At 30.2% G+C, this 55,789-nt stretch overlaps 7 protein-coding genes and 1 non-coding gene across 15 annotated transcripts; 5 read left to right on the top strand and 3 right to left on the bottom strand.

Annotated features, from left to right (window-relative positions):
- Positions 1-5,499: 5,499 nt before the first annotated feature.
- On the bottom strand, positions 5,500-8,979 carry LOC126674936 (uncharacterized). The gene is made up of 4 exons (XM_050369487.1): positions 8,701-8,979; positions 8,530-8,619; positions 6,175-6,257; positions 5,500-5,793 (listed from the first exon to the last, which is right to left on the bottom strand). The coding sequence occupies exons 1-3, from the start codon at positions 8,932-8,934 to the stop codon at positions 6,180-6,182; spliced, it is 402 nt and encodes a 133-aa protein (XP_050225444.1). The 5' UTR covers positions 8,935-8,979; the 3' UTR covers positions 5,500-5,793; positions 6,175-6,179.
- A 75-nt stretch (positions 8,980-9,054) lies between these two features.
- On the top strand, positions 9,055-9,127 carry TRNAR-ACG (transfer RNA arginine (anticodon ACG)). The gene has a single exon. It is a non-coding gene; the product is annotated as a tRNA-Arg (tRNA).
- Positions 9,128-9,442: 315 nt separating this feature from the next.
- On the bottom strand, positions 9,443-12,805 carry LOC126665867 (transmembrane emp24 domain-containing protein p24delta5). Its single transcript, XM_050358795.2, has 4 exons — positions 12,466-12,805; positions 10,340-10,552; positions 10,166-10,242; positions 9,443-9,802 (listed from the first exon to the last, which is right to left on the bottom strand). Exons 1-4 carry the CDS (start codon positions 12,688-12,690, stop codon positions 9,658-9,660), a joined length of 660 nt encoding a protein of 219 aa, XP_050214752.1. The 5' UTR covers positions 12,691-12,805; the 3' UTR covers positions 9,443-9,657.
- Positions 12,806-14,093: 1,288 nt separating this feature from the next.
- LOC126664979 (uncharacterized) lies at positions 14,094-18,470 on the top strand. Of its 2 annotated transcripts, XR_007637498.2 has the most exons (5): positions 14,094-15,057; positions 15,146-15,283; positions 17,319-17,558; positions 17,660-17,824; positions 18,189-18,470. XR_007637498.2 is itself a non-coding variant. In XM_050357619.2 (4 exons), the coding sequence occupies exons 1-4, from the start codon at positions 14,182-14,184 to the stop codon at positions 17,750-17,752; spliced, it is 1,347 nt and encodes a 448-aa protein (XP_050213576.1). In that variant the 5' UTR covers positions 14,094-14,181; the 3' UTR covers positions 17,753-18,470. The 2 variants fall into 2 exon arrangements, 1 of the variants encoding a protein (XP_050213576.1); XM_050357619.2 differs by having other exon boundaries at positions 17,660-18,470.
- An 11,067-nt stretch (positions 18,471-29,537) lies between these two features.
- Positions 29,538-30,720, top strand: LOC126664772 (ethylene-responsive transcription factor ERF014). Its single transcript, XM_050357318.2, has one exon. It carries the CDS (start codon positions 29,749-29,751, stop codon positions 30,436-30,438), a length of 690 nt encoding a protein of 229 aa, XP_050213275.1. The 5' UTR covers positions 29,538-29,748; the 3' UTR covers positions 30,439-30,720.
- An 8,338-nt stretch (positions 30,721-39,058) lies between these two features.
- LOC126661627 (uncharacterized) lies at positions 39,059-42,595 on the top strand. The gene is made up of 12 exons (XM_050355482.1): positions 39,059-39,178; positions 39,596-39,655; positions 39,755-39,808; positions 39,904-39,964; positions 40,094-40,170; positions 40,276-40,325; positions 41,123-41,205; positions 41,351-41,421; positions 41,515-41,671; positions 41,833-41,972; positions 42,052-42,150; positions 42,313-42,595. The coding sequence occupies exons 1-12, from the start codon at positions 39,140-39,142 to the stop codon at positions 42,382-42,384; spliced, it is 963 nt and encodes a 320-aa protein (XP_050211439.1). The 5' UTR covers positions 39,059-39,139; the 3' UTR covers positions 42,385-42,595.
- A 1,434-nt stretch (positions 42,596-44,029) lies between these two features.
- LOC126661621 (E3 ubiquitin-protein ligase RZF1) lies at positions 44,030-45,449 on the bottom strand. The gene has a single exon (XM_050355476.2). It carries the CDS (start codon positions 45,250-45,252, stop codon positions 44,236-44,238), a length of 1,017 nt encoding a protein of 338 aa, XP_050211433.1. The 5' UTR covers positions 45,253-45,449; the 3' UTR covers positions 44,030-44,235.
- A 125-nt stretch (positions 45,450-45,574) lies between these two features.
- On the top strand, positions 45,575-47,557 carry LOC126661638 (uncharacterized). 7 transcript variants are annotated; one of them, XM_050355508.2, is made up of 3 exons: positions 45,575-45,705; positions 46,312-46,589; positions 47,216-47,557. In XM_050355508.2, the coding sequence occupies exons 2-3, from the start codon at positions 46,331-46,333 to the stop codon at positions 47,248-47,250; spliced, it is 294 nt and encodes a 97-aa protein (XP_050211465.1). In that variant the 5' UTR covers positions 45,575-45,705; positions 46,312-46,330; the 3' UTR covers positions 47,251-47,557. The 7 variants fall into 7 exon arrangements, with proteins under 7 accessions (XP_050211465.1, XP_050211473.1, XP_050211453.1 ...); XM_050355516.1 differs by having other exon boundaries at positions 45,607-45,705; positions 46,307-46,589; XM_050355496.1 differs by having other exon boundaries at positions 45,607-45,705; positions 46,271-46,589.
- Positions 47,558-55,789: the final 8,232 nt, after the last annotated feature.

The following is a 55,789-nucleotide window of genomic DNA, read 5'->3' as shown; positions in this document are numbered from 1 at the left end:
TGTAAATTATTTGATCTCGAATCACATCTAACTCTATAGTACTCCTCTATTCATTTACTATTCTTCTTTCCACATCTAACTTACAATATCCACTATCTCTATCATTTCAGTGGGACTAAATGAATAAAAGAATCAATTTTTGCAAAATTTAAGCAAATTTTTTAATTTTAGTGATTTAGTACAATCTTAAAGGATTGGATTTCAGTATTACCCAGTTGAGTAATTGACACATTAGATGTTGCATTAAAAAAATTAATGTTTAAAAGTTTTATGTGTTGAACTATAAAAATGTAGTGTAAAAAAATGGACATATATCACCCTTAAAAAACGAAAAACACAGTGAAATTCAATAATTAGTAAAAGGCTTAATTACTTAAAAACCACCCACCTTGAATTTTTTTTCGTTTATACCCTAACCTAGGAAAAAATTCATTTATACCCTGACGTATGTATTTATGTTTCATCTCTACCCCGAGGAACTAAATTAACCTCTTTTCATTAAGAAAAAAGTTTAAAATAGTTCTTCATTTTTAACCTAAACTAATTAGAGATTAGTTAGAAATGGATTTTTCTCTAAATGAATGACTATTTTAAACTTTTTTTTAAATAAAAAGAGGTTAATTTAGTGTCTCGGGGTAGAGGTGAAACATAAACACATACGTCAGGGTATAAATGAACTTTTTCCTAGATCAGGGTATAAACGAAAAAAAGTTTAAGGTGGGTGGTTTTTAAGTAATTAATTAGTAAAATTAAACTAATACTGTTATTATTCTTTTAACTTAAATTAAAATTTTGGAAATTAGAAAATTTGGCTGGATTTGTTAAGATGGTAGAAGCGACCATTAGGCATTTCATTATATTGTACAACTTTAATTCACATAAGTATAAGTTAATCATCAATATTACAAATGAAAAAACTTATGAAGTCAAGACCAAAATTGACCAAAGAAAGTCGTTCAGTTCATATCAAGCATAATTATGTCTTACAAAATGTCGGAAGTTTGTATCATTATTTTTTGGCTTAATTACTTAAAAAACCTCCACCTTATAATATTTTTTCGTTTATACCATGACCTAGGAAAAAGTTCATTTGTACCCTTTTTTTGATTTTTTGTTTTCAACTCTACCCTAAAGCACTAAATTGAACTTTTTTTATCTAGAAAAAGGTTAAAATAATCCTTCATTTTTTAACTTATTTGTATTTTTCAAATAGAAAAAAGATGATATAACCCTTCTATTTAATTATTTTTAATATTTTCATCCTATAATTAATTAAATTGTCAAAAAATAAAATTTTGGGGTACAATTGAAAACGAAAAATCAAAAAAAGGGTACAAATGAACTTTTTCCTAGGTCAGGGTATAAACGAAAAATTATTTCAAGGTGGGGTTTTTTTAAGTAATTAGGCCTTATTTTTTTATCAGTAAAAAAATAGTAACATTTCATTATTTGGTATTCAAGTTACTCATAGTTGCTTCCCATTCAGCATGCATGACGCAGACAGGATATTCAACTCGATCCTCTCCTTTCTCTTTTGGTGAAATGTATATTTGAATCCTTGTATTATTACACTTTTTTAATTGAATCCCTCTACTATAATTTGTATACACCGAGTCCTCACACTTTTAATTTTATAAACATTAGGTTTCGTCACAAACAAAATTATTACAATATCAAGTTAGACTGAAAAAAAAACCCGATTAAAGCATATATTTTCAACAAAAATAAAAGTGCATGAATCCACTTTAAAACAATTATCTCACTCCCACTAACCGCGTGCGTAGTGCACGAACTTTATTTTCATAATGGATCCAATATTTATAAAATTAAAAATAATAAAGATTCAATCTTAACAAATACTAGTAGAGAGATCCATTTTTTTTAAATGTATTAATGCAAGAATCCATATATGTCTTTCGCCTTCTCTTTTTGGTGCTATACCAAATATATATTTATATATCTAAATCATCACCATGGAAAAATTTGTTAATGTTGCTACTTAATATCATTTCATCATTATTATCTTTCTATTAGCACTTTGTACACAAAATATCAATTAGTATAATTAGTGATGAGTTCCTGTAATCAGCATTTTGTTAATTGATGGGGGGCAAACAGACAAGAACGTGCACAAGCTCTCAAGCAATATCAAATTCCATCTCAAAATTAAGGCTTAATTACTTAAAAACCACCAACCTTAAACTTTTTTTTCGTTTATACCCTGACCTAGAAAAAAATTCATTTATACCCTGACGTATGTGTTTATATTTTACCTCTACCTCAAATTTTAAAAAATAAGATTATTTATTGAAAACAACTAAATATAAGGATTATTTTATACTTTTTTCTATTAAAAAAATACAAAAAAATACTTCATCTTTAAAAATGTTCAAAAGTAAGGATTATTTAACACTTTTTTCTAAGTAAAAAGAGGTTAATTTAGTGCCTCGGGGTAGAGGTGAAACATAAACACATACGTCAGGGTATAAATGAATTTTTTCCTAGGTCAGGGTATAAACGAAAAAAAAGTTCAAGGTGAGTGGTTTTTAAATAATTAACCCCAAAATTAATATCTGAAAAATATTCTTATCTACCCGCAACTATCTCATTTTACCAATATACTATGATTTTAAAATTTTATCATTTTGATCCATCATTTTTTCGATCTTTACTAAATATACGCGCCTTTTTTGGAGATGACATGACGCAATATTATACGTCCACGTGTACAAAATTTATTCTATTTGGCATATATAAAATCTTGTCATGCCAGCTTAAAACTGAATATGTATATATTTAGCAACACTTGAAAACATGATGGACCAAACTGACAAAATTTGAAAATCATGGTATATTTGGCAAATGAGACATACTTGTAGGGGTGAGCATTCGGTCAGTTTGGTCGAAATCAAACCAACAACCCCTTAATCGAATTAACCGCTCGACCAAATAGTCAAAACCGAACCGACCGAATAAGAAAATTTAACCGAACACCGAACTGACTGAATAAAGAAGGAAAAGATTTTCAAAATTGAACTGACCGAATAGGTCGGGTAATTTGTTCGGTTCGGCTAATTTGAATAATTTAAATTTCGAACCGAACCGAAAACTGAAAACCAAATATTTTTAAATCAAAACCGAACCGGCCGAACTTAAACTTATAACCGAACTGAACCGACTGAAAGTCATTGATTCGGTCGATTAATTCGGCCAGCCCGTTTGTTTGCTCACCCCTACATAATTGTGGATAAATAAGAACATTTTGCCTTAAATATAGAATTATAGAATTAAGGTACAGTTGAACTAGATATTTTGCAAAGATTGCTGTAGAGGTAGCACTAATCAGAATTTCATTGATTGAAAGATTATTTAAATAAATAATTGAAGCATTAACACCTAATCCATCATCAAGAACAAAAGAAACACATATCTTCTTACGCGCACTTCCATGCATTATCATGAACAAAAAAAAGTGGTGAATGATAAAGAGAGAAGAAAATATGTCTTCTTCTTCAATACTATAAAGCATAATAGCACACAACATAGTCCAAACTACAATAATCTTTTCTTAATGTTATTAGATAAATACATTTAATTCTTTTTGTATAAAATGATTGAAAATGAAGGATTTTGGTGGGGCATACTAAGCAAAATTATAGACTTCATCTGCTTTTCCTTCATTAGTGGAAATGCATGAAAACAATGGCAGTTTTAGTTCCAGAGAATTACATATCGGAGTCTTTTTTTGGTCATGTCAATTTATGTAAAAGAACATAAGAAGATTAAATCTAACAAAAGTTGATAATAATTGAATGGTATTATTATTCCTTGTACCATAAACCAAGCCAGCTGCAAAAAGATATAATTTTGCTGCGAAATATTCATGAGTCATACTTCAATTTAAAATGAATGTCCAAATCCATCAATGAAGCACCAAATAATGCTAGGATCAAACGATAGAAATATAATCAAAAACGATATCTAAATTGTTGTTAAGCGAGACATCAGACAAAAATACTTCAACAAATCGTATTCCACAAGTTATTTTGAGGTAATAATGGAGTTATCTTTAGTTTCTACGGTAGTTATCGTGTAGCTGTTTTCAATTGTTGTAAACAAAAAAAGTAAGTGAAATTTGATGTTGGGTTTTATGAAAGGTAGCTCGAATTGGCAAAAAAAGAAGCAAAAGAAACGGAGTTGATGAAAGTTGAATATTGCAGAAAGAGAATGAAAGTAGAAAAGTTTGGTAGCATGGGAAACTATAAAAGCAGTAACCAATTGGAAGGAGTTAGTTGCTTGTTAGAAATAAGAATTTAGTTGCTTCACTTGAATGGGGCATTTGGGATATCCTATCCATTGTTTTTGAGCAATGATTCTTCTTTTGTTTTTGTACTTGTCTCTTTATTGACAAGAGAAGATAGTTTGCCCCATCAAAATATGACTAGAGCTGGCCGAAAATTTGGTTAAACCGAAAGAACCAATATGTAATTTGGTTAATTTGGTTAGATCGGTCAATTTGATTTAGTTAAAGATTTTTAGTTAATTTGATTCGATTATCACTAAGAGTTCTAAAATTTTGGTTGGCCGAATGAACCAAACTAACCAGATACTTTTTATTTATTTTTTTATCTATTTTTAATAAGTATTCTTAATTTTTTGTCGGTTTAACCAAATTAATCAAGTTGAACGACTAATTTGAACAGTTCAGTTTTGTATTTTATTTTATTTTGGTTAATTTGACTTTAGTTAATTAGATTAAATCAGTCTGTTTGGTTAGAGAAATAAAGTAATTCAGTTAATTTGATTTTAGTAAAATTGGCCAGTTTTTGATCAAACCGACCGTTAGCTCACCCCTAAATATGACTCGATACAGCCTTCCGACCCTCACACTCGCCATGTTTGGTTTTAGAGGTCGGAGGAGGAAGTTAGGAATACAATAAATGGTTAAAATTATATATAAAAAAATAACTTCAAAATAAAGCTGTGGGAAGAACTATTAGTATTATCTGCTGTTGAATTTCATCTAGCAGTTTCAACAACTCACATCATTAACAGCAACAGCTGAACCAAAATGGATCCCCGAGTTGCCATTATCCTAATCGGAAAACATTTGCCAATTCAAGTTCAATAAAATTCATTATTTGTAATTACTTTTACTTCATTACAACAGATATGAAAGTCTAAACATTTAACTTCTTCAGTTGAATAAAATAGTCCTATCAATAGGCATCCCAAAGTTATAAATTTTTATAATGTGCGAGATAAATTAAACTTTGTGGAATATACTTTGCCAAAACAAAAGGTGAAAAGGAAAAAAGTTGAATCTTTTGGTCAAATCTGAATCTTTGACCTATATCCTTCAAATTGTTGCTTTTACTAGCCTTTTATTTGTATTGTTTTCCACAGCTTTAGGATAGGAAATAATAAAAATAAACATATAATTCTTATCTTATGCCCTGCAAAAGCAGTAGTAGCACTTTGGCAGAAAGAAAAAGAACAAAAGCCAAAAAACCAAAGCATTCATAATTGCAAAAAAGAAAAATATGATGGAAGCAACAATTTATAGTGGCAACACCATCAAACAATTGATCATAAGATGGTATATTTTTAAACTATTGGGATCAATCATAGAACCTTACCTATAATGTAAGAACTCTGATGAAAATAGCGTCAAGATAGCATCTCCACAACTTTGCTGATATTACATTCTCAAGTGGAATGCATCACTTTGCAATGATAAGACACTCTCTCTCTTTCTATTTCTTTTCTCAAGTCGGATGTGCATGCCGGGGCCTACAATGCACGAGCATGAAGAACCGTGAGTTTTAAAATGTGCATCAAGGCAAAGAAAAGTTATGCCTCTACTTTGTCTTGATGTAATAGTCAGATTAGAAAATCATACACATGTTCGGTCCTAGCTTATTCAAAAAAGGAAATACAAATTTAGCAAAATTATGTTCGACAAGGCTCTAGGATGTGTTCCTACACAGTCCACAAGCTTTAAGTGGCATGTCCTGAGCTATTATTTCATAGTAAAGAACAGATGCAGTGTGGAAAACGACATGGCAGAGCAAAGTAAAAAGATTTTTTGACGATTCTTATTAAATCCTTTGTATAGAGTTTTGAAATTACAAGTTATGCTAGTGACGCAACACAAGAATTTCAATCACAAACCATGATTATTGAGTCAAAGCAGCCGCTATCTTCTTTTGGACATGTTCCACTCCAAGTCGAGGAGATATTCTAGGAAGAGTTTCCTGTAAGAGAATGTGCAAGATGTCAATGTCAATGTCAACCGAGAAAACCAAAGATAATTGGGTCCAATATCCGATTAATTGGTTAAGAACTTAAAGACCAGATGACATGTGATGAAAAACCTATCATTTCAGTCAGTTTTGTTTACCCTAGCGCAGCATAATGAACAGAACTCTCTGTTAGCTAATAGCCAATAAACAAAATTCAGAGTTGGGAACAAGTAGAAAGAAGCAGAGATAGCAATCTAGTCATCAATTGTGATTTACTTGCAGCAAAAACTACTAGCAAGCCTCACTAGTAGGTTTTATGACCCTGGAAAGTCTCATGGTGATACATTCTCTAGGACTTGAATACTCGCATGACTCTGAAATAAAATTTTAGTCATAGAGAAACTAGGGGCCCTTTAATTGACATTGTCTAACATACTAAATCATTGCAGAAGTTTACTTCATACTAATATAATGCTTCTTGCAATTCACATCTGATGCAGTTAATAATTTCAATCAGCTGCCTTGAAGCTTAGACCTTGATATAAGCCACACAGAAATCTATACGCTACAGTCACGAATGATAATGAATCTCAAACGAATTTGGTCCAAGGCCAAATCATTTTACTACCTGACTCAACCTGTCAGAATCATAATGCTTAGTGCCAAAGGCCTAGATTCTAAAATGTTACCCAAAACCGGCCCACTTTTCTATTGGTACAGAAGCCTAAATGTTGGCGAATCCTCTAATGATATGAAGTCTAAGTTTCTTGCTCAAATCTCATTAGTTTGAACTCTTATGAATCCAAATTTGACATAGGCCTAACTTATTATAGGGAAACAATAAGCTCATGGAAAATTTCCACTAAAGCAGTACCAACTGACAATTTTCTCTTCTTCTTATGTAGAAAAGTTAAGAACATGAGAATGTTTTATATGGAAGGGGATGCAGGGAACTAAACCTTTGTTGTTGTTTTTTCACTATGAGGTCCCTAATGACCTGCACAAAACAAAGCTGGGTAGTTTAAAAAAGAATAAGGACACCCTAAACCTTATGGTCCAGCATATCATAATTCCTGTACGTAAACGAATATTCAATTTGTGATGTATCATTCCTCGGCTATTATCAAACGTGCTAGAAAGCTAAGATTCAAAAGTGGTTTATAAATAAAATTGAATGCCAATAACAGCCACATTCAATTACTTCAGCACAGGGCATAGGCTCCTTCAAACATTCATTTCAATAAGTGTCATAGGAAGGGTATCATCCAATCCTCCTCAAGCATGGATTACATATAAACTAATCTCAGCCTCTTCCTGTGTCTTGCATTTATGCATGCAAGTAATTGAGATTTCCCGCTGAGCTCGGTAACAAGCAAACTGACAAAATGACTTTTTAGCACTAAAATGGCTAACATTAATTACTATAGCAAGTTCTGAAAATCAAGTAGAGTAAGTAGTTCAAAAGAGAGAAGTTCATGTAACAATGTATATATAGGAGGTGAAAAAATATTGTCTATCTACAAAAAGAAGCTAAAAAGAAGAGGGGAAAGAAGGATAGAGTATTATTGACCAGTGAAAACCTGCTTCAAGGTTCAAACCGAACAGTACCTTCACCCAACCATTCAAACTACTTCAAACCCATATCTCCAAGTGATAGGAAAAACTTAATTAGATGCATTTCAGCATTTAAATTTCTTAGCGATTCTGCAACTGCTTTTGTGAAAAGCATCAAATTTTAGCACCCAAACAATGATTTTATGAGCCTTTGGAGCTGCATTGCACCATAACCCAAACCGGTCTAAAATTAAATCAGATTAAACCCTACACGAACTGATATTAATCTGTCGCATTCTTTAGTTCGACAAGCACGTGCAGAACTAGAATGCCTATCAAACTTATACTAGCATTCAATACCGTAAAAGTCATGGATGGCTAGAACTCAAAGAAAGAAATGACAAATGCATTTCTGAGAAAGACTTTTAAAACAACCAGCAATATCACGTTTTGACAATTGGTTTAATTCGAACCATGAATTTGACTATTAAGTCTCAAGTTAAGTAAGCATGGTGGTTGACTAGAAAAACAAATGGTCTCAAGTAGCATTTTGTTATATTAACATACATAGAAACGGCATTATGCTAAAGAAAACATGAATGTCACTGTTAATCATTATAAAAGGCACATAACATAAAAACAACTCCTACATTGCTGCTATTAGCTACTACTTGATACACAATTTAACTTAAAAGAGTAAAAAAGGTTAAACATTAGAATAAATACTAACCTCAGAGCCATCAGCAAGTAGTTTAGCCAGCACAGGTATCTCATACTGATAAGCCTTTTCCCATTCAGGATTGCTTGTTATATCCCTTACCTTAACAACTCCAACAATACCACACAAACTCAGCACTTGAAAGTAAAAGTAGAGAGAAAGGGCAGAGATAAATAGGGTTACCTCCAAGACGACGTCGTGTAGAGAATTGGGAGTGGAAAGCAAGAAAGCAGCTTGAAGCTTCTCTTTGAGACCATCACACAAACAGCATCCAGGCTTTGAGTAAAGAACCAAGGTCCTCGTCTTTAATGGAGAGCTGGAATAAGAAGAAGCCAAAGGAGCGAATATCCTTTTAGGTCTTGTCAGTAATGTGATTGATGAGCATAATGGCCTTGCTGCCATTGCTGCAAAGCCCATCGCAATGCTTCAATAATCTTCGTCCCTAAAAATTTAGTCTCCTCACTTTCGCTTATCAGTTATGTGTTTTCTCTAATATTTTACGTATATAAAACAGCTATCTGAGAACATCAACAACAAGACTCCATGGCCCAATGGATAAGGCGCTGGTCTACGAAACCAGAGATTCTGGGTTCGATCCCCAGTGGAGTCGTCTGTAATTATTTTTTGTATTTTTCATTTGAGACCATAATTTTTTAAAAAAATTGTTACATATGCTTGCATAATCGTAAGTTTTTTTATTACTATTTATTTCATTCTTTGGTTCTTTTTTCAATTAATATTCAAGATTTAATTTCAAAATGAATCATGTAGTAATAAGTTTTTATTAGTAAAGAGACAAGTTCTGCAGTTGGATATCTTAATCATTTTGATTTGCAAAATGATGCACACATAAATATTATGAATTGGAACTTGAATTGCATAGTATGAATATGAATGATGATACGTGCCACAAACAATGAGCATCTCAAGAATAAAAGATTTTCAAGATTAACTTGCAATTCTAGTCTATTTTTATTTTGGTTTTTCAACCAAAACTCAAAATCTATAGGCCTTCTTTCTTGAAGCAATTCCAACTATTTCGTATCTATTTTACTCTTTGCTGACCACAGGATGGAACTGAATATGATAGTCATTAAAAACACAGTTTTCCATCAAAAACACTAGAAAAAGTATACAAATCTAGATTAGCTTTTTCTTTTGGAAATAGCGCTTCAAGTGCCACAGCTGAAGACCTGAGGCAGCAATGCATAGACCCAAGGACATGATACTGAACCAGGCAACTCGAGCATTAGTCTTCTCGCTCACTTCCCTCATCTCCGCTTCCCTGAAAATTGGCAATCATCAAAAATAGAAACAAGATTCACTGTAAATTTTAACTGAATAATCATAAAGTTAGTGTTCGCGCCAAGAATGTACTGGCCTCAAAGATGACTACAATAAGTCATTGGTTCTCTTGAGCTAAGGGTTTAAATTTCTACTCCTATTTAACACTCGGTTCCTGATACTAAAATTATTTGCAATTTTCATTAACTCCTACTTTAAGAACCTAAATCAAACAATTGTTCGACTCCTTTACAAAAATGATTCTTTTCTGATGCATCTGCATTAATATTGCCAAATCAAGAAAACACAACATCATGTATTATCATATGATAAATGTTAATGATGAGAAGCGAGAAAGTTGTACTTTTCCCTGAGATAGATTAGATTATTGTGAATGGCTTCCACTACTCCTTCAAGTCTCTTCAGGTCAAGTTCAACCCCCTACATTATTCATGAACAAAAAACATTATTCAAGATTAAAGGCTACGTAAAGCATAAACTACATGAAGGTCCGGGAATGCAATGTTAAGGAACTTGCCTCGATCTTGTCCTTTTTCGCCACTGAATCCCAATCTTTAGCTGCAATCCCAATTTTCCAGTCTAGGCTCAAAGTTGCAGTTCCAGCTTGTTGCTGATGATTTTCCAGCCCAAAACATGCCAAATAGTTACCAGCCTCTGAAGTTGTAAATGCAAACTGACCATGGGTTATATTTTCTTTATGGTAAAGGTTATTGCCGTATGGAGATGTTACCTAAAAGAAAAGGCATAAAGTCAATAAGTTTCCAATGAAACTGCTCCAGCTCACAGCTATTCCTTTTGCAAATATCAGTTTTCTTTACAATATCAAAGGACAAAGCGAGCATTATGTCACGAAACACAATCAATAGACCACCACTAGCTTATTAGAAAAATTTGAAGTTATGGGCTTGTACTGTGAGAAATATTCGTGTTACTAAGATTGGTGTCATGTCCACTACAGGCATATTCTCAAGAAGTTGTCATTTAGCAACAACACGATCAAGCTTTAACAGCATAATTATAGCTTCCACAGGTAACAAACTTGGCCCTACACTAATCATACATATAGCAGTTTTCGAGAAGAATACAATATCTGCAGTTAAGTTAGCGAGAACAAGAAGATTATAAAACTATTTTCACAAGCGCAAGCAAAAAAAATTATATGATCTATTGAAAGACCTTAAAATAGCAACCACGAGTAAATCCAATCACGAAGGATTTCCCACTGATTCATCACATACCAATCATAAGTTACATGTATCTACGGAAGAATAGGGTACAAATTTAACCTTGTTTGGTCGGGAGTAAGTTGATTAAGGAAGTAGAAGTTCCCGTAAAGTAGTACTAATTTTTGCTAAGTTCATTTTATACATCTTACTTCCATGAAAGTTGAGAGTCTAACTTCCCTTTAACTAAAAAAATAACTTAATTACCAACACCTGGATAAGTTGTACTACCCTAGTTAAATCTATGAAGCACCGACACGGGTATGGGTACGGATACAGATACGCACACAAACACGGACACAGACACGGAAAATGGTATTTTTGAAGAAAATAACGATACACGGAAACGGCAAGGACACGGAAAATTAATTATATAGTTTAATTAAAAATATATAGATAATATATATACATATTATATAAATGATATTCATAATTTATTCAATTTAAGCAAAATAAGAAGTTTCGTTCATTAGAATGAACTCCAACAATAAGTCTTAAACACTTTATCACTTCCGGCCTTGCCAGTGGGATGGGGTGTTAAAAACAGTTGGGACATGTATTTTTCCGTGTCCCCTCTAGCATACGGCACCTCCGAGAAGTGTTGGTGCTCTATAGAGTTAAATGGATAGTACAGTGCTGTTATATCCTTAAATTTAGTTACTTTAATTATATTATCAAGACTTTATTATCTGTAGCATTTTAATGTATTAAAAATGTAAATCAACTTTCTGGAAAATTAGAAACAAACCAAAAATATTAATTACTGCTTCCTAGGAAATGTACTTACAAACCCACTAATTGCCCGATAACATAAAGTGCCAAACACAAATCTTTGAGAAACTCAGGCACAAACAAGGAAACCATTAACAATTCATGCTAAATCTGAATTTGAACAATAACTGTCGACAGTGCATAGCATCATCAAGTCTAAGAGGCAAGAGGTAGCAACTACAGCAAAGATGTTAGCCAAATTTGCAAAATAAAACAAACCCATTTATAGTATATCACCTGAAAACCAAATAAAACAAACCCTACAAGCTTCAATTGTACCGAATGGTTCTTCCATTTGGAACCAAACCACCTTCACCAACTCATCTAGAGCTTTAAACAGAAATTAGAGGTCATAAATGCGCTTACAATGATCCTAGGAATGATAACTGAACCTCCACTAATATAATTTCCCAACATAAAAGAAATAAAAAAGAAGTCAAATAACCGAATAAGATGCAAAGATAATTAAAATTAGTAAAACTCTCCAAAATGACATGCCAAAAGATAACTACAAAAATTCTTCAAAACCTAGTAACATCTACTCAAATTAAAAAGATGCGAACTCGATTGACCAATTAACAAGTCAATCCAATTTTTTGACCAGGATAATATGGATTCAAATTGAAAATGAAATCGAATTGAAACTTACTTTAGCAGAGACAGCAGGTGTATTCTCAGGGTGATCATCATTAATAACATAGAAATCAGCCAAAACGACAACGTTGTTATGGATCTCCTCGGAAACACACTTTGTTCCAGAACTAGGAATTGTAAGCCATATTGCTTCGGCTACTTGAATCAGATTTAGCGATGAAAACAGAACAATTAGCGACGCCACTGTCACTAGAGATGGTAAGTTGAATTTCTTTGCCATTATTAACAATCTTTAATTATTAACAGATCTCTCTATCTCTCTCGCTGTTTTTTTTTAATTATTTTGGTTTATATGAAAAGTGGGATTCTGTTATTTTCTTGCCTTGTTCATTTGAAGTCTGCTAGAATTCTACTGACGGTTAAAAGGAGTAATAAGAGGTACTGCGTAACAGGGGTTTAGTTAGCGCGTGGAAAATGGACAGTGATTTGGCGGTTGGTGACGAAGTTTTTGACAGTTTGTCCAATAGAGCTTAAGCTGTGCTGTCCAATTAGGACAGCGTAGGTAAAAACGAAGTCTTTCCCCACGCGCACGTTAGAGTCGTTCGGCTTACTTTTTCCTTCATTTTCAACCCCAGTAAACACTATGGAAGAGGTTTAAAATAAGAGGAAGAGAAAATCGGGAGGAGCAGATGAAAGGCTTAATAGCGCAAAAAAATCACTAATTTTTACGTGTTTTGCAAATTTAATATAAAATTTTAATTCTAACAAATTAAACGTGTAATATTTTTGCAATTTTAGGATTGAGCAATTTTCAATCAGAAAAATACTGATATCAGAATAACCACTGTTTTGGTGTCCGTAACAGTATTATTTTTAATTTAGATTTAGATCAATCCGGCTCTTAAGTTCTGGTCTCATAATTAAATTTATTTTTAATTTCAATTTAGATCTAATAACTTTGACATGTGTACTTCAAACACATAACTTAACTGATTTCAAATAGAAATTTTAAATTTAATTAAATAAAATAGTTAAACGTGATTTATTTGATTAGATCCGAGTTTTGTTTTGGTATTTAATTGTCATACATAAATTATAAAATTAGATTATAAAAACTAGTAGAAGTTTTTAGTACAATAAAAAAAAGGATTAATTACATATAAAATCATAATTTTTGCACTAAGTTTCAATAATAACATGACCTTTAAAACGTGCAATTACAGACACCACCTTTTATTTATTTTCAAAAATAACGTCGGCAATTTTCAATGGTTTTGGTGACGTGGTATGACACGTGACAGCTCCATTGGATGTTCAAGTCCGCAAAAATTTCACCGAAAATAATGTCCATGATGAAACTGAAAAAAATGAAAGGTGGTGTTTATGATAAGAAAAATTCTTAGGCAGACTCAGTCTACCACGTCATCCGTGAACTAAACTTATCATATTATGACACGTCATTAAAATAATGACACTATCGTAATATTACTATTCAAAAGTGTAAAAGAAATAATAAATAAAATTATGATAGTGCCACTGTTTGAATGACGTCATAATGTGATAGGCTAGTCCACGGTTGATGCGGTAGACTGAATCTACCTAAGAATCTCTCGACTGATTGACATGTTTTAAAGGTTTCTATTTTTAAAATTTGGTGTAAATGTTATGATGTAATAACCCTAAACAAAAACCTAAAATTGATTGGTTTTGATTTGAGCCTTCAGCCTTGGAAATATTAGTTTCATGTTGAGAGTTCATTCTCAAGTCTGAAATGGCCAATTCCTACCTTTTCACATTAATCATCACTCTTCTCCTCTTCTCCCTCTCCGCACCGCCGTCGGCATCATCATCACCCCACAATAACGAACAACCAGAGCAAGAAGGAGACACCCCAATAACCCGTTTCCAACAGTATCTGAGATTCAACACAGCCCATCCCAATCCAAACTACACAGCCCCAGTCTCATTCCTCACTTCAATAGCTCAATCACTCGCTCTCAAAACCCAAACTCTATACTTCACTCCCAACAAACCAGTCCTTCTATTAACATGGCCCGGCTCAAACCCATCTCTCCCTTCAATTATATTCAATTCCCATCTCGATTCTGTCCCCGCCGAACCCTCCAAATGGACCCACCCGCCTTTCTCCGCTGTCCGTACAGAAGACGGTCAAATCTTTGCCCGTGGAGCTCAGGATGATAAGTGCATTGCTATACAGTACTTAGAAGCTATCCGTAACTTGAAACATCGCAACTTTAAACCCATCAGGACCGTTCATATTTCTTATGTTCCTGATGAGGAGATCGGTGCGGCTGATGGGTATGCTAAGTTTGTTAATTCTAAGGAGTTTAAAGAACTGAACGTTGGGTTTGCTATGGATGAAGGGCAGGCTTCTGTTAACGATGAGTTCAGATTGTTTTATGCTGATCGAACTCCGTGGGATTTGGTAATTAAGGCTAAAGGACAACCCGGGCACGGGTCCAATATGTATGATAATTCTGCAATGGAGAATTTAATGAAGAGTGTTGAGGTTATTACTAAGTTCAGAGAGAGTCAGTTTGATATTGTTAAGGCTGGGTTTGCTGCCAGTTCTGAGGTTGTTTCTGTTAATCCTGTTTATTTAAAAGCTGGAATTCCTTCTCCCACTGTAAGTAATTGTAATTCTGATTGTTTTAATGTGTTTTGTATTGTATTGTATGGATATAATGATCGTATTAGGTGTCTTTATTTTGTAGGGATTTGTGATGAATATGCAACCTTCAGAGGCAGAAGCTGGTTTCAACATTAGATTGACTCCTACAACTGATCCTGATCTTTTTAGGAAAAAGATTGCTCAAGAGTGGGCACCTGCTGCACGCAACATGACATATGAGGTACTATTGACTTTGATAGATAATGTTCTTCAGCAACTAAAATTTATCGATATCATTCTAGGATTAGGATCTTAAAATAAGTTTTGGAATAGGATTTGAAACTAATTTGTCTGTTTGTCTTGATGTTTCTTCTTGGTTATTTGTTTTTGTTTTTTTGTCTGATTTTGGAAATAGACAAGGCTCATTTTGAGTTGAATTGAAGAGTTACAATGATGTTGATGCCTTCCAAGGTAGCGAGCTGATTGTTAATGGTTTTTAACTTTTTTGGTTTATCTTAGAATGAGTTCTTTTTTCTTTTTTTCTTTTGTCCTCAACCACCTATTATCCGAAGTTCTGGTTTCAGAGTTTATTCTTGCTTATGTTAGCAATGCCTACCTATGGAATGACCTTTTGATGCATTTCAATAAAATCAAATGCATCTTAGTCAACTGCTAAATATTCCAAAAACCATCCACCATTGGTCCTATTAAAAGAAAATTCACATCTAGCGCATAGCAGATAAGTGAAAAAAACCAACATTTTCTTCTGAATAAGATGCTATACATGTCGCAAAAATTGCAAATTGGAGTCCCCTTATGAGCTTGTTTGACAAATGGGTCTCAATGGACTATCTCTCACATATATGAGAGTTTTTTGGGCACACTTAACCTGCAGTTCAGGAGATAGTGTTGATTTTATCCACTATTGCAAGATAGTTGTTGAGACAACTTAAAGGTTAACTGAAGTATTAACATGGTGATGTATATCTGTTTTCTTATACATTAGTGTTGCCAAAGAAGCATTTTGATTAGCAAAATACTATTTAGGCCTAGAATTGGCTTGCTCCTGTCGAGTTGGGGCTCATGCCATCTAACATGACACACAATGTTTCTTACTTGGTGCAGCTGGAATTCATTTACCTTGTCTAGCTCATCTCTTTCATTGTTGTACAATTGTTGTTTCATGTGTCGAGATTTTTTTTTTTTGCGTTAGTTCCTAATGAAAGATACTGTGAAAGTGTGAATGTTAATTTATTAAATCAGAGCTATTGCAATTTTGTTTAAACATGTATTTAGATGTGTTACCATCCATTACTGTAACCGATTCACAGGTTATCATCATAAACATGTAGTCTGTCACTTAGTTTCTCTGAAGTAAGTTTCTCTCTAAATGCCTGCCTGATTGGTCCTTGACACAGTTATGCTGCTTAAAATGCTTAGGTTCCATCAATCACAAGACGGATACAGGAATATGATTAGATATGATTGTGATATCATTTCCACGAGAAATTCTTAGGTGAACCAAGTCCACCACGTAGGATTACGAACCACCCATTTAATGCATGACACGTGGCGTAGTTATTTACAACAACCAATTAATGAAAGGCACATTAATTCTAAATAAAATATATTAAATAATCATTAATTAATGTGCCTTTCATTAATTGGTTGTTATAAATAATTATACCGCGTGTCACGCATTAAATGGATGGTTGATAATCCTATGTGGTGGACTTAGTTCACCTGAGAATTTCTCCATTTCCACACATTATAAGCAGTTTCCTCGTTGAAGCAACACAATACCACACTAGTTTGATTTTAGTTATTAGCCTTAGCTACTATTAATCTGAGTTTGCTATGGAATTATCCAATGTCCATAAACCTAGTTGTTCATAAGAGGACTAAACCATGAACCTTTCCACCTTCTGAACTCTTGATTAAATATTATAAAGTATCTTATTGATAGCTTGCTCAATATTGGAATTAATGTCAATTTTGAAGTAGAGTGTTCTGCTTTAATGTGATATGAGTCATATGACCAAGAATGAATCATGATATCTCTTTATTTTAATTGATATTTGCATCATAATAGTTGCTTCAATACTCTCGACTGAGTAATGTGTAATAAAGATAATTTCATGCATGATTCTGTATTTTCCGCTAAAAGCCTTTGTAATGTTTGTCGATTGTAAATTATAGATTCCGCGCTTGCACTTTTCTTATACTAGTTTCACTACTGCATCAGAAAGATGTCTAATTACATATGTATGTGGCAGATAACTGAGAAAGGCCCCATGAAAGATAACATGGGACGGCCATTAGTGACCGCAGTGGATAATTCCAATCCATGGTGGCTAGTATTCAAGCAAGCTATTGCAGCAGCTGGAGGAAAACTTGCAAGTCCCGAAATCTTGGCTTCAACAACTGATGCGCGGTTCTTAAGACAGTTGGGAATTCCTGTCTTTGGTTTCTCTCCAATGGCAAATACTCCTATATTATTGCATGACCATAATGAGGTTCAGACAAGTCTGTTTACCAATCTTTAGTTTTCTTTTTATTACATCGGCCCATCGTTCTTTCATCCCGTGATTCATGCTTCCTTAATTCTGTCTTGCAGTTCTTGAAGGACACGGTCTTCTTGAAAGGAATTGAGGTGTATGAGCATATCATTAGCTCTTTAAGCTCTTTTGATGAGGTTGATGCGATATAGATGTTTTTGGTTGGTGACCAATGAGGAGAATACGAAATGATCGGAATTTGACGTGGTGGAACTCTTCCACCGGTATGAAACATCATGTTGCTTCTATTCATTTGTACATATTGTATCCATATTTGGTTTTGATTGCTCAAAGCAACTCATGCCATATCATCATTGTGCGGACAAATGATCAATTCACCCTCTCAACTTGAATCCAAATTTCAAGAAAAAAATATCACTTCTAGTGTTTTCTGACAATCAAACTCACAACTTGCCCAATTTGGATCATTTCACCCTATTAAGTGGTCAGTTTGAGAGATACGCGCGATTGAACCAAGTTGTGGGTTAATTGTCAAGAAACGCTGAAAATGACTTTTTTATAGATTTTGATCCAAGTTGACGGGTGAATCGATCCCTTTGTTCGTCATTGTTCACTCTGCTGCTGTAGGATGATCGAGAATAATGTTCCATTTTGAAGCAACTTTACTGCACTTTCTTTGCCAATGCTGTCTATGGACGAGATTGTGTAAAAGTAAATTTTCCTGGTTGTATCGGTTGTCAAAATGAGTTATACCGGCAATAATCTGTATGTGTTTGCTCTAACTTAGACATATTTTATTGGATTGTTTTGTAATTGTAAATTGTAATTGTTGATTACCGGTTTCATATTTGGACTTTGTGTTGAAAAATTGTCCTCAAAGTTGCAATTCTATGTGGCTGTGGATGCGAATGTTTGTTTTTTGTGTTTTCTGGAAAACTAGTAACAGAAAATGTTGAATTTAGGAACAGCTAAACCGTATTTTTTAGTAGAATAAATTATAATATAAAGTTTCAAAATTTCCGAATTGTTTCTGAAAACGAAATACTGGAACATAGATTCAATGAATTTTCATGCAGCATAGCTGGAAGGTAACCAACTAGTACCATTTTACATAGTTCTTTTTCTCATAATTGTGCCTTGGAAAAATCACTTGCCAAATCCACAAGACATAGGCAAGAGAAATCCTTCAAAAAAGAAACAGCCTTGTAAATTCCAAATCCACTGCAGTTGTTCTGTATGAATTTATTATTTTCCTGAAAAAATGACTAAGAATTATCGTGATTTTCAACTAATTAATTAAGACCTTCATCTCTGCTCGGGAAAAAAAAAATCAAGATGCAAACATGAAATCGAGTCCCAAAAAGATTGCTCAATAGAACTTTTCTTTATAATCTTTAGTATTTTTTCCCTGCCCATACTGTAAATCTATGGGAACTTCTGAATAACTGGATTAAATTTAGGGATACACCATAATTGACATTGGATAACTTATGTTTTATCCAAAGAAAAATCATCTAAATTCAACGTTCACGAGTAGAGTTAATTTTCTTATGTCTTCCAATATCATCTTTTATCTTTAATAGTCCCATTTCATCTCTTCTCCGACTACTCATCTTTTTTATCTTTTGCCAGTTTTTTTAATTTTCTAGTTTCTGTACAACTTAAGATTCAATTACAAGAACCCCAAGGCGCAGATGAGTTGGTAAGGCGCTCTTCTAGCTTAAGTGAGGTCGTGGGTTCGTACTCATATATGCAGCCGTTTAAAATTTGCTCGAGTGGGGATTAGTCTGAATGTGGAAGGCGTAAATGTGCCGTTTTATAGTTGGAACCCGTTCAGGACACCTCATGATCAGATAAAAAAAAATCAACTACAAGGGATAATACACAAAATTTAAAGTTCATCCGACTTAAGTATGAATTTCCCTCAATGTTAATCTTAGCTATCATGATTCATGAGTATGGATCAAACGCGATGGAGATCACATTTAATGAGGAAAATAAAGTGATAATAACTTATTAATTCATTTATCATAGGCCATGTTTGGTTCATGGAATAGGTCCGGAATAGAATAGCTATTCCGTATTGAATAGTTATTCCTCACTTTGGTTCATGGAATAGTAACTCCATGGAATTGTTATTCCATGATTTTATGGAATAACTACTCCTCTCAAAAAGTAAAGAATAGCTATTCCATTCTTCATGGAATAGCTATTCTATTCCATGCTATTCCATTCCATGAACCAAACATGGCCATAGAGTTTAGAGTTGAATGAGATGCCTATTTTTCTGGTCTAATGAATGTATACATTGCGGTCATTTGATTCTGAGTTCGCTGCATCTTTCTTATTTTTCTTTTGTTTTCAAAAGAAAGAGCTCATGGTTTTAGAGAGAACTTTGACGGTACATACCATCTGTTGTGAGGCTTCTGATGAAAGGTACTTGGAACAAAAAACCATCCATCCTGACACTACACTACAACAAAATCTGCTATCCTTCCACAAAATTATGGCCAAAATCTATGAAATGTCGGCATTCCACGCCAACAAATTAATTTTTTTTTCTTCCTCAATCAGTCCAAAAACATAATGCAACATAATTTTAAAAGAAACCAATGTACATAACCATGATGATAAAAGGAAATATTAGAATTAGGTCAACAAGTTCACCCCCTCAAAATATAATAAAAGGGCATTACGTTAGATATATATGGTGGTTGTGGTCGAAAGATATGAGAAACATTTTTCCTGGAACTTTCACTCCTTTATCTCTAATTCTATCAGAAACATAAATAAAATAAATTTGAGATTTGATTTATTTATATATTCTGTTCTGTGAGATAAAAGCTTACCCACATGGATTTTGCCTCTTCATCTACCAACACTTTGAATAACCTTCATTGGACCTTCCTGCCCATACCTTACCTTACCTTACCCTAAAGTTAGTTTTATCTTCTCATGTTTATGAATGGATTGAAAAATCAAATCAGCTGAAAAATGTACTTATTGGCTGGCTGGCTGGTTGGACCTACAAAATATTTGATAGCTGGCTGGCTGGTTAGAGAGTCGTATTTGTGGTGTTTAATGCAAAGACTATAGATCCCATAAATGTAAATGCCATTATTAATATCATTACCCTCTCCTCGATATCTGCGAGGTACGGAAAGATTATGGGGGGTACGGTAGTCTTGCCAGTTAAGAGGTACACTCTCTTCTTTTTTGCAAGTACATCATATCATCAATTTAATACAACGCGTTATTCTGATACGCCACTAAATAAATTGTACCATTTCATTCATAGTATCACTATCACATCAAAAAAAATTATACTATAATTATATTATGATATGGAAAAATTATAAGATTAACCGATTAACTCAATTTAAAGTCTTTAAACTTTACATTTTTAGTTTATTTGGTTCCTAAACTTCCATTTAATTTTATCTGGTTCCTGAAATTTATGTTTTTAGTTCATCGAATTTCTGAACTTTCATTTGGTTTTATCGAGTCCCTATACTTTTGATTTTTTTGCTTCCTCGGGTCTCAAACGGATGAAAGTTCAAGAATCATATAAACTAAAAAATGTTATGTTGAAGGATCAAATAAGTTCAAATGGAGGTTTAAGGATTAGATAAATAAAAAATATAAAGTTCAAGGACCAAATAAGATCAAATGGAAATTTAAGGACTTGATAAACTAAAAACGTTAAGTTGAGAGACCTTAAAATAAAATGGGTTAGTCCAAAATTATATGATAAATTCAACTATTCTATATACACGGATGGTTAGGGTTAGCAATTCGCGTTACCAGATTATATATCTATTTGTGTATATCCAATCGTTTGAATATAATCCATTTAAATAATCGTATCAAGATTTGAATCATGAAACACGACACATTTATTTAATTAGTTCACACAACATGAACTATTTAACTTGTTTACAAATAAACAAGTCTGCACAAATTATAGTTTACCCTCGAATTTATTTTACCAAGTAAAACACATTACAATAATCTATTAATCCGTAAGTTAACCGAATTAAGAACGGGTAGGCGGGTTATACCTATTTAAAATGTTATTTTTCTATATTTTAAACAGGTTGACTCGTTTATGATCCGAATTCGTATAAACTCAACTCATTCTCAATTAATTTTGTGTTCTACCGTTTAAACGGATCGAATCGAAAATTATCAGACCACATATGATAGAGTCTATAAATACTTTCTCATATATATATATATATATATATATATATATATATATATATATATATATATATATATATATATATATATATATATATGTGAATGTGGTAGAAGATGCACGAGAAGAAGCATGTATCTTCATTTATGATTCTTGTAGTTTTATTATCAGGTGGGGACTTCAAAGTTGGAGTAGATTAGATATAGAATAGTGTTCGAAAGGGAAACAGTAGTATCTTTCAAATAGATATACTATAATTATATATTACTCTACCCACTGATAAAGACTATACTAATGAAAAGCAATTTTACCCAACTTTTATTTACAAATAAAATTCAATTTTATCACATTGTTGTTATTTCTAAAATCATTATTAAAACAAATTCTCAAGAAAAGGAAAATAATGAAAAGGGCTTATACTTTCTTGCCCAACTTGTCTACGATTAGCCATTAAATTTTATTTTAGCATGCACATTAATTGTTGTTATTCTACACCATCTAACGTTCCAAACAATAAAAATTTAAGACATCATATTTTATTATCTTTTAAAAGTGGGCATATATTATATTATATTGATCTTATTATTAGAACTATACTGATACCTTTTTATTAACTCATTACAACAAAAATAACTTATTCTAAAAGTGAAAATGTTATTTATAACTTTAGAAAGGTTATTTTAAAGTTTATATCAATATTTTCACAAAAATATCATTGAAATATTACTTTGATGGGCGTTGTTGTGTGTTTAAATGATATTTAATTTAAATGCCTATCCAAATGACGCAGATAATTTGATTATAAATGGATCTTGAATTTTCTAGTTAGTATAAGTCATCTCTCGGTGGGTTCGACTTCGTGCATCATTTATGCAATATATATGCGTTGCCACATTGGGTAAAAGATGGTAAAAAAAAGTGAAGGATTTATCTGTACAACTATAGCATTCGTGGAGATAAATAATTATAACTGGGGAAGATTATTCATATTTAAGTCGCTACGTATATATTCTAAATATATGTAGACACATTACAATGAATTGGTGAAAGAATTATTATTTTTCTAATCCATAAGGAGAGCATGATAAAGTTTAGTTCTACACGAATTTGATTCTAGATTCATGTGGTGATTACAATTAGTTCATTCCTCTTGATCAATGGTTAATGTATTAAAAAGTTTGGAGGATGAAAGTCAAAATAAAATTATTAATTGGAAGACATGAAACTCTAAAAGTCTTAAGCAACACATGCTCACCATATGCTCTCGTGCCAATAACATTCTTCAACTTCAATCAATGATTTACCATTTGGTCCAATTTATCCTACTTCCTCACAACTAACCCGAATTTCAAAGTATAATGTCGTTTTACGTTTGTAATTTAGAAGTTTACAATGTTTAATTTAATTTTTTTCAAATTTTTACAGCTGAACCAGCTCATTAAACTAAAAAGTACTACTCCAACGAAATTTTTAATATAGTCATTTTCATTAGTTAATTACAGAATAAATTATTAAAGGTCAAAGCTTATGTATTAGCAGAAACCCATAATACTAAAGAAATTTCCTTCTAACTTCCAACAAAATACTTATTAAATATAGTCATTTTCATAATCCTTAATTACTGATAAATTTGAAATAAACAAAGATTAGTAGTGCGGCATGAACATGTGATGTACTTATTAAAATAATTTGATTACACTCATTACTTTTTAATGTGAATGATACTGTCAGCCAACTTGTGACAATGTATCACAAATAATAATATTAATCTCGAAATTAATTTTACTTAGAAATTAGAGAACAATTAATAATACTAGTTTGCTCTTATTGATGCGTTTTTGATAATTAAAATTGTGTACTCAATTGAGGCAAAGGGAACAAAGGAAGGAGGGAGGATGAAGAGGGTACGGGTACGGATTGACGACACTATTCTTTTCACACATGAATTATTATTGAAGAACTCAATTGCTTAGAATTAATAATTAATATTCTTTATTTCTCTTGGTTTAATTTTAATTTGTTTTTGTGTGAAGATGCTATAATTGCAAATTTAGGTTCACATAATCACATGGGATGTTTAAATTAAATTAAAGTTCATGTTAGGATTTTTTGTCTTTTGTTAATCAAGATTTAATTTAATGGAAGAATGAAGTTTTTATTTTGTAGGTAGAAAGTCATATATTTTATACTTTTGCTGTTATTGCCTTCTCAAGAACTCAAGTAAAAATAGAATTCTAGTGGTCCAAACAAATTTTGACATGGGTAAACACATTAAAGAATCATATGTTTCAAATTAAAATTTTGAACCGGCGAGATAAGTGATTAGTTATAATATATAGGGTTATTTGTATATAAAATTCTCATATTTTAGCTCAAATTGTATGAGCGCTAGGCAACATTTTACTAAGTCGTGGATTTAATTCCTCCTCCAAACTTCTCTCCCCTCCCAAATGATAAAAAAAATCCTCACATTTAACGTTTGTAGTGATTAAGCACATTATCTAAATCGTTGCATCCCACATCACAATTTTTCTAAATTAGTATTATGTAGCCTATTGACGTTTTTCGGCCATTGGAACTCTATGTGGCAAATATAATTGGATCGCGAGTTGACAAGTCTAAAACAAGAGTTAATTAAACAAAAAACGTGATTTACTTAAAATATTCACATTAATACGATTGAAGTTTCTGTTTTTGAAGAATACAATTTCCATCTTTTGTGTTTGATTTTTAGGTTTTCTATTTTTGATATTTACGTTTTCTATTATTGTTCTATTCTTCAATCAATCCATTTCTAACCCTAATCTCATATCTCATTTCTTCATCTTCAATCAAAATCCCAGCCACTCCAAGCCCTAGAGATCTCCTCTCCTCTATTCAATCGTCACCAAACCATCGGCGCCGTCGTAAGTCTGCCGCCATCGCCCACCATCGCCACAGCCAGTTCATAATAGCATCTTCTTCTCCAGTCTTTCTTTTGGTCTCTGTCTAACGTCGTAGCCGCTCTCCGCCCTGTTTTTGCTTCCACTCTATTCCACCGCTCTGCCACGTTACGCCGTAGAAGCTGTCGTCGTTGATGAAGAGATTGCCTCCGTTTCCAGGAAATTACAGATGCTTTTTCCACAACGGAATCATTAAAAATGGTGAAGTCGATTAGGGTTCATGGGTGGATCCGAAGTTTGATTTCAGCCTTACCCTTTTTTTGGATCGTTTTTATTCAATCTATGTGGTGGAATTGGATTATTTGATTTGTGCAAATTCTTCAAGTTGTCGAAACGTCGTCGTTCTTTCTGCCACCTTCATCCACCATCAACAGCAGCACCACTGCACTTTTTGGTGTTTAAAAAAAATGCTTATGTGTATTTGTAATATATTTTTTGGGTGTTGGGTAACCAATGGTTAACATTAGGTAAACCGTTGGGTAATTTTGTAATAAATTTTATTTTGAATATATTATTAATAAAATCGTTAGTTAATTGTTGTTGAATTTTATTTTATTGCTATTTAACCAACGATATACTAATGGTATGCCAATAACCTTGTTTTTAGTACACTGTTGGTTAACAAATGGTTAGCTTATGGTTAATCAATAATTTTAGAATTAAAAAAGACGATTTACGTTTTATTTGGCAGTTGCTATTGCGGTGATGAAGGCGAAGGGATTTGTAATAGAATTTTCAACTAGTTTAATAGAAATGGAGGTTTGAATTTGTAATAGTTTTGTTGTTGGTTAACCCATGGTGTTAATATACTGCTGGATAACCAAAATTGTATTTATGAGATTAAAAAAATTATTTTTGAGAATAATAAAAGTTATTTTTGTAAAAAAAATACAAATTGTATTTTTCAAAAACAAATTTTGAAGTAGTATTCTTGAGAATATTTTTTTTTGTATTTATCTAAAGAGACCCTAAAACAATGTGCTTCAATCGTGTATAAACGCAAAAGATGATGACTTAATATGCAAATAATCTCAAATAGGAATGACAAGATGTCGTTGACTTGGCATGTAGTTGTTGGTCTTGACACGTAGACTTCGAATAGCCACACAATGTCAAATTTAGAAAGATTATTATGTGTCACGTTTTAAATAATGTGCTTCAATCGCTATAAATGTTAAACGTTGGAATTTATATAAAAATATTAATAACTTAATATATATTATATTATTGATCAAACATAAAGTATTAAGAATATGTACTATTCATCCAACATTTAAGTATTACTAATTAATAAGTTTTATTGTATAAAAATTCCTGAAAAAATAGGTTATTATGATTATATCGAAAATAATAATGCAGTAGAAGGTAATGAACTTTTAGATGAAAAGATAATGATGTACAATAAAAATGAAAATAATATAAATTGAAGAAAAACAAATAATTCTCCTAAAAAGTCAAAAAATTGAATTTAAAAAAGAAAAATTATGTTTGCAATGTTATCCGATGCATGTAGCGGCCGGAAAGTGGGGAATGCTTGACCAATAGAAAGAAGCAAGTAAACAACGTGGCTGACAAGTGTACAAAAAGAAAAGTAAACAAAATCGAAACTCTATCCCTTCGAGTGTGAAACTAAAAATAGCGGTCAAAAGTCCGTTTGTAGAAAAGGGTCAGTTGTCCTTAAAAAGGGTATGTACCCTTCCCCTCCCATACCCACTCGTCCCCTCCATGCATTTCTCTTGCTTTCCCCTCAACTTAAACATCACTTATTTTCTTTATTTTTTCTTACCATTCCAGTCCAAGTTCCAATCTCACACCTCCGACTGCAACCGTTCTTATTGATTATTCAATTATATTCAGTTATCCAATTTAATTATTCTCTTTTTCATAAGGCATATGAACTCATTTTATACATTCACAATAATTATGATCAAATTAATTGAATTATCTTAAACAAATTAAATAATACAATCAATCAATTTTACAAGTCATGATAATTATATATATAAAGTCTATTTAATAACAATACAATTCAATATCTAGTTCGTTTATGATAAATTAGTTCATATTTAGATAAATTATACATACTTTTTTATAATGATAAATATAGTTTGATCATATTATAAACAATGCATAGCTTTAGATAAATTATTTTAAAACTTTATGATTTTTCTTTAATTGTAGACTAATTTATAAGGTCTAAAAATATTTTTATCAATTGGACCCATCATCTTTTTTATTTATTATTTGAATATTATTTTCATGTTTCACAAAATAACAGACTAAATTGTTAAAATTAATTTTTAAAGACATGTCTATCAACTTGGTTATAGTTATGGGTATATAATCATTTTTGCCATAAATAAATAAGCACATATTAATCAATTACTATAATAAAATATTATATTTCTTAATTTATACTAATTAACTCCATATTACACGAGTCTAATTGAACTTATAGTTATGTTATTATTTAATTCATTTTATACTTAATTTTATTTGGTTGATTAAAATAACAAAGTACATATGTCTATTGGATTAAAATGAAAGTTAAAACAATAAAATGAAATAAGTAAAGTTCAGTGTGCAAATGGGGATTCAGCCTCAAAATCGCCAATATATTTATTATTTAAGGCTTTTTACGAAAATTATGAGCAAAAGCTCATGTAGATCCTTGAATTTGTACATTAAGATCAATTAACTCACACTTGACTATTTTAATTTGTTTCAGGATAAAGTTCGCTGTTTTTAGTTTATTAGCTTCTAAATTGTACAACATAAATAAATTTACAAATTGCGATGACTAATTTGAGAGTTAATTGATCTAAACATAGTGAGTATGTCCATAACTAACCTAAAAATAAAAAGTATTTTTTTTATTGATTAAAACACCCAAGTGTGAACTAATTGTCCTAATTTACAAGTTTAAGGACCACGACAATCTTTATTCTAAAAAATACTTATTTGTACGAGATTATTTATAATAATATATGTAGTGTTTTTACAAAAATATGCTCTTTCGTAGTTGTGCATTAGTGCTACAATTTTTCAATAAATTTTAATAAAAAAATTAAAAATTGTCAATAAATATTTTCTAAAAATATATTTTTATTTAAAAATAAAAATAGTGTAAATTTTTAATAGTAAGAAAAAAGTGAGTGTAATATATATGTATAGACTTAAGTAGCAATTTGCCCCTTCAACTTGTAAGCAATGGGCAATTAACACATAAAGTAATTTTATTGGCAAATCAATAGACAAACTTGATGATTATGGGCAATTAGCCCATTTTGCCAAATTAACTTACAAATTAAGGGGGCAAATTGTCAATTTAGGATACAATTAACTCACAAATTAAAGGGGCAAATTATCAAAATGGGGCAAATTGCCCATAATCACCAAGTTCGTGTACTGATTTGCCCACAAAGTTAATTTATGTGTTAATTGTCCATTGCTTACAAGTTGAGGGGGTATATTGCAACTTAAATCTTTATGTATATGCATATATGTGTGCATCAAAAAGTCAAGTAATACATGCGTAAGCAGGCAAAAATAGAGAGCAAAAAACAGTTAAGATATGTTACTATACTTTGGTTGATGTAATACTAGCATAATTAATAATGTTTGATGGTCTTAGAAAGTGAAAGAAAAGATGTGAGATTAGTTTGACGCGGTTTTAGAGTTATTTTGCATGACAGACTAGCTCCAGCTGGGTTTCTGTTTTCTGCTTCTATGCTACCACTGTTCGACTGCGCGTTTTTAGTTTTCTCCATTTTTATTTCTTTTCATTATTGTATTACTGTAATTTTTTTAATTAAACAGCTAACTAATTAACTATCACAAATCTGCATATCCTGGAAGTTGCCTTCATCAGAGAATCCTATGTTTTCTTTTTATGCGCTTTAATTATTTTTTATTAATACATATATTTGTCCTTTATTATTGTTTAATTATTTTAATTAATCAATTTTATATAGTATTATTGATTTCTTCATCTGCAAGCCCATCAATATAAAAATACTCTAGAAATTGAAAATACTTCCTTTCATTAACCTTTTTCTTTAATTGGTGCATGTGGGTTAAAGTTGGAAAATTATGCACTTTTTACTATTTTAAGCTGTATATATTATCAAAATAGAACGAAAATTAAATGTACCCAAAAAGGAATAAAAGTCATATGCAAGACTTGCTAGGGAAGAGATGAATTGCAATTTTAATTTATAAAATTATAATAAGAAGAGCAAACTTTTATATTAGTCATATCATAGCAAGCTAAAATTCACATTCCCAAAATTATTTATTAAATCCCCATAAAATCTTCGGACAGAAGTGTAAAGATCATGTTTTGGGTAAAAAAAAATTGTTTTTTGACCATTTCAATGTCCACTTGTAATTAAAACTGCATGAAAATGACTAGTGTTTTGTAACTCTTGAAGAAAAAGTAACATGTTGATTTTAATTATAAGCTACTATGTAGGGTATAATTTTAATTAATAGTATTAGACATATATGCATGCAACAAGCAAATGGATTGGATGCACTTCTTTGCATTATTATTAATAGTTTTTTAAAATAATCTCATTTATTTTTGATAATAAGAAGTATTAAATTGATTGAATTAGTTACCTGGCATATGTTTTGACCACCCTTGTTAGACAAGTCATTTTCAAAGAAAATCAAGCATAAAAAAGGACATTAATCAAATAAATCTTATATTTTTCCTTACATTTTTTTATATTATTAGCTAAAAAATATCTGTCAGCCATTTTACAGTCAAGTTTGGAACTAACCACACACACACACTTGCTTTACTAATAGAAGAATTTTGTTAAGTTGTTCATCTTCTATAAATACCAACTTTTTGTCTCTCAATTTCATGTTCCATCTCGTTCCTCTTCCTCTCAAAAAGAACCAAGAAAATCAAGAATCAAACCGTTATCCAATCAAGAATCAAACTGTTACCCAATCTAGAATCAAACTGTTACCCAATCAAGAAAATCAAGAATCGACATCAATAAAGCCTACAAGTTGTTGATCATAGTAGCAAATGGTGAAGAGTGAGCTCAAGATCCAATCAAGAAAGCCATCAATGGCAACTTCAACTTCACCATCGCCATCATCGAGCAGTAACAGAATTAAAAAATACAAAGGAGTAAGAATGAGAAGTTGGGGTTCGTGGGTATCAGAAATAAGAGCACCAAATCAGAAAACAAGAATTTGGTTAGGTTCTTATTCAACTGCTGAAGCTGCTGCTAGAGCTTACGATGCTGCACTTTTATGTCTGAAAGGCTCTTCAGCTAATCTTAATTTTCCCATCACTTCCTCTCATTACATTCCCGACACTGTTTTATCTCCTAAATCCATTCAAAGAGTTGCTGCCGCCGCCGCTAATAGTTTTCTAGACAACAATGCCGCCGCCGCCGCTGCCGAAACTGCACCGGTATCATTACCATCACCGCCTCTACCATCACCATCGCCGTCTTCATCATCATCAATGTCCTATAACACCTCATCGCCGATTTCTGATCAACTAGACGTGTACGACGACGTGTCACTAATTGATCAATCTTTTGGGATTAATTACACTAATCATGATGATTATAATTATTCATGGTACAACTTTGATGATCAACTTCATGATCACGATCATGCTGCTGCTTCATCTTCGTTCGATTGTCCGTTGATGATCGATGATTTTTTCGAAGGTGATTTTCGCCTATGGAGCTTTGCGGAATAGAAACTTTTTCATAATTTTTTTGTTCATTAATTAGTTAATTCATATTTATTATTGATTCTTGGTCGATCATGATCTTCTGTTCAATTGTTGCTTGAAGACATGTTACTAACTTATAAGTTATAAATTCATATATGTTTAGTGTATTGATTTAGGACAAGATCACTAGGCTCTCACATGGGGAAGGAAATATTTTTTTGGACTTTCTCATGTGGGATTTTTTTTTATATTCAATTTATTAATGTACTATCAAATTACTAATAAAAAAAGTGTGTTGTCTTGTAATTGAAATCAATAAAATTATAAAGTTTATTTACACTTTTATTTAAAATCTTGTCCAATAAGTTAAGACTAATTACAAATAGATGTTATTATTAAATAAATTATTTCAAACTCGCCATGTGAATTTATATTTTGATTAATCATTGTTGTGTTGAAATGTGTAATTTTATTATTATTTCTAACACATTTTCACAAATAAATGTTTATTTTTAATGTTATAGATTTTACAATTTGTAATATAGAAATAAATATATAATTATATATTTTATGAATAATGCTATGTAACCCAACAAATTTAACTCATCTTATAACACCACCTGACGTGGCAACAAACGAGTGGATCAATTTAAAGTGGAAAATTAAATCATACACTCTTGTATAGAAATTGAGCAAATAGAAACATGCCATGTAAGGCGGTACCATAAGATGGGTTAAATTTGTTGGGTTAAATCGTATTTTTCATATTTTATGTTATAGACTCCATAAAATTATTATAGATACCGTAAATCTTTGATAACAAAATCTAAAAGATATTATTTTAACTCATGTATCCACTCATTCATGCAGTAAAAAAATTTATGTGTAGGTCATTCAAATAACTCATTAAACAATTTAAAAATATATTTATTGAATTTTATCAAACAAATTTAAAGAAAAACAAAAAAAAAATATTTTTAAAAAATATTATTTGATGGTGTATAAATGATGATGTAATCATATGCTATTTTTAAATGTTAAAACTTGTTAAGAAGGAAAAAAACATATTTTATTAACTTATAATTAAATAATCTAATTTTTATATTTACTATTTATAATTATATGTTAAAAAAAACACGCCCATGATATAAATTTATGAATTCATCTTTAATTATGAATATGTATACATTTAATTTGTGAATGAGAGTAGTAAATAACTCCTCATTCCTAACCAAATTCTAGAACTTGTAACCATAGAAATTTTTGACCATGTTAAGTAATTATCTCCAAGTATCAAACAGTTAAAGGATATTCCCTCTGTTTCATAATACTTATCGTATTTGGAAAAAAAATTGATTCATAATATTTAGGGATTTTTAGACAAATACCTATCAAACACATATTTATTCTCAAAAATACCTTTTGACCAAAATTAATTAAAATTTACGGATTGACCAATTTTTTTTATAAAAATACTTTTTTCTTTTGCAAAAATACGATTCAGTTTACTAATGGTTTACTAACGGTTTACTAAACATCTGTTTACTGTAAGTTCACTAACAGTTTATTAATGGTCTACTATCAGTTTACTTAACAATCAAATTACTATTTTTTATTTTTAAATTATAAAATGTTAAAATAAATTATTACTTAATCTACTAAAATTATTGGTGTACCAGTAGTAAACCATTAGTTAATCAACAATAAAACCATTACAAATACACAAGTGAAAAGAAAGTTTACTTATTCTAAAAAAAAAAAGTTTATATAAAAAATCAATAGCATCATCAAAAAATAATTATAAATAACCAACAGTTAACTTAAACTTTATTAACATTATTACTAAATTTAAAATTATTAGTTACTATTAGTAAACCATTAGTAAACCAACAATAAAATTAAAATAAATTAATTATAGGTGGCACTACATAGTTGTGAAATATTCAATTTCTCTTCTAACATCTAGTGCAATTTTGATCCTCATTTTGCAAAAGTCTCCTTAAATAATGCAAATCACCCGACTCTTCATAATATTCATCATTTATTCTTAAATGGCACAATACTCATCAATACCAAAAAAACAAACACCGATCATAATAAACTCAAAGCTTCAATTTTTTTATAATCCAATTCACTATAAATCATTTTTGCACTAGCAATTTCATGGGAAACCATCCATGCAAAATTATATCTAAGCCACAATTACAGCTTATCAAAGTCTCAATATTTTCCATATATTAAACCACCGAAAAAGCAATTTTTCTCATAATAAAACAAATACTGTTGTTAATATATTATATAAAGGTTTATCAAAAGTTTACTATTAGATTACCGAATAGTTACCGATAAATTTTAATAAAAAAAAATACATGTAGTTTACTGCAAGTTCACTAACAGTTTACTAGACAACTACTGAATTTATAAAAACTAAAGTAGTTAACAACAAACATTCATAAGTTTAAAAAACAAACCTATACACATACAAAAAATATAAAATAAAATGATCCAAACAATTTACGGTTAACTAACAATTTACTAAAAGATAAGTTAGTTTACTTACGGTTAACTAACAATTGACTAAATTACTAACGGTTTATCATCGGTTTACTATCGGTTCATTTTCGGATTATTAAAAAATAGATTACTATTAGTAAAATCGGTTATAAATTAAAACTTAAAATTTGTAAAACAAGAACAGAATCCAATAAATTTAATAAGAAAATTAAACTATAAAACAGAGAATAATTTTGGTAAAATAATTATAGCAGACACTAGCTTGAAGTTGTTTCCTAAAAGTGCAGGAGAATATGAAATTGAAGATTATTAGTATGAAGATAAACATGTTGAAACAACCCAACCCTCAATTCTAGCATCTTCATCCAATTCTGACTCCAGTTTCAGTGTAACAAACCAAATTGAGACACTTCGCAAGCTACTTGTTTCCATTTGTGTTTCATACAGACTGAAGGAATTGCATGGTAGGGTCATCTTTTGGGAAAGTCTTCACTGTATGGTCCAAAACAAATAAACGAATTAGATAATGAATCTCACCAATACAAGATACAAACACAATTACACTAACAGCAAAGAAAGAGGCAAACTACACGATTAACCTCCGCTGAACAATAAATTAAAATGTTTCATCGCTCCACATAATAAATAACCACAGTAAAAATAAATGTTTACCAATCCACAAAATGAAGCGCCGGAAGTGTAGAACACATAGGACAGAACACCAAATTCGTCAACCACATGATCCATTAAAGGTGTACTAATTATATCGGGAACAAACCCAGCTAGCGATGCGTCGTCGTTTCGAGGATCGATCAGCTCCGAGGGTTTCATCTTTCTCAATATGATTCAAACCCATGGATTCTGAGTATTCTCGAATCGATAAGTTTATAAATTGGAGATGGGGCGATGAGAGGATGATCAATGGCTCCGGTTATTCTTGTCTGTAATTTTTAGTATGAGGGCAGTGATGGAAAGATGGTCGATTCCGGTAGGGAGATAGTCCAATGTGTTTATGATGTTATTTTACTGTAGAAAACAAAAAAACAAAACAACAAAAATAAAAAGAAATCAGTTTGAATCGTATTTTAACAAGGAAAGATGTTGGTATGTATAAGTGAGAATATTTAGGCTTTTGTTGGTGCTGGGCCTAATTTCCTCTAATATTTATCATTTTAAAATTTAAAAAAATATTAATTACTAGTTTTTCAAATTTGTCCCTATCATAAATAACTTAATAAGATTAAAAAACTAGTTAAACATAAAATTAGTGGCAATTAATATGAACAATTTAATAAAAATATATATAAATCAAGTTATATTTATTAATTTTTTTATTTATATGAAATGGTAAAATGCAACAAATATTACGGATCAGGGGAATAGTTTTAATATGCATTGCGTAACTTAATTAGAGAAATATGTAATTTTAAAAGTAGAAGATATTCTCGTATAAATTCAATAACTATATACATTTTTACAATTAAATTAATGATTTATAATATATATCAAATGTAACTACATTTTGTAATTTTTATTTTGTGTCAAATTATAAACCGATTCATAATCTGATGTAATTTATTGAGATGACAGCCGAAAAATATGATCTTCTATCTCAACAAATTACACCGAAAAACGGCTGCCACCTCAGTAAATTATATTAGATTTTAAACTGGTGTATCAATTTTTTTAAACCGGTGTATCAATTTTAAATAAAATAAGAATTAGTGTATATATTTCAAACATCTTATAAATCATAATTCAATTAAGAGAATGTATAGTTGGTAAATTTAATAGTAACATTAACCTTAACATTTAATACTATAATAGCAACAAGTAGTGAATCTAAGAAAGATTTAGATGTTGGAATTGTAAATACCATGTTCCTTTATACTTCCAAACTTTTAGAATTTTCAACTGTTAGTCAACTCTTTTTGCACCGCAGATAGGCGAAATTTACATAGCAAAGTAACAAAATAAAATAAATATTACTCCAATCTTGATAGGAGTATATAGTTTTAGGTTTTATATGAAAAATAAATGAATAGGAATCTACAATTTGTCCAATCTATATTTTCCTTAATTAACTGTTGCATAGCTTATATTACAGTTAGTGACGGAAGAAGAGAAGAGAATAGAATTTGTAATTCATGTTCAACCAACTTCTCTATAAAATTCTAAACTATAAAATATATATTTAATTTTCATAATTGTATATTTTTATATACGATTTGTAAATAAATTAAATTATTAATTAGATCATAAAAAATTACATATATTATGAATTAATGATACCAGATAGTATGTAGATAATCGATAGTATCTTAAGAAATTAGACAAACAATAATATATATATATATATATATATATATATATATATACTAGTTTCGCATTACGTGCTACGCACGTGGCTCGTAACGTAACTCGTCAATGTACATCTTAGTAAATTTATTATAATTATATCAATTTTTATTTATAATTAATATTAAATTAGTTAAGAATTTTTGTAAAAGTAAATATAATATATTCGGTTATTAAATTTTTTTCCATACTGAATTTATTCTTATTTTGGTTTATAATAACCATAATTAAATAATTAACTTGATTTTATTAATAATATCTTTAAAAATAATAAGATAATAAATTAAAATAATAATATAGTGACTAAATATAGTATTTTAATTTTGCAGTTAAATCAAACTAAAAGACAGGTATTCCTACTAATTTAGAGACAATTTAGTTATTTTTTACATACTAAAAACTAAATTGGAGATAATTTAGCTACCTATTCTAATTAGAACTTTAGTTACAATAATGATTAATTAAATAACTAATTAGTTAATGACTATAAAACCGTTATTTAGTGTTAAACTGAAAAGGATTATTCGGTAAATTTGCCTGTCCCCCCCCATCCGTGCTTTTATATATAGTACATATATATATATATATATATATATATATATATAAATTTCATTATTTTATATTTTATATAGTAAATATATGTTAATTTTTTTATTATGAATAAAAATTGTCAATTTTTGATTTTTGTGCGCGTATTTAAAAAATTAATTTAAATATGAATTTTAAAATAATAAATTATATTATTAACATTAGTATTATAAAAAAATATTCTGAAAATATTATTTTAGTATTAAAGATAAAAAATTTAGTTTGAGAATGATTTTTTGTTGCTATACAAAATTATTTCATGATAGACTAGTTTTGGAGACGACCTAAAAGAGTAAATTGTCCTTCCATTGCATGAGGTCGAGGGTTGAAACCTCCGATTCTCCTCAGGCTGTGGCTTTGTCTGGTTAATTTAAAAAAATACATACTAACTTCTGCTTATTTCCGCTAACAACTAATCTACAATAGGTCAATCTCGAATTAAAAAAAAAAAGGAAAAATAGCACGTGATGTGTCCTCTTGTGGATTTGGCATGGCGTCCCATCCCTAAGTTGTTTCTACATTGTATTTGGCCTCTTTAAGAGAATAGCTTCTTCTCTGTGTATGGGCCATCTTATTCCACTTTTCATGTTTCAAATTGTACAAAAGGCCATTTTTGCTCAGAGTATAATATAGGATTTTGGGCCATGACTGGATTCTTTTAACTGGGCCTACATTATATTAGGGGGTCCCACGTAATCGATATTTATTGTTGTCTGATTTTAAATTGGATTAATACATTATTTTACCCTTAAACTTTACCACTTTATTCCATATAATTTATAAAATATTTTTTTTATTCCATTAAACCTCTTAATTATTTTTTTTGTTTTATTTAACCTCTAAATTTTACCATTTTATTCCATGCGACCTAATAACTAATTTTTTGTTCCATTAAACCTCTTAACTAATATTTTTTATTCTATTTAACCCCTCAAACTAAACTATCTGTTCTATTTAACCCCTTAACTAAGTGTTTTTTTCAATGAACATCTAAACTTCTTTTTTTACCCATTTAACCTCCACAAAATATTAATTTTAGAATAGATATGAATATGTTTCTTATATTTAAAATAAAGAGCGATATATTTTATATATTATTTAAAAATTCATTTAAGGATTAATTACTTAAAAAATCATGAATTTTAGCGTGTTTTACAATTTAAACACAAACTTCGATAATATCATTGTTGAAATGTAAAAAAACATTTGCATGTTCTAGAAGTAATATCATTTAATTATTTGATTAACTTTAAATATTTTTTATTTATTTCTAATCTTTTATTTCTAATTTATACCGTCGTCAACAATTTATGAAAAATATTATTAAAAAAATATATTTAAAAAAAATCATATGTCATTATATATAAATTAATTTATATGCTTTTAAGCATTTATTATAGACATAATATGGTTGAAAATTAAATAATTGTCTTTTTTGAGGAGGTTAAACTGGTAAAAATTAAAAGTTAAAATGTGCAATAGACAAAAATAATAGTTAAGAGGTTAAATAGAACAAATAGTATAGTTTGAGGGTTAAATAGAACAAAAAAATAGTTAAAAAGTCTAATGGAACAGAAAATTAGTTCAGAGGTCACAAGGAACAAAATGGTAAAATTTAGGAGTTAAATAGAACAAAGAAAATAGTTAAGAGGTTCAATGGAACAAAAAATTAGTTTAAAGATCGCATGGAATAAAGTGGTAAAATTTAGGATTGAAATATTGTATTAAGCCTTTTGAATTCATAGCCAACAAAATCCAATTTTCACAATTCACAATATTTCATGTGATAACATAGTACTTCTTCTGTCCCACTTAAAAATGTATATATCACTTTTACACATAGATTTTAAAAAAAAAATCATATGATAACATATAGACTAATTTTTCTTATTTTTTTCTTATTAATTATTGTCTTGTAATTTCTGTATAGAATATTAGTTTTAATTATAGAAAGAGAAAATGTGGGTATAAAAGAGAGTTTCTTATAAAATGATAAAAAAATTATAATTTGATCTTTTATATGCGACAAAAAAATTGAGATATGTCCTTTTTCAAACAGGACGGAAGGACTAGTGTTCTTTTTACTTTTGGATCATTGTCACTTAAGTTTACAGTTTAATGGAGATATTGTAATGTCATCTTGTGCAGTCTAATAAGTGTATTTCTAAAAAATTATTTTAATTTGAATAGATATAACTCTGTTTTAATTAAAAAATTGATCAGATTATGATTTGTAGGTTACCCTACGAGGTAAGTAATAGTTTTCTCCCATTAAAAAATAAAAATGAAGGAAAAAATTATAAGAAACTATTACTTTTAACATTCCCATATGTAATAAGATTTATATTTTTTATATATATTTTCTGAAATAGTGTTTTTTTTTTTTATAAGATTGTGGTTTTTATTTGGTTTGATATCATATAAGGTGATTTTATTGTTTATGCAATTGTCTTATACTAAATTTGTTGGGTAGTAAAGCATTTGGAGTTATGCTTAAATTGATTGTTTTATTACAAATATAACATCTAATGATCGCAGTTCAACTCTTCAGTCTAATAATCCAACATCATGCCACATTATGAGAGTATGGGTGTTTCGTAAACAGTCAACATGCCCATGTTTGGTGTGTTGCTTCTACAAATTATTAAGCTTTTAATAAATTTGTTTTAATATGGAGTAGATATTTTTATTATATTATGATTTGAAATAAAATTACTTTTGATGCTCAAAACAATGGTATAAAAATGTTATTTAATTATGTGATTTTTAAAATGTAATTATAAATCTCCATTATTACTCATCATGATTGATTTAAGAACGACAAATTATCTAAAAAAACTAAAAAAAAAAGTGTATTTTTCTCCCATTTAAAGAAAAATTAAACTGTGTATTTCATCAATTTAAAATACAATTTTTTATATCTCCTACACAAATGCATATTAGTTTAATTTTATAACTTTAGTAAGAAAATAAAATAAAATCAGACTATATATAGCAAATACTTACTTTTAAATTAGATATTTCTCCTTTGTTAGTTTTTCTGGGAGCAAATTTTGTCTCCTTTGTGGACTATAGAGAAACAAGTGTAACCATTACTAAATGGGCTCAGAAAGCCCATTATCAACAAAATGAGGAAAACCCTAGCCCAATTGATTTACAACAAATAACAAAACAACTTTTGGTTTCGTCTCTCAACGTCTAATTTGTGCTGTGCCACTGCCATTGATTTATAGCTATCAGCTATTGCGCAGGCAGGAAGATAGAAATGGGTTATACAAAGGATCAGCTTCTCGCTCGATTAAAGGTCGTCTTTAAATTTTTCTTTAGATAAATTCATCTGGGTTTTATTCGTTTTCTTTTGTGATGTGTTAATTTTCAGTATAGTGATCGTTTATAGGGATTAATGTTTAAGGGTATGAATTAACGCACCACCCTTTAGTCGATTGTAATGATGATCAGTGTAATGCAGCTTTATTGGACTCTGAAATATAGTCAGAGAACGATCATATGATGATAGCAACTAAATTTGCTAGGTCATGAACTTTAGTTTTGCAAATTATTGAGCTGTTACTCGCCCTTTCTGTGTCATGAGCTGTAATAAGCTGCAGTGAACTCCTTGTGCGTATAGTTGCGGCTGCATGTTTTGCTTCACTTGTTAAATTCGATGTCTTTCTGTCGACATCCTTTGCTAATTTGGATATTGGTTTGATTTCTCTTTCAGGAACTTCAAATTGATTTTATCCAATACGAACATCCCGTTGTTTTGACTGTTGAAGAGCAGGTGATGTTTATTTCCACTCGAAATTAGGTTATACATGTTTCAACTTTTTCATATGATATTTATAGGCTTGCTCATGCAAGAAGTTGGCTTCTATTTCAGGCAAAATATGTTGGGGATAAAGGAGGTGGACTTAGTAAGAACTTATTTTTGAAGGTAATGGACAATGAGGATTTGTAATTCATCTTGCCATGGTAACATTATTAGTTTTTCTTATTTGTATTGTGATTATTTCACATGCTCACTTGCAGGACAAAAAAAGTAGGCTCTATGTTGTTTCTGCTTTGGCAGATACCAAAGTAGATATGAAAGGTGAATGATTATACTTTTTCAAATTTCCTATTTCATTATGTTTTGACTTTTATGGGTTTGAATGTCATAGGCTTGCTCTGCTTTGTGCTTGCCTAAGTTTGGATTTCTGATGTCTTTAAGGTTGAGCAGTTTTATCGCAAAGGCTGGGTTTGGGGAAAGGAGGTATCAGAATGGCTCCTGAAAAAGAATTGACAGAGATACTTCAGGTACATGCGCTTATCATGCAATATCCCATGCTTTGTTTAATGTCTACAATTCTGCAAGTTGAATTGTCATCTGCTGTTTGATCATTTGTACTTTTGGTTTTCAAGGTCCCGTTGGGTTGTGTGACCCCTTTTGCTATGATGAATGAGTCGGCAAGGTATGCATTATTTGCTTGTGCATCATATTCCCAGCTATATCAACATTTTAGACTTCATGAATACTGTTTTCATATTTGACCTTTGTTGATCTTGCTCATGTGAAATTATTCAACTTTGGTTTCTGTCCTTGCTGATATGCATATTATTATCATTGCATGCTATCTAACTGCCGAATATGAACAACCACTGATTATGTAGATAGTGAACTCTTCTCATCATTGTCAAGCCAGAATTTACTTTTTAATGACACCTTAAGAGGACACTTTTTATTCAAGATTATAACCCAACCTGTTCGATAGATATATTCAGAAGGTATAAGCCATATCACATTGGGTTATAACAAGTAGATCAATTAAGAACACAATAATCCTATTGGTAGGAAGTATCTCCTGAGTAAGAAGAAAGCATGAGATATAATAGTCATGAATATATTTATATTCATCATCAAGATTCCATTTGATTGGTAGAATTTTTTCCACATCATTGCTTGAATGAGCATTTATAGTATATTAAGGAGTCGTGTGGGGAAAGTTTATTTGAATTCAAATCTTGGGAATTAAAGGAATTTCTGTCCTTTTATAGTGCAAGTGTCATGTAGTAATTGGTGTTGAATATCATAGATTTTTTGATTGAACCTAAGTAAAATATGTCAGTGCTGTAATATTGTTTTTGGGTCTAATTCTTAAACTGAAGAAACTAAAATTTTGTGTCTGATTTGCATAATTACATGCCTACCTTCAGACGTGTTCTCTATTACTACAAAATGCTTTAGGGAAATAATTCTGTTATTTTGCAGAGATGTCTCACTTTTGCTGGATAAAGGATTTATAACACAGGAACGTTGCTTCTTCCATCCACTATCAAACGATATGTCAATTGGTAAGTTTGAAAACTGTTTTTTTGGTGGGTTGGTCTCTTTGAGCTGGTCATGTTACCTGGTCGCTGTTCTTAATAGTTGATAATTTTGAGCATTTTTTCCTATGAATTTATTCCTTAATCTTGTGCATATGTGTTTCTTCTCAAGCTCTTCATGCTCGTGATCTTGACAAGTTTCTCAAATCAATTAAAAGAGAGCCCGTGTATGTTGACCTGGAGGTGATACAGAGTTCAATTTGTTGAATTGTATAAAGTGACAACATTAAGACCATTTGAAAGTACAACAGTTAATTTCCCCCCTTTTTCTTGTAGGCTAATCCAGCAGTAGGGAAGGATCAACCCCCTGATTTGGCTGAGTTTGTGCCATCTAGCTCCCCTATTCTGTCTGATCCTTCAGAAAAGACGGTTCCCTCACAAGGGCATAGTGGAAATCCTGTTTCTTCAGATAAGAAGTCCTCAGTTACTGCAGGTATTCAATGCAAATGTGATAGTACTTCTCAATTTTGTAGTTGCAGGCACTGTCACAGTTGGGGCATTTTCTGGCTAACTCTCTTTATTGCTTGTATAGTTATTGTTTGATATGCTTGTTTATTTATGATTTATGGTAAAATTTATCTTTCATGGATGTAGGGAAAACTACCAAGCTCCCCAGTACTGTTAAAAATGTTGACAAACCCGCTGTTGCTGCACAACAAAGAAGTGTTTTCTCCGATGCTGAACTACTAGTGGAAGAAATCATGAAAAAGACATCTGATGTTTTGCTTTCAGAGGTAAGTCGGAATGACATTTCAGTTCTATTCCAACATCATCGCTGGATTTGGGTTAGCACTAAGGCATTTGTCTCTACAGATTAAAGAGAACTCCATCAAGCAACATGGTGAACAGCTCGGCAGTGTGGTTGCTGACAGTATGAAAAAGCGCCTTAGCTCAGATTTGAAAAGCCTAGCAGTAAGTATATGCTGATTTCTTTATCCCAACATTTTACTTTCTAATGGTGGCACTTTAATGAACCTATTTCTGGTTGTTGGCTATGCTTGACATGCATTTTAATTGTGATTATAATATAAAATTTTAATTATGAGTATGTTACAATTGTGATCTTCATTGCAGATAATGTTTAAGAATACGGCTTATGCGCAAGGGTTTTATGCTGGCACTCATCATCATCCAAAGCCATTGTAAACTTGTTTTCAGTCAGTTGAAGCAAAATGCATTTAAACATTTGATAACAGATGTATGATCTTACAAAGTGGTAAATGGTAATTGATTAACAAGTTTCAAATTGATTATGGTCATTCATATTTATTGTCAGCTTTTGCTGGTGCTTCTGTTGAAACAAGAGCTACTAATAATGTTTTGTAAGCAGTGTGATTTTTCAGCAAACTTTAAGCAATGAGTCCCCTCTCCTGCTAGTGGTTGTGGATATTCTAGGTAAATTATTTTGTTTGTTTCTTTTGTCAGTTAAATGGATTTTTGTTTATTTCAATTAGCACGATTTAGGACCAAATCTTTAGAAAGAAAGATCTAAAACTTTTAAATTACCTTAAATTAAAGTATTGTTTTGCACAATCCTTCTTATACTATTTGAATTTCGATTTTTGGGTGATAATAATATTTTGATCTTGGGTTGAATTTTCTTTCTATAGGAATAACATATCCTCAAAAGATAACAGTTAAAGTATTGCTGATTCACTAATTTAATCATTGTAATTAATTATTTTTATGGATTTAATTCTATTGCAAGCTGTAAGTTTTATCCTGTAAATAATTTAATATCTGATATATTAAATGTTAAAAATATCAGCAAAAACTCTTCAAATTTCATTATAAAAAACTCTTTGAACATCAATTTAATTTAATTGTTTTTTTTTCATAATTTTTAAATGTTAATAATATGAAGACAAAATATTTAATTGGGTTAATTACCTTTCCTAAGTTCTAATTTTTTTATGATAAATGATACAGATAAACAATGGAATCCAATTTTTTTGTTATATTCATATCTGTAATAGTGCGGAAAGAAGGTCGGACTCATAAGTGCGGGTTGTGAGATGCATACTAAATGTTCCATCTCCATGAGTTATGACAAGCACCTTTTCTAATTCTCAATTTCTTTTTATTTTCACCAATTTTCGTATATTATTTCATTTTTCTTTCCAATTAGCTCATTATTCTCTAAATCATTTCATAATTTACAAATATTATTATATAATGACACTCTTCCAATTCTATAACTTATGAACATTAATAATAACTCTTTAAATCTCATAATAAAATAAAAAAAAACTTCAAACACAAATTTACCAATTTTTCTATTCGAACTTTTTTAAAATTTCATAACTTATAAACATTAATAAATTTAACAAATTCTTTAACTTACAAACATCAATAAAACTTTTGAAATCTCATAATACAGAACTCTTCAAAATTCTATTTAATTTTGTTATTTCACAACTCATAATAATACAATAAAAGTTCTTTTGTTATTATCAATTTCTTCTTTCAATATTTTATCTTCATGATCAAACCGGAGTATTTGATTTTTTATTTTGGTTGTGATGATAAATGTTTGATCTTTGGTCGAATTTTCTTTTTATAGGAATAACATTTTCTCAAAAGATAATAGTTCATTGCTCTCATGTGTAACATCCCGCTTAAACTCATGTAACTCCCAACTCATTCATGGATAAGAATTTTTGTAAGATTTTATAAGCTAAATTTAATCAATTGAGGTGTGACAAATAATTTTTTATCGATTGGATACCCGTCTAGAGAGTGTGACTATTTCAATGATACTTTGTCCATAAATTTCATTTTGTTTGATCATTAATAAAATAAAAATCTTTAATACTATATTGAAACATTTCAATGTGATAATATATAAACCTATAATGCCAAATAGAATTAAAATATTTAAAAACTTATAAAATGAAATAATTTAACTCTGCGCACGCATCAACCTAGTTCGATGCAGTTTATTTCAATAGCCAAGGACTTTAACATACAAATGATAGCTTAAAGAAAGATTAAACTTCAATTCTCACAAGCTCCATGAGAAGAGCCAACATCTTCTCCGCCGTGAGGACTAATTCTTCCGTACCTCGGACGAAACGGCCACAGGTTAGCCAACTGCCTCCTCCATCTCAGACACCTTCTATCACCATCTTCTCCATCTTCACATTCAACATCATTTTGTGCTGTACTACTTGCATCAGGAACAACCTGCAACTCTTGTCGACAGACGGGACAAGAATTGTGTAATCTTAACCAAGGCATAATACAATCAGTATGATATATGTGTTTGCATTGCAACTCCTTTGCCTCCCCTCCAACCTTAAACTCCTCCTTGCAAACCGGACAATGCGAGTCGTGTATCAAATGGCTTGCAGCAATTTTCACACTTGGTATTGCTTCAATTGCTGATTCTGGTGCTGGAGCTGGTCCTGGCCTGTCATTTTGAGTCAGTTCTTCGATCAAATCATTAAGTCCTGAGCCAAAAAAGTAGTCTCTTGCGTTAACCCTGGGAGGAATCGGGTTTTCAGGTCGCAAATTCGGTTGAGTTGGAGAGAAAGGATCAACAGGCCTAAGAACTATCCATGTTCTTGGCCTAGATTGAATTCCAGGTCCTTCTTCAATGTTATCTAGTCCATCCAAACTCCAATTTCGACGCCTTCTAGGACGTATTTCAGCTTCAGGATTCAATCTATATCGTCTCCGAAACCAAGGCCTTCCCCGATATTCAGATTCAAGATCATCAACTCCAAAATTAAATCTCCTTCTAACAGGTGGATCAAGCATGAGAGATAAAGCTTCGAGTAATCGAGCTTCGGGTGAAGGATCAAAACCAGTAAAATCAACAGCTAGTCTAGGTCTGTTCATCGCGATTTCGCAAAGGAACTGACCGGAACATCGAGGACAAATGATTTCTGATGGATCAGAAGCAGCAATTCGAACCATTCGATGACACTGGTAGCACCAGTAAGGCTGAAAGGCTCTTGCGATTCTGATTGTATGGTCATCTATTGTTGTTCTAGGTGGGCTTAAAGACATAATCTTTATGAACAGTTAGGTTGAGAATTCAAAAGGGTATTTGTCTGGGTTGATTTCGGTTTCTGGGTTTATACTAGTTTTGGAAAGGAATTAAAATTGAAACCTTAGAATTCATATTTATGTAAAGAAAAGAATGGCTTAATTGGGTGGCAAAAAGCATTCCTTTATTTAGTTTGAAATGTTTGTATGGGTAATCTTTAATTCTTGATTTCCTCTGTTTTCTTCTCTACAAAGAAGAGAATGAGTGAGACGAAAAGAAAGGCTAAAGATTGTTTACTTTATATTTTTCTTTTGAAAAATCGTTAAACTATTTGAATTGCGAGGGAAAAGTTAAACGGCTCTCTTACCGGCAAAGCACGTTCTTTGCACTATTTTTTTTTTGACGAAATTGCCCTTTGGTTCTTAAAGTGTGCAGAAGTTTCAAAACGACAAAAAGCTGAGTTCTTCTTCAAGGTAATTATTTTCAGTAATCTTTTTCGATTATTCTTTACTTTATTTTTGTTGGCGGCGGTAGTACCAGTACCGGTGGTAGTAGAAGTATCTGGTATGTATTTTTTTTAATATGTAATATACCATTAAGGTTTAGTATATGCAATTTTGAATAATTTTGTTACTTTCATGCGATTAGGTTTTGATTTGGAATTTGTGTGGTTGAGATTCAATTGGAATTCATTTTCTCTGTTATGGGTCCTCACTGTTTGTTTACATGGTCAAAAGAAAAACTTTTTTATTCTTGAACACCAGGTGTTTGTTCATTTGCTTCAATGAATGATGATTCTTGTTTCATAGCTGTAGCATGGTTTCCCTCGTTGACATTAATTTTAAGACCTTGTTTGTGTAGAATGATGGTAGAAAACTTGCCTGACTTGCTTCTAGCTCGTATGAAATACATGCTTCATTTTTCGCTTCACTTTCTATCCCGCTTAATGGACCTCTCCCGGATTCTAATTGTCCTTTATTTTCATATTTGCATGTCATGGTAGTTTTCTTGTACCTTAGTTTCTTGAATTCCGCACAGTTCTTGGGTTTTGAATTTACAGTTTGAACTGTGAAGTGTAGCTAGTGGATTTACATAATCATGGGAACTGAAGATTCAAAAGATCCATTGAAGGGGGTTGACTGGAAAGCCATAGGCAGTGAATTGCAGAAGGACCCTAGTGCTGGTACTAAACCAATTGTAAAGAAGAGGCTGCCGAAAAAGATTAGGCAAATTCCAGACTACTATTTCCTTCCACGAAAATCTTTACCCGTTACAGTTGGATTCTATGGAGCATGTATTGCTGGTGGAATCGGTGCTGGCATGCTGCTAGAGATATGGATAAACAAGAAAGTAAAAGGTATTATACTGAAGTTTTGATTTATAATGTATGTTTCTTACTTGGAACATTCTAAGAGTAACTTATCTAGTGGCATTTAGAGACTTCCAAGAACAACTAAAATAAATAGACATTACAAAAATCATTGTGATTTATTGTTGTTCTGGGAATCGGGATTCTAACTTAAAAAGGCCTTCTTTGCGAAATCCTGGAATTTGCTCCTAATATTTGATAATTGACATGTTAAATAATACTCACTGATGAGTGTATTTTAGTTCTTACATCCTCTGCTGGCAAACAGGAGTGTGCGAAAACCGAATAACTAAACTGAATCAACAAATTCAGGTTCTATTTGAAATTATAAAAACTTTAGTTTTTCTGTTCGTTTAATGATACCGATTAAACCAAATCTAGACTCTTACTGGAAGCTTTGTAGAAGCATTTGCCGTAGTTGTTTGTTTGTATGAATATTTATGGTCATATCTTTACATTCTTATATATACTCTTACTGGAAGCTTTGTAGAAGCATTTGCCATAGTTGTTTGTTTGTATGAATATCTATGGTCATATCTTTACATTCTGATATATATATATGGAATTTGTGCTGAGCTTATGGCTAATGCTGCAAGTTTGGTTGGTAATCTCAGAGGATGGAGGTGTCATATGGGAATTTGACAAATAGAAGTTGAAGATTGGCATTAAATGAGTTGTTGCCTATTCTTTTGCTACTGCTTCTACTTCTGGTTGCCTTTGTTCTTCAGGATGCAGATAATACTGAAGAGCTTTAGGGCCTTCATCTTGGAGCCCAAAATTCCAATGCTACTTTCTTATTTTATGTTAAAAGAAGGCTCATTTTGATTCTGTTTATTTTGTGAGTTTGCTTTTACAAGTTGGTCCCATATTCTGCCATTGGATAGACTAATTGTAGGTCATATCCATTTGATTTTATTTACTATTTTGTTCCAAATTAATAGACAATTTAAAATAAATACAGTTATTAAAAAAAGGGAAATTTAGGTATTTACCTAAAAAATAAAAATATTTTCACTTTTTACCTCAACAAAAAAAAGTTACAAAAAATACCTCACCTTTTTTTCATATTTATATTTTTACTCTCTGAATTAAAATAATTATAATTTTACTCCATTATCATAAAAGCAGCAGTTATATTATCATCTCGTTATCATAATTTTTTTGTAAAAATTATTTTTCGTACGTTATCATACTATTATCATTAACTCTGTCATACTATTATCATAACTTATTCTTATAAAAGATACAGTTACATTATCATATCGTTATCACTACAGTGTTCTGATAACGACATGATAATATAGTGATACTGATACGATAACCAGACATTGTTTTATCATAATAGTATCATAAATATTATCATAACATTATCATATAGGTGCCATAAATATTATCATCCCGGTATCATATGATAATGTTATGATAACGACATGATAATGTTATGATAACAATATGATAATCAAACATTATTTTCTGTAAACAATCTTTTTTTTCCAGCAATATTATGATAACTACATGATAATACAGTGATACTCATATGATAATCAGAAACTGTTTTTTTATAGAAAAGCATTTTTCTCTGCAAATGTTATGATAATGCAGTGATACTCTATGATAATCAGATGCTGTTTTTTTTGCAGAAAATCGTTTTTTTTCATCATAAAATCGTTTTTATGCAGATTTTAGATCTAAAGTTGAAAAAATTCTAGAGAAATTTATTTAGATCTGAAATTAAAATAAATCGTATTTATTAGCACAAATTAAAAAAAATTCGCTTAAATTAGATATAAAAAAGCGCGAAACGACGGAGGAGCAATGGCGGAGAGCTGACGGAGCGATGGTGGAGCAATGGCAGAGAGGCGGCAGAGGAGAAAGAAGAAGAAGAAGAAGAAATCAAAAATGGAAAAAAAAATATCCAGGTCAAAAAAATGGAGAAGAAAAGAGAGAGAGAGAGAGAGAGAGAGAGAGAGTGACATGTGAAAGTGACAAGTAGTGGTTGAGAGTAAAAAAAAGATGCTTGGAGTAAAAAAATAAAAAGTAGGTATTATAATAAATAAAGATATGTCTTGAAGTACAAAATAAATGGGTGATGTATTTTCTCTAATGTTTCCTTGTTGAGGTAAAATTTATAATTATTTTACAAATTGGGGTATTTTCTCTAATTTTCTCTTAAAAAAATTAGTTTATTTAAACAAAAGGCCTAATTTCTTGTTATAGAAAATTATTATATTTATCATTCTTTAAATGTAATAGTAACTTTTTGTATGTTAATATTTTTTTTTGTTAATGTATTTCAGTATAACTAATGAAATGATGTATCAAATAATTATTCGGGTAATAAATGATTGTTTATAGAAAAGTGAGAATATTGTCTATTAATTTAGGACAAAGGTGTACTCCCTCTATTTTTTTTAGTCGTCGCTTTTGGGTAAATTGTTAGGATTAAGAAAATACTTTTTTTTTTGTGTTGAATTACAAACATAAAATTAGTTTAACCCTATTTATAAACTTCACTATTAAAAAATTTAATTTTAAAATAGAGTTATTAACCTCACTATTGAATGATTTAGATTTAAAAATTGAACTACTACTTAATGAAATGATTTCTACTACTAAAATCAAACCAAAGTGAATAAAAAATACTAATCGCAAACCGAAATAAATTGAATTGCATAGTTTGTTTTGGTTATTCGATTTTGGGTAGTAAGTTATTGGCAATATAATACCAAATTTTGTGATTAAAAAATTAAAATGAAGATCGGTAGAGGAGTATGAGTGGTAAAAGAGACACCAACCGAAACATTCATGTTTGTAATTAAATTAGAAACATTTTAGAATCTCTAGGCCACATCTATACAACTCCCTATTTCTTTTAGGTATCAAATAGGACCAAACAAATAATCCAACCAATAATTCCAAATTGTTTCCCACAACAATAGGAGCCTGTCTACCAACTACCATGTGCTTCTTCATATCTATTTACGGTTCAACATTTTAAATTTCTCTATTTTCTTACTACTAACTAGAAATAGGTAAAATAATTTTTCATATTTATATTTTTTTATCATTTTATCAAATATATCTCTATAAAGTATTTTGTACATTTTGGTATGTTAATTTTAAAAATATGAACAAATACATTCAATTCTCGATTTAAATCATTTTTGGACGCATAATCTTTGTTTCAAACCCAAATAATCATTTGTAAAATAAAATAAAATATTAATTATGTAAAATAATTATTCATAAGATTAAAATTTATGAAAAAAAAATCTGAAAATTAGGTATAGTTTAGAGTTTTGGCTATAATTATTTCAACTAGTAAAATTGACTGATCACAATGCTTTAAATTATTCTTTTAAATTATTTGATAAAATGACTGAAATCGTAGTATAAAAAAAATATTTTGCCTTGAAAATACTTGTCAAAGTGTTAGGTGATTACATCTTGCTCTCCTCCCTTCTGCCCTAATTCAGTACCCAAATTCTAACCTACAATGGACTTATTGTATGCAACGCATTATTTTAAGAACTGGACCGCACAGACCGGTTAAACCGTGAGCTGGAGATCAATTTAGTTTATTTTTTCTTAAAAACTAAAAATATGTTTCAACAACCTTACAAACCGTAAAAACAGACGAATTTTCATAAACTTGAATATATTTAATTTTTTTTAAAAAAAAACTATAAAACTCATATATATATATATATATATATATATATATATATATATATATATATAAACCGTTGAATCGGGTCGTCATACAAGTTTGGCCAGCACACAAGAAAACTGTCATTGAGCGACAAGTTTTTCCATCGCCAAATGGCTAAAATCTATCGCTAAAACCGTTTAGCGACGAAAACTATCCATTGCTATAAAAAATCGCTAAACGGTTAACGGAAAATCTCGTCTCTCGTTAATTTTAGCAATGAATTAGCGACAAACGAGATATAATTTTTTAACAATTACCAATTATTTATTGATGAATATTTAATTATAACAAAAAAAACAAATAATTACTCCCACACTTTAAAATAATTATTCTTTTAAAACAGTTATTTCCTTTAAATAATTTCTTTAAAAAGTTATATTTTTAATACTTATTTTTTAAAATATTTTTTTTAGAAAATAATTATTTTTAAATAATTATTTAAATAACTGTTTTTTTAATTTTTTTAAATAAGTAACCATAGATTTTGAAATCCGCCGCTAATAGCGACGAAGACCATAATGCGTTGCTAATTAGTGATGAACGTTAAAGGTCGTCGCTCAGACGACAAACGTTATAATTTGTCGCTATTTTCTTGCCAAAATTTTTGGCGCCCCGTTTTCCCCCAAAATGGCGACGGATAATTTTTCAGTGCCTTGTTTCTCGCCAAATTAGCGATTGCTAAAATCCATCGGTAATTTTTGACGCCTCGCTTCTTGCCAAATTGGTGATGGATTCCCCCGCTAGTCCGGTTTTGTTTAGCGACAGATTCCGCTACTAATCAGTCTGTAGTTTAGCGACGGACAAATCCGTCAAATTCGTCGCTAAAATCCATTGGTAATTCACAGTTTTTTAGTAATTTGGTTTCTAACTAACCAATAGTTTACACTGACTCAAAAAAACTCACATGTGCTAATTCAGGATTTTACGCCCAAAAGCCATTAATTATCCTTTTATTTTTATTTATCATTATTTAATTTAGTATTTCTCTAAATAAGAGATTTTATTTCGCTATAATAGATTTTTTATGTTTGTGTTTCACTAAGCTAGGTTTTCTATATTAGAGTTTATCCCTATAAATAGCTAGTTTTAGGTTTGTATTCTCTACAATTCAAATATCAATCAAAAAAAACTTTGTACTTTCTATCCCTAATTTCCGTGATTAGTTAATTTAGGACTAAGAGTAGTTTAAATATTAATATCGCATGAGTTTCTTAACTTTCAGATTACTTTTTTTTTAATTTAGCTCAATTTAATCAAATTATGTTCAACTTTTCGAACCGAGCTTTAAAATATCAAATTGTACAGATCCGCCTATAAATTTAAAGATTCGAGTTTTAAAACTGCGAACTCCAATTAAACAAAATTTCAAATTAGACTTCCTTCTTGACATAACATCACGGTTTATTCGTCAGATGTTAAAGATAATCCCATATTGCTCAGGAGAACGAATATAAATAAATTTACAAGTGCAAAGGTTCAACCACCTATTAGTTAGTTCTAGTTATTAGGTCATAGTTGAATATAAACACTCTCATAAGCATGTGGATGGATTGTCACATTCTCACCAATTTATAATTAATTACTCCCGCCAATATTTCTAATATGATATCAAAGCGGGTCTGGCCCGAATTCTTAATTTGCGGTTCAGCGGCCCGGTCCGCTGTTGCCGTTGCTTGTTAAATTAAAAATTTCAGTTTCAGTGAGAGTCAATTTCAAGTGACAACCGGATGTTCAGTCCCGGTTGCACTTGAGGGGAATTGTTAAAAATAATCTCACATTGCTTAGGAGAACAAATATAAATGAATTTATAAGTGTAAAGGTTCAACCACCTATTAACTAGTTCTAGTTATTAGGTCATGGTTGAATCTAAACACTCTCATAAGCTTGTGGATGAATTGTCACATTCTTACCAATTTATAATTAATTATTCCCGCTAATATTTCTAATATTAGAGAATAGATTTCTAGCCACTGTTTTGAGGCAGGCTGAGAATAATAATTAACTCTCACTCACTGTACTTTCTACAATTGCTGTATGTTTTATAAAATTAACTTTACTTTATTTATTTATTACCATCCAATGAATTATTACTACTTTTATAGAAAGTGAAATGGACAAAATATACAAAAAAAAAGAATTATAGAAAAAATCCACACTCAAAACTAACAAACAATACTTACAAATTATTTTTCATGATCCGTAAAATCAGAAAAATATTTATTCATGGTTTTTATTTTCAACTTAATTGCGAAATACATTATAACCTCTAATGTATTTTTTTAATTTTAATATATTTAAATTTGACAGTTTAATATATAAATCATTAATACATTTTTAATTTGAAATAAAAAAATATTGAACACCAGAATTTATATACCGTTTTAGCATTTTTTAGCTGAATCAAGAACAAATATAAAAAATTTTATATGTATTAAATGGGGAAAATTCTAACCTAAATTCGGTCTATAAATTTTTCATACACTTATCCAATGAGGTGTAATTAGAAAATCTAGATCTGGTCTTCGATTCACTTATGACTGCTAAAGATCACCACATCATGCATTACTGTTTGAGCAAAGAGTTATTTCAGCTCTTTATTTTATATGATGGGTGCATATAAGTCAAACTTAATTAGCCTATTTTTATAATTTAATTCATATCTTTAAATATAAGATCAATCATATCCATTTTTGGCCTAATAGCAAAATAAATCTAAATGTTTGAGGATTATTGTAATTTTAACCAAAGATCTTATTTTTTATAATAATATTCCGAATTTATTATTTCGTTGCAATTCTAACTATTTTTTTTTTTCTAATTCCAATTTTTAATTGAATTTATAAATTAATTCTATAATTAGTAAACGTTATTTTTTAGAATTTCACAATTTAGCTTCTAATATTAAAATAATTAAAAATAATATTAAAATTTAATTCTAAATTCTCTAATTTTTCGGTGGTTGAAGAAATAAAATCGAGTTTAAAGCTTAAAACGACGGGAAAAGTCAAATAAATCTAACATGTATATTATTGAGGTGAAATAGTGACAAAAGTAAATTGATTGAAAAAAATAGAACGAAATATTAAAATTATGACATTATTACAAAAATTAAAAGTTTTAGTTTAACTTGCAATAATCTGTTTATTTTGCTATTAGGCCTTCATTTTTATATTTCCAAAATGTATGAAAAGCAATTATGAAAATATTTATACTTAAAATTTCATACCCACTTCAATATATTTATATTTTGTATTTTTGCTATTATTTTTCCGTGTTTTGAAATATTTTCTCCGTTCTATTTAGAAAGTCTCTTTATCATTTTACAAATATATGAAGAAGACATAAATTACTTTTCTTCTTGTATTCTTATTAATTATACTTTCAAATTATGCATGACATTAAATGTTTTATAAAATGTGTTTAACTATTAAGATAAAATTAAAGTAAAACCAGAAATTATACTATAAAAGTAAAATGGGATGTTTTAAATGGACATAAAAAAAATTATAAGGAATTTTTTTTAAATGAGATAGAAGGAATATACAAGAATGAATGTAATTGGAATTATTGTCAAGAATTATGAGCTAAATCATCAAAATAGACCAAATAAATTTGATTTACATAAGCTCTTCTCATCATAAGTTTAAAGATCGAGATGAGCTTTATCCCTTAATATTTGGCCGGTTCTCATCTTTTTGACCAAACACTCTAGTTTGTTAATTTAGCCACGCGCATATAAATGTGTATTCGGTTTAAATCAAATCAAATTAAATTAAAAAAAAATCTTTTTAAAACCTAACTAAGAAAACTTTGTAGTCGAAACCAAACCAAGTTTAAATTCAATTTTTTATTATAATATCAAATTGAGGTTAACCAGATTTGTCGGTTGAATTTAGTTTCGATCGGTATTTACATAAACCTATTACCTACACGCATGTACTTCTTAGGGTTGCAATATATCTTCATACTGTAGCATTCTAGTTTATTTTTTGTCAATCATTCCTACATGTATGTACTTGTATAATGTTGTGCTTTTTCTGCCTTTTTGGTGTAAAATGTACCTTATGAGTTAATTATAATATCACATGTCTTCTCATTAGCTTCACATGCAAAAGTGTTTATGATTTCATCAACAATTCTATCAATATTAATATAATTTTTTTAGTTTATTTCTGGCCTAATGACTAAAAAACCCTATATTGTCAAATATTTTTCAATCACATCTTCTTTCAATTGTTTTGATTATTGCACCCCTATGTTTTCCATTTTCTTTCAATTCTGCGATTTTGGTTAAATTTAAACAAATTTTTGATGAGCTTACGTATAATCCTATGTGATACCAGAATTTAAAAAAAAAAGCACAAAAGGTCTAATGACACAAAATCATTTTACCTTTCTTTTTCTTTCAATGGGAATGTTTGTATAATAAAAAATGTTTCGAAATTCAATAATTTATTTAGTTTTTAAGCTTTGTTGCAAAGTTGGATGCAACAACTGCAATTTGATTTGATTTAAACAGAATAGTAGAGTTCGATTAAAAACAAAATAAAAAAATTGGATATAATTGAAACATGTTTCAAAGTTTAGGATTTTGTTGGTCATTAAACTTTTTATATATAAGTGCATAAGTATGCAAACTATAATTTAAGAAATAAATTGAAAAATGAACATATATATAGCATAATAATTTCTACTGAAAATTCTAATTTGAGAAGTTCTATTTTTTTATCTTCTAATAATTAACAAATAGCTAAAATGTTAATTATAAGATTATAATAGAATTTATTCTGGAAAAATCAAACCAAAACCTAATATTCTTATTCATAATCATGATAAAGCTTCTTTACCGAGAATCTTAGATACTGTATATATTTAATATTTACATACCGAATGAAAATAAACAGAATACTAGATATATATATTCTATTTTTCTTAAATCAATTTAGACCCACCGGGTTTGATTGTAGCTTTTGACAATAACACATTATATATTTATAGACTGAACCTTATAATAATTAATTATGATGTTGAATTCTATTACACCGCCGAATGTTTTGAATTGTTACTTTATGAAACGGTCTTAGATATTATGTTGTCATTTTTATAAAATCTATCTGGAGCAGTAACAACAACAATTTATTTCTTCAATTTTTAGTTTACATAATTATGCACTTCTTAAATTTTTAGTTTACATAATTATGTAAAATCCATATATTTTTAAAATGTTATTGCCATATTAGTGTTCTTAAATATATTAGTTTACTAATGTGATAAAAAAAATGAAGCAGTTATAAGATTTATTATTTTAGCATGTTGGTGAACGAAGAACGGATAAAAGCACTTGTTTGATATATTTTAAAATGCTGAAACACAAATTTTAAAAAGTAAAAGTTTATACGCTAAAATAGCGATTAAAAAAAGTTTAAACACCAATAGTATAATTGTTCCTTATGAGAAAGAAGTCAAATGAAGATTT

Source organism: Mercurialis annua, linkage group LG1-X (genome assembly GCF_937616625.2).
Source record: "Mercurialis annua linkage group LG1-X, ddMerAnnu1.2, whole genome shotgun sequence".
NCBI classification, from domain to species: domain Eukaryota; kingdom Viridiplantae; phylum Streptophyta; class Magnoliopsida; order Malpighiales; family Euphorbiaceae; genus Mercurialis; species Mercurialis annua.
This window is presented reverse-complemented; position numbering and strand designations above follow the sequence as displayed.

What these genes read in the sequence shown, in the direction of transcription:
- LOC126665867 (XM_050358795.2), bottom strand. Translation starts at nt 12,690, where the DNA reads ATGGCAAAGAAATTCAACTTACCATCTCTAGTGACAGTGGCGTCGCTA. An exon ending in CGAAAAAGGACAAGATCGAG is followed by an intron (nt 10,243 to 10,339) that starts GCAAGTTCCTTA and finishes TGAATAATGTAG; the next exon opens with GGGGTTGAACTTGACCTGAA. An exon ending in CTAATCTATCTCAGGGAAAA is followed by an intron (nt 9,803 to 10,165) that starts GTACAACTTTCT and finishes GCCAATTTTCAG; the next exon opens with GGAAGCGGAGATGAGGGAAG.
- LOC126661638 (XM_050355508.2), top strand. Translation starts at nt 46,331, where the DNA reads ATGGGAACTGAAGATTCAAAAGATCCATTGAAGGGGGTTGACTGGAAA. An exon ending in GATAAACAAGAAAGTAAAAG is followed by an intron (nt 46,590 to 47,215) that starts GTATTATACTGA and finishes TGGTAATCTCAG; the next exon opens with AGGATGGAGGTGTCATATGG.
- LOC126664772 (XM_050357318.2), top strand. Translation starts at nt 29,749, where the DNA reads ATGGTGAAGAGTGAGCTCAAGATCCAATCAAGAAAGCCATCAATGGCA.
- LOC126664979 (XM_050357619.2), top strand. Translation starts at nt 14,182, where the DNA reads ATGGCCAATTCCTACCTTTTCACATTAATCATCACTCTTCTCCTCTTC. An exon ending in CTGGAATTCCTTCTCCCACT is followed by an intron (nt 15,058 to 15,145) that starts GTAAGTAATTGT and finishes TTTATTTTGTAG; the next exon opens with GGATTTGTGATGAATATGCA. An exon ending in CACGCAACATGACATATGAG is followed by an intron (nt 15,284 to 17,318) that starts GTACTATTGACT and finishes TGTATGTGGCAG; the next exon opens with ATAACTGAGAAAGGCCCCAT.
- LOC126661621 (XM_050355476.2), bottom strand. Translation starts at nt 45,252, where the DNA reads ATGTCTTTAAGCCCACCTAGAACAACAATAGATGACCATACAATCAGA.
- LOC126674936 (XM_050369487.1), bottom strand. Translation starts at nt 8,934, where the DNA reads ATGGGCTTTGCAGCAATGGCAGCAAGGCCATTATGCTCATCAATCACA. An exon ending in TACACGACGTCGTCTTGGAG is followed by an intron (nt 8,620 to 8,700) that starts GTAACCCTATTT and finishes GGAGTTGTTAAG; the next exon opens with GTAAGGGATATAACAAGCAA. An exon ending in TACTTGCTGATGGCTCTGAG is followed by an intron (nt 6,258 to 8,529) that starts GTTAGTATTTAT and finishes ATTCTCTTACAG; the next exon opens with GAAACTCTTCCTAGAATATC.
- LOC126661627 (XM_050355482.1), top strand. Translation starts at nt 39,140, where the DNA reads ATGGGTTATACAAAGGATCAGCTTCTCGCTCGATTAAAG. An exon ending in TTTTGACTGTTGAAGAGCAG is followed by an intron (nt 39,656 to 39,754) that starts GTGATGTTTATT and finishes CTTCTATTTCAG; the next exon opens with GCAAAATATGTTGGGGATAA. An exon ending in GAAGTCCTCAGTTACTGCAG is followed by an intron (nt 41,672 to 41,832) that starts GTATTCAATGCA and finishes TCATGGATGTAG; the next exon opens with GGAAAACTACCAAGCTCCCC.